General features: G+C 39.8%; 1 protein-coding gene across 6 annotated transcripts; it reads right to left on the bottom strand.

Annotated features, from left to right (window-relative positions):
- Window positions 1–25,266: 25,266 nt before the first annotated feature.
- Window positions 25,267–58,850, bottom strand: ASNS (asparagine synthetase (glutamine-hydrolyzing)). 6 transcript variants are annotated; one of them, XM_076006426.1, is made up of 12 exons: window positions 58,448–58,850; window positions 40,780–41,050; window positions 36,651–36,888; window positions 32,296–32,481; window positions 31,938–32,039; window positions 31,056–31,183; window positions 29,875–30,001; window positions 28,562–28,668; window positions 27,615–27,715; window positions 26,377–26,458; window positions 26,132–26,287; window positions 25,267–25,616 (listed from the first exon to the last, which is right to left on the bottom strand). In XM_076006426.1, exons 2-12 carry the CDS (start codon window positions 41,026–41,028, stop codon window positions 25,407–25,409), a joined length of 1,686 nt encoding a protein of 561 aa, XP_075862541.1. In that variant the 5' UTR covers window positions 41,029–41,050; window positions 58,448–58,850; the 3' UTR covers window positions 25,267–25,406. The 6 variants fall into 6 exon arrangements, with proteins under 6 accessions (XP_075862541.1, XP_075862542.1, XP_075862543.1 ...); XM_076006427.1 differs by lacking the exon at window positions 58,448–58,850 and adding an exon at window positions 56,470–56,493; XM_076006428.1 differs by lacking the exon at window positions 58,448–58,850 and adding an exon at window positions 43,721–43,855 and having other exon boundaries at window positions 31,938–32,015; window positions 32,320–32,481.
- Window positions 58,851–72,089: the final 13,239 nt, after the last annotated feature.

Below are 72,089 nucleotides of genomic sequence, written 5' to 3'. Positions count from 1 at the left end.
TTAATAAAATGTGGTATATGTACACCATGGAGTACTATTCAGCTCTAAGAAACAATGGTGATATAGCACACCTTATATTTTCCTGGTTAGAGCTGGAACCCATACTACTAAGTGAAGTATCCCAAGAATGGAAAAACAAGCACCAGATATATTCTCCAGCAAACTGTTATTAACTGAGTAGCACCTAAGTGGACACATAGGTGCTAAAGTAATAGGGTATTGGGCAGGTGGGAGGGGGGAGGAGGGCGGGTATATACATACATAGTGAGTGAGATGTGCACCATCTGGGGGATGGTCATGATGGAGACTCAGACTTTTGGGGGTGGGGGGGAAATGGGCATTTATTGAAACCTTAAAATCTGTACCCCCATAATATGCCAAAATAAAAAAAATAATTAAAAAAAAAATACCATAGAATACATTTAGGAGGAATCCTCAACTGGGGAGGAATGCACGTCTCATTAAGGGTGATGAGATGTCCTGCTCATAAAGTGTTATGGGGAGTTTGCCTACAGCACAATGTAACCAGATCAGACCAATCTGGTTCCATTTTTATGTAACAAAGTTGTGAGTTGTTTTTCAGTTACCATGGACCCCCAGGTTGAAGGTCACACCTGAACATGCCCAGATGAACCCAGGGTGCAAACCTCAGGCAGAAGGGCTCAGAGAAGCAGGGACTGAATTAGGAAGCAGATACAACATGGCAGGACCCAGAATCCAATCAGATCGAGCCTAGGCATCACCCCTGGGGCAGGAACCAGTCAGAATGTGTTTTCCTCACATCGCCCCATCGCAAGATCCAATCAGATCACACCTTGTTACCCTCTGACTATAAAAGCAGCCCCAAGCCCAATGGAGACAGGTTGGAGTCTGATTTCTGCCTTGTTGTTTTGGCTGCCTGACAATAAACCTTTGTCATTGCAACGAAAAAAAAAAAATATTTGAGTAATTTTTTAAAATTTAAATTAATATCCAGTTGCTACTATGCCTTATTCACCCCAGTACCTAACATACCACCTAAATGTAAAAGAAAACAAATGAGTAAATGAGAACCATTAGGTATTTTTGCTGACCATCAAAACATATTAGGTTATTAAGTATGAAATGACTGATTTCCTTAAGTACTCAGTTTGACAGTTGGGATCTCTGACATTTCCGTTTGACACTTCTTGTTTTATTTTTTTTTGTGAAGATACATCCTCAGGTTTGCAAACTCATGTCTTGGCTTTTGATTATCTTTCCTTTTTTTTTTTAGAGCAATTTTTATGAAACCAGGGATAAGTAAAAAATTCCTGTTATTTTCGAATATGAGTTCTGTCGTGGAACCAATGCAACACAGACAGCTTGAAATATCAACAAAATGTTTGGGAAGGATGTGGCTAATAAATGCACAATACGTTGATGGTTTGAGAAGTTCTGTTCTGGTAATTTTAATCTTGAAAATGAGCCACATGGGCAACCTGAGACTAAGGTGGATAATGATGAGCTGAAAGCTGTAGTGGAAGCGAATCCATCTCAACCTGTGCATGAATCAGCAGCAAGGTCTGATGTTACTATTCCAACAATATTGTACCATTTGAAACAAATGGGCAAGGTAAAGAAGCTAGATAGATGGGACCACATGAATTGAGCATCAGAAGAGAAATCATCTCAAAGCTTGACTTTCTTTGCTGGCATGACATAAAGATGAACCATTTCTACACCATATTTGACATGTGATGAAAAATAGATTCTTTGTGACAATCACAAGTGTTCAGCACAATGGTTGGACAAAGATAAAGTGCCAAAACACAGTCCAAAACTGAATATTCATCAAAAAAGCTAATGGTGTCTGTTTGGTGGTCCCCCACTGGGATTATCCACTACAGCTTCATGAAACCTGGTCCATAGATTACAGCGGATGTCTACTGCAACCAATTAGATGTAATGTTGAGGATACTTGTGATTAAGCAGCCACGATTGGTCCATAGAAACAAGCCAATCCTCTTGCAAGACAACATTTGACTACATATTGCACAAATAATGCTGCTCAAACTACAGAAGCTGGACTTGGAAACTCTCTATCATCCACTGTATTCACCAGACCTTGCACCAACTGACTACCACTCCTTCCAGGCTTTGGACCACTTCTTGCAAGGAAACATATTCAATTCTAAACAAAGCTATAGAAAATGCCTTTGGCAATTTCACTGCTACTCACTCTCTAGGCTTCTTCGCTGCTGACATAAACAAGCTACTGTTAAGATGGCAAAACTGTGTCGATAGTTTAGGTGCATACTTTAATTGTACAGCTTCTTGTTTGAGAGATAATAAATTACTTTTGATTATATTTCATATTTAATGACCTAATAGCAAATGGTGGAAAAGATGCAAAGGAAAGGCAACTCTTATACACTATTGGTCAGAATGTAACTTATTAATAGTACAACCATTATGAAAAACAGTGTGGAGTTTTCTTAAAAACCTAAAAATAGAATCACCATATGATCCAGCAATCCCACAACTGGGTATTTATTCAAAGGAAAGAAAATTAGTATAACAAAGGAATACCTGCACCCTCATGTTTACAGCTGTACTATTCACAATAGCCAAGATATTGAATTAACCTAAGTATCTACCAATGAATTAATGGATAAAGAAAATGTGGTGTGTATACACACACACACACACACACACATTAAAATACGATTCAGCCATAAAAAAGAATGAAATAATGTCATTTCCAGCAACATGGATGGAACTGGAGGTGATCATGTTAAATGAAATAAGCTATGCTCAGAAAGACAAATATCGCATGTTCTCATTCACATGTGGGAGCTTAAAAGTTGATCTCCTGGAGGTAGAAAGTACGATGATAGCTACCAGATGCTGGGGAGGGGAGGCAGGAGATGAAGAGAGGATAGTTAATAGATGAAAATATACAGTTAGATAGAAGGAAAAGTTCTAGTGTTTGATAGCACAGAAGGGTGACTATAGTTAACAACAATATATTGCATATTTCAAAATAACTAGAAGATCTGAAATGTTCCTAACATAAAAACATGATAAATAATCAAAGTGATAGATATCCTAAATACCCTGATTTGATCATTACACATCTTATACATGTATCAGAATATCACATGTACCCTGTAAATATGTACAAACATTACATATCAATAAAAAATAAAATAAGCCAGTCCTGGTGGATCACATTTCTAGTGCCAGCACTGTGGGAGGCCAAGACAGAAAGATCGCTTCAGGCTGGGAGTTTGACATCAGCCTGGGCAACATGGCAAGGCCCCATCTCTACTAAAAATTTTAAAAATTAACTGGACATGATAGTGCATGCTTGTAATCCCAACTACTTGGGAGGCTGAGCCAGGAAGATTGCTTAAGCCCAGAAATATAAGGTTACAGTGAGCTATGATCGGGCCACTGCACTCAGCATGGGAAACAGAGTGAGACCCTGTCTTTATAAATAAATAAATAACAAAAATTAATTACATTATGAGAAAAAAAGTATAGACTAGTGGTGATAGTTACTCAACATGATGAATGTAATTAATGCCACAGAACTGTACATTTCAAAATGGTTACAGAAGGCTAGGTAGAACAGTGGTTCGAGCTGCAAATGCCAAACTCACACTGCCTGGGTTCAAATCCCAGCTCTGCCACATATGAGCTGTGCGACCTTGAGCAAGTTACTTAACCTGTCTGTGCCTCACATCCTTCATACATAAGGCAGCGTTGGTAACCAAAGCATCAACCTCTAGAGTGGCTGTGAAAATTACATATGTTAATATATATAAGACACTAAGAACTGTGCCCAGAATATGTTGCTACTAAATTAAACCATACAACAAAAAATGATTAAAACAGAAAATTTTATGTTATATGTATTTTACCACAAATTTTGAAAACTAATATATCAAAAACCATTAAACTATACTTTAAAAGGGTGAATTATTTGTGAAATATATCTCAATAAAGCTTTTTTAAAAAAGACTATCTGACACTTCTCCAATGCTTGTGAACATGCTAAATACACATATTCTTTTAGTATCTGGGATGAAGTTTCTATTAATTTCTTCTACATCTCCCTTACTCATGGCCACTTTGATAACTGAATGATGACAGGTGTTGTGACATGCTGGACCCTGTGGAGAAAGCCCTTCATGATGTTAGTAAAGACAAATCATAGGTCCATGACCATTGTGGTTGGTGGCTCTGCCCATATCCCCAAGATTCAGAAGCTCCCTTAGGACTTCCTCAATGGTAAGAATTTAAATTAGAGCATCAACTCTGCTGAAACTATTGCTTATAGTACAGATTTCTAGGCAACCATCTTAGCTGAAGAAAAATCTGACCATGTCTAAGGTTTGCTGCTCTTTGCAGCCCCTGCTGTTCCTTGGCATTATAACCATTGGTACCACCATCTTGCCAAGTAAGCACAGACTGCCATTACCTACTTTAACAATCAGCCCGGTGTGCTCATTCAGGTCTGTAACATTGAGTGTGCAGTAACCAAGAATAACAATATGTTAGGCAAGTTTGAGCTCACAGATATTTCTCAGATTAAAGGAACATTTGCTATAGATACCTCCAGCATCATCGATATGCTTTTTGAAGACAAAATTACTGAAAAAGAGAACAAGATTATGACAAAGGCTATTTGAGCAGGGAAGATACTGCAAATATTGTCCAGGAAGTGGGAAAACACAAAGCCGAAGATGCGAAGCAGAAAGACAAGTTAGTCTCCAAGTTCTCTCTCAAACCCCATGCATTCATCATGATGACTAAAATGGAAGTTGACAAACATCAAGGCAAGATCAATAACGATGACAAGTAGAAGATTCTTGACTAGGGCAATGACAATGTCAACTAGCTAGACAAGAATCAGACTCCTGAGAAGGAACAACGTGTGTATCCAAAAAAAGTTGGAGAGGGTCTAGAGCCCCATCTTTCCCAGCTGTACCAGAATGTAGGTGGCCTACCAGAAGGAGTGTCTTCAGGTATCATCAGGATAGAGCTCCTCATCTCCGTAGTAATTATACATCCCAGTTTGCCTTGGACACTCTTGGTTTATGCCTGTTATCCTGAGCTAAATATTAACAGCACCCCTTTCACTTCAAAAGAGTTTCAGTTTGGAGGATGACTTACATGGTCACTCAACTCATCTTGACCTATTATTGAAGAGGGTAGACAGACCAGAGAATAGAGAGTAAATTCTACTTACTCACAAAATTTGTAGCACTCAAATTTTTAATAAGAAATCTGATGGCAGTTTATTATAAAAAAGCATATGTGAACTTCACTATAAATGCACGAGTGGGCATTCTGAATACTGGAATGTGGGAGCACAGAAAAAGTAAATACATTGATTGCCCTTGATGGCTCTTAAAAAAAAGTGGAAAATGCAATTCATGTCCTGAAGAATCATGCTCTTTTTAAACAAGGCAGCATATATATAGAGAAATATTTCATAACAAAGTTTTTTAAAGAACAGAGAAACAACCACATGATATGCAACATAATGCCAATAGTTGTCCTTGGAGTAGAGGATTATTTTCTCTTTATACCCTCTGCAGTTCCCAGTTGCTTTACAGTATTACTTTTATGATCAGAGAAAGACTTTTTAAAATGTTCAGACTGACTCACAAAAGGCGAAACGTAATTGCAGAATACAAGACATACTTAAAATGATTCAGAAAGGCTGAAGATAAATAAACAAAGATATGCTAGAAAAATGCAAACAAAAAGAGGAGATCTGGCAATGTAGAATTCAGACCAAAAAGCATTAAACGAGACAAAAAAAGAGACAGGTTTTAATGTTAAAACCACAATTTACAAAAAGTCATAATATCTTCTGCACCCAAATAACATAACAAGAACCTTCTAAACTCAGAATCTATAAGAGAAGCAAAAACAGACAAAAACTTAGAGAATATTACTTCATTTTTCAAGTAAACATGGCACACTGATAATAGTATTGTGGTTATTCGAGAGAATTTCCTTATCCTAAGGAGATGCGAAGTGAAGTGTTTGGGGACTGAAGTTTTAATGTCAGATACCATATTTGAAACTTAGTTCCAAATTATCCTACAGAATAAAATTATATAAAAATTATTAAAATTGTTGAATTTGGGTAGTAGATATAGAGATGTTCATTACACCATTCTTTCAACTTTTCTGTTTGAAATTATTCATAATAAAATGTTAGATTGAATGAAACCTAGAGAAATAGTAATGATGGAAACTTTTCAATATAGTTTCACTCTCTAACTATTCTAGTTAGACTCTTTGGGTTCCAAGGATCAGGAATTTATTCAAGTTACCACAAGAAAATAGTTTTTGAGGATACAGGTAGACCAGACCTAAAATTGGAATTCCACACTCACAGGGCACTTGGGTGGCTTTAGGAACCGCCTGCTCTCTCTGTGGCCTTCTGAGGGAGCCTCATTGCTTGCTCTGGGTCTCCATTTTCCTCAATGTTTCTGCCTCTCAACTCTCCCAACAGAATTTCTTTGCTACCTTCAATTTCAGCTGAGCACACACCCAGAAAAGTTACATATGCATGGACACTTTCACCCATCAACCTCACTCCTAGAAATCTAGTTCTGACATGCTGGCAAAAACGCCAAATGGTATCTACACAAGGCTATTCATTGTAGGGTCATTTGTACAAGCACAGAGCTGAAGACAGCCCAACCTCTGTCAACAGGGGACTCATTGAATAGACTAATGTATATTCATACAATGGAGGACTGTGTAGCTATAAAAAGCAATGAGAACATGCTGGGCATGGTGGTGTGTGCCCGCAATCCCAGGTACTTGGTGGGAGGGTCCCTTGAGCTCAAAAATTCAAGACCAGCCTGGGAAAAATATCGAGGACCCATCTCTCATAAAAAATAATGAGAACAATATATACTGATATGGCATGACCTCTAGGTTATATTGTAAAGTAAAAAAAGCAACGTATATTACATATAGTATTTTATAATTTGTTTAAAAAGGATAAATAGAAATATATAAAAATATACATATGTATTTACATTTTCATAAAGAAACAATGAAAGAATAAGCCAAAAGTTAATAAAAATGTGTCACAATAATGGGAGGGAGAAAATGGGATGGAGGAGCCAGAGACCAAGTGGGGTTATTTAAGTGGGGTTTAGCAAGACTCCCTTAAAATGTAGCTGTGGCCAGGTTTCCAGGGGTCTGGGCTGTAACTGGCAGCATAGCATTGTATTGGCCAAGCAGGGCACAAGAGTTAACTCAGATTGAAGGGAGTAGAAAAAGCCCCTACCTCTCCATGGGAAGTGTGACAAACAGTATGTGGACAGCTTTAATCTGCTATTACACTTTTGAAAGGACAGAGCACTTATGTGCTTCATAATATGATGTACTAAAAAGTATACAATAGCAGCCATAAGTAATCTTGCCTAAAAAAGTATATCTAAATATCTAATCAAGCTTCTAATTCTCAGTTTCTAGGCATTATAACAGATAGGGAGAAAAGTTGAACCTTTAAAATGTTAAGGAAGCCATCAGCCAAACCCAGTATGTGGGAAATTCTACAAGACAAACAAACAGAGTAGACGTTGCAGAATTATATGCAATGTAAAGCTTTTGTTTGGATGCTGACTCAAACTAACTGTAAGGAGACATCTTTGAAACAACTGGAAAAACTTGAATGTGGGCTGGGCATCAGACAATATTTAAAAATTACTATTAATTCTGTAAAAATATTTTTTAAAAACCTTATTTGTTAGAGGTGCATAACAAAGTATGTAGAGATGAAATAACATGATACCTGGGATTTTCTTTGAAAACATAAGAGAAGAAAGCAGAGGAGGTAGATGAAATAAAATTTGTAAAATATTGATGAAGTTGTGCTTAAATTTTTTTTCAACCTTTATCTACTACCATTTACAGGCTAGACCTCATAATTGACTCAGCCAAGCTGCAGCCCACTGGCTGGGGTCTGTAGTTTAGCTATCCTTGGGTTTACTATCTGCTATGGACCAAATGTTTGTATTCCTCCAAAATTTATATATTGAAACCCAATCCTGATGTGATGGTATTAAAAGGTGGGGACTTTGGTAGATAATTAGGTCATGAGGGTAGAACTATCAAGAATGGGACTAGTGCCCCTATTAGGGCCTGCAGACATCAGAGTTGTCCCCTTCTACCATGTGAGGACATAGCCAGAAGGACTATGAACCAGAAAGCAGGCCCTGACCAGACACCAAATCACCTGGCACCTTGATTTTGAACTTCCAGCCTCCAGAGTTGTGAGAAATAAATTTCTGTTGTTTCTAAGCCACTTAGTCTATGGTATTTTGTTGTAGCAGCACAAATAGACTAAGAAACACTCTCCACTCACACGGAGGGCAAAGGGTTATAAAGTAAAAAATCTGATCCCCTGAGTCTCCCCTTCCAGCAGGGGTTGAGGACTGGGATAGTTCCACAGAGTAGCAGAAGCTGAGTGGGAGAAACACACTAATTAGCATCTCTAGTGCTTTCTTCCTAAGAGTAGAAAGAGCTAATTTTTTTAATAGATCAGCTGCGCATGAATTTCAAAAACAACAATAACCTCTTTTAGACTCATAACTTTGTCATGAGCCCCACATCTATTTGTCTGCCATGTCTGTTGATTGCTCATTGTTACAAGGAATGACTGGGAGACAGGAGTTAGTCACTATCATGCTTTTACAGTGGAGGCAAGTGGCAAAGTGATTTACTCAAGTCACAGAACAATTGGTTCTAGGGAAAATAAATGAATTTTATTTTTGCAAATCAACTAGACTGCATCTTCAGGGAATTGTGCTACATTGAAAGCAATTTTCAAGATAACTAATAATTACCTTTAAGTGCCATCTCCCCCTTTTTAAAATTTCTTTTAAGACTTTCCTATGGAAAATCTATATTGCCAGCACAGGTGGGTGCTGGAATATCAGGAAAGAGGTTGGAGAGTCAGAGAAGATCCTGTTTATGAAAGGCCTTAAGAAGCAGGCCAAGGAGTTTAGAATTTATAGTTTTGTTGAATGTGATGGCCAAAAAGGCAAAATTCACAGAAAAGTGGGGTTAATTAAAGAGAGAGAGAGAGACAGAGAGACTATGAAGGCTGGAACACCAGCTTGGAAGTTCAATAATAAAGGCCTACTCTACAAAAAGTGGCAGTTGAAATGTAGAAGATATAAAACATCTGAAAGATATTCCAAAGTGAGAAATAATTTATTTTTGTGGCCGTGAAGTTTGAGAATACAGCAGAATAAAAAGTCAAAGATGACTTGAAAGTTTCCAATTGAAAAGATTGAAATGTATTGATATCCCAGACAGATATGAAATGATATGAATAGGAACAGAAGGAAGGCAGCCATTTAATCAATCTCTACTTGGCAGGAGTTGAAAGTACTTTTAGGATAAGAAAGACATCTTGAAGGCACTAATGTGTACATTTTGTATATACATAGAAAATTCTCCAATTCCTTTGTAAATATCTATTGAATTATGGAAAATGGGGAATTCAGATAATTTTCACTATTTTGGGAAGATAACTCTGGGCCCAGAAAATTAATGTTGTGATTAATTTATTAAGACCATGTAGAGTTATACAGTAGGTGGGCCGAGAGCTTAGGATATATGTAAAGTAATCATTCTTGCATTTCCTTCATGTCACTGGTTCTAAAGGCTTACCAGCTGTCCAATAATTTTAGCCAGGAAATATTTACTAAAATTTCCTTTACTTTAAATTATATTTATTGTGGAATGTTTTAATTACTCCTAGATAAAATTCAACTGATAAGGGGAGTCATTTCCAGGTTTGAAATGTACAAATTTGACAGCCAAGTTATTACCATGGTTGATGCTATTGCTTGTGAAAAAAACAGCAATCTAATTCCACATGGAAGCCAATACATCATATCCTGGCGACAGTATCTTCAAACAGTGATAATCCAAGAGAATTGTAGGCTATTTCCCAAGAGAAATGGTTTCAAAGGTACACCTAGCTCTCTACTTTTGAAAACACATATATCTTGTTGCAATTTAACTGTAATCTAAAAGTTAACTCCTTTAAATTGAGGTTGGATCTCTCTCTAATCCAGTAGCTTTCAATCTTGGCTGCACATTGGAATCATACGAAAAATTTTCAAAAACCTACTGGCATCTAGCTCCTATCCCCTCCCTCATTCTAATCTAATTGGTCTGGTGTGTGGTCTGAGGACCAAGATTTTTAGAAGCTCCCAAGGTGATTCTAATGTGCAGAGTGCCTGCTCTGTTTTCCTAATGATTCTTCGAAAGCTTTCACTTTTTAAACAATTCCCTACAGTTATGAAGCCTTATTAGAATATACCACTGGTGTAAGGAGAAAAATATGCCAGAGGGAATCAAACAAAAAAATAAATAAGGGGGGAAAAGTAGTTTTTCTAGGAAGCAAGAAAGTACTTTAGGGAGAAAACTGTTATTTGGGGAAATTTTTTAAAGGTTTTTAGATGGACAAAGCAGAGACAAAAGACTACTTTGCAAGGGAAATGTTGAGTCTTAAAGAAGTTGAAATTATTCAGCATAAATAAGTAAAAGATGTTTCCCTTTGGCAGAAAAGCTATTTCCTATAGATTTTGTTGTTTGATTGGTAGGTTGACCAGTAGGTTTGGTTTTTTTTAAGTGAGCATTTTGCTGATTTCTTCTAGCAGCTGAGAAACAGTTGTTTGTTTTGTTTTGTTTGCTTGTTTGTTTAGGGAAGGGCTTTAGAGAAGAAATTAGGAGATGGGAGATGGCCTTACAATGGCCTCCAGATTCATGCCAACAGGTCAAATCCTAAGATCTGGAGAGAAACAACCAGTGAGAGGCTTTTATGGCAGGGTTTGCTTGCTGGAGCTTTGAAACAGAAATATTAAGTTTCTTTCCTTTCCATGTTGGAATTTCCCTTTGATTGACTATCTGGAGCTTTGCTATTAATCACTTCCACCCACTGTCAACCTTATGTCGGTGTGGTCTTAGAGAATGAAGAAAGGGAGCTGTGTTCATGTTTACAGTGAATTGGGACAACCTGCAGTAGCAGAGACAAGATATCAAAAACCAAGAACAGCGATTGGGTGACAGGGGGCTAGCATTAATCCTATAAGGACTTCATTGCAATTTCCTGCAGTTTTACAGGAAGAAAGCATAAGATGTTTTAGAGAAGAAAGTTACCAATAACTTCAGAGACTAAGAAATCAAGAAATATATGTCTTTATCTAACAGCCTGGTATCAGATAATTCTAAACTTACCTACAGCTGAGAATGTCAGCACTCCTCAATATCCATGTTTTTCTCCTCTTCCTGAGAACTCCCTCACCATTTTCTGCAAACCTAACTACTACTAGGTTGGGCCATGTGATTGGGGTCCAGCTAATGGAAAGTGAGCAGAAGTTATCTAAATCACTTTCAGAAGTGACTCCTAGAACTTCTTATATAATCTATTCCATGTTCTTTCTTTTCACTCATTAGGCAGCTGAATGAAGAGTTTCCAGTGTAGAAATTTGAAGAGGATGTAGTGGACGATGGAGCCACTAAATGAAGGAGCCTGAGTACCACTAGAGAAAAGGTTGCCTACTACTCAAATGGGAAATATGTGAAAAATATAATGTTAAGCACTAAGACTTGTGGGTTGTCTGTTACAGCAGCTAGCAGCCAGTTCTACTTAACCTGGTGATATACTAAGTGACTACCCAAATCCAAAGAGTCCCATTCTGTAGTCATACAAAAAAAAAAAAAAAAAAACTCAATAAATTTAAAAGGATCCAAATCATACAAAGTATGCTTTCTGACCACATGGAATTAAAATAAGAAATCAAAAACAGAAAGAAATTCTGGAAAATCTCAAAATACTTGAAAACCAAATAGCACACATTTAAGAAACCCACAAGTCAAAGAAGAAATCAACAGAGAAATTAGCAAGTATTTTGAACAGATGACAATGAAAGCACAACATTTTCAAATTTATGGGATGATGTTAAAACAGTACTGAGGAAACTTATAGCACATTATATTATGGCTATCTCTTTAGTAGATCTAATCCCATCTTTTCAACTCTATTCCTCTCTTCCTCATTACTTTCTTTCTGGTCACATGAGGAGGGAAACTATGGTTTGATCTTCCTTGTCTTACTACTAATGATCATAATTTACCCACTAACTTAACATATATTGAGAGACCAGTATTGGCCTGTAATGCTGGCTCAGAGTAGGAGCTTGATAAATATCTACCGAATAAATAAGTGAGGAAATTTTAATTTGGAGAAAGGGAAATAAAGGAAAGAAGGAGTTGGCAGCTTCATTGTCTACCGCGAAATTAAAACATTTTATATTCAGGGTCATCCTATTTATAATCTTGATCCTCATTTTCCTCTCTTAACGGCCCTTTCACAAAAGTAAATCACAGAATCACAAATCTAATCTGGCTATATGTGATGCATAAATCTCCTCTGGCATCTCCAACAAGATCTGTCAAGCCTCCTCTGAATACCGCTAATATGACTATTCAATATATTTGTAAGTTGTCTGGATTCATGGTAGTATGATGCTTTGGATTTGTAATTCTGATAAAAACAGAAACATAATCACTAGCACCAAGTTTGCCTTTAAGTTCTTCCAGCTCAAGTGGTCTGTCTCTATAACCCTGGTTAGTCTGTAGAAAGGCAGAGCTATCTTCACTCAGTTACTTTAGCCTCAGAAGACCAGGGATGCATCTCCAAAACTTCCATTTACTCCCTTTTGAAACTTATTAGAAAACACCATATTTGGGTGTACCACCTCCAACATATTTGTGTTTTTGTCTCCTACCCACTCTTGATATGCAGACTCTGTGAATATACGCATCTGCAAGCAGTACTTCCCTTTATATGCCCTACATCTGTCCCTTTCAAAGGTAAAGCAGTGCCCAATGACCATGAAAAAATGATACTGACCTCATTCCTACTCCTCCTTTATTGTTCTGATGAAGACTCTTTTGAGTCCACCCTCCTGTAATTCCTATTCATGTCCCTTGACCATTTCAGCATACTCTTCCTGGACTTCTGCAGTTCCACTCTATCTTCCTCATGACTTTAGAACTGCACCCTTATCCAAGAGCTTACATAACAGGAAAATGGTGTTTGTAGTTTGATTTCCAGTACCTCTCTGATGATTTCTTCCATTTGAACTTCATTGTTTGTTGTCAACATTCCAGAGTGTATCTTGCCAGTGTCTTTAAACAAATAGCCATTACTGCTACATCCTGTTCTGGAGCTAAAACTTAGAAAACAAAGTTTATCCTACTTTAAGTATATTTTGGAATCTAAATTTCCAAGACACATTACTTCAGTTTGGCCACAATAATCAAATCCTATTTTTCTCTTTTATCACTATTCAATATTTTGCATAATCAGGGAAAGTATTTTAATCTAATAAGCCTTTTGTGTTCCTTGTCTGGTTAACAAATATTTTAAGTGATATCATATTAAGCATACAAATTCAGCCCTCTCCTGCAAAAGTGGTGTGTGAATCTTACTAATTTTTATTAGAACACAATAAATCCTGCTATTAATATAGCACTTTACAACTCATGGGTAAAACCAATACCTTATATTTAGAATGACAAGTTAATAATCACTGACACCTACAGGCAACAAAAAAACCTCTGGTTTATACCAATTTGTTGTTTGATTAAAGGCAATTTTAAGTGAAAAAAATAATTATATTTCCAAGGAAGAAAGCACTTATAGATAAAAACAGACTTGGTTATTTCCTGTTCTCCTCACTTGCATTGGAACAAGCAGCACCCACAGCAATCAGGAAAATAATACCAAGCAAAGGCAGTTGATTGGCAACCCTGAGGTCACAATCTTTACTAGAGAATATAGAAAGGAAAGCATGAAGAAATGGGAAATACATGTGTCCCCTATAGAATTTTTTTGGAGCATCAATAAAACTGTAACTACTCTCAGTTGACAAATCCAATTAATTTAATTCAACTGCCTCTGCAACTCTTTGTGAGCAAATCAGTAATTTAACTTACCCAATAAGTCAAATTGAAACCAGTCATAGGCTTAATATCTGTCTAGAGTCCATATCCAACTCAAGCCTATGTTATGTTATTAAAGCAAACAAGGTTTGATATGTTCCAATCCATTAAGTTTGCATATATCAAAATATAGGATGGAAAAAATACTACCATATATCAACTTGAAACGTGTTATGACATAATGTTTTAGAAATGGTATTTTTTTTAAGGTGTCCTTGGATGGTAGTCTAACAGTGCTTCTCAATAAGAGCTGCTATTGTCATTTAGGAGGAACAATTCCTCATCCTTTGGTATATTGCAGGATCTTTAACATTCCTGGACCCTACCCACTAGGTGCCAGTAGATCATCCCAGTCATATGAAAATCAAAAATGCTCCCATATATTTTAAAGTGGCTCCTACAGAAAAAGGGTTGCCCTCTCTCCCAATTAAGAACCTTTGGTAAGGTTTCCCAGTAGGAGTTGAAGGATTTAGTAAGTAATTTCCTTATTGTATGGTCAAAGATTCTTTAGAAAAATTCTAAACCAAAAATATATGAGAGAATTAATTCTAGAGAATAATTTATAATGAACCATAAAAATGTTCACTGTTGCTTCTACCTCTTGCTAAACAATGCCTAATAGAGGATCTAAGTTTAGAAACCTTAAAAGAAAAAAGCTTTGATTGCATAAAATGTTATCTTCTGTATGATAAAAAAAAACACAATAGAAAATAAGACAAATAACAAACTATAAACATAATTGCAGGGATTAATAATTTATACAATGAATTCCTACATATCTATAAGAAAAAAAATTCAAAGTCCAATAAAAAACTGGACTGAGGAAATCAACAAGCAATTCAAAAAATAAGAAAAATGGTTAATAACTTAAGAAAATACATTTAACCTCACTAGTAATTAAGTATAAATAGTATACATTTAAACAATGAAATGTAAATATATTTTTGTATAGTTTACCTATAATGAAAGTATATTTAAATGAAAATATTCAGTGTTAGTGAGTATTCAAAGAAGTCAGAGAATAGACACAAAAATGAATATGGCCCTTGTGGAGGAAACTTAGCCATGGCTATCAAAGCCTTAAAATTTTGCAACTTATTTAATCCATCAACCCCACCTTTGGATTTTAGACTAGGAATACAATTGTGGTTATGACCAAATATTTGATTATGAGGTTGCTCATTGAATTACTATATTTTGTAGTAAAAAAGTAGATACAACTTATATTTTCAAGACTAGAAAAATTAGATGAATAAACCATGGCATATATAGAAAATAAAATATTCTGAATTAAAATGATGCCTTTGAAAACTAATGATATGGAAAAATGTTCTTAGTATATCATTCAGGGAGAAGAAGCAATATACAAAGCAGGCTACAAAACAGTACAGTTGTCCCTTTGTATCCATGGAGGACTCCAGGATGTTCAAGTCCCTGATATAAAATGGTGTAGTATCTGCATATAACCTATACATCCTCCCATGGAATTAAGTCATCTCTAGATTACTTGTAATACCTAATACAATGTAAATGCTATGCAAATAGTTGTTATACTGTAGTTTTTTTCATTTGTATTATTTTTCTATTGTTGTATGGGGTTTTTTTTTATTGTTTTTCCAAGTATTTTTGACCTGTAGTTGGTTGAATCTGCAGATGTAGAACCTCCTGGCCCCAAATTATCCTCCTGCCTCAGTATCTCGAGTAGCTGAGTCTACAGGTTCATGTCACCACACCCAACTAGGTCAATGTTATAATTTGAGGAACAGTTTAGTTGCTTTAAGGGTTGTAACATTTCTGTTATAGCTCCGACAGTCAGTTCGCTTGTCTAGAGAAAGCAGTGGCCTACTAAGAAAAGCGAGCAAGAATGCCACCTAGTGACAGTTTACTTGATAGACACATGGTTCCTGGGCACTGGAAGGAACTTAAGAAAATGTTGAAAAGAAGTAATGTAAATTGTCTCTCTGGCCTAACATGCCTCAACAGCTTCAGTGCCCTAAATTGCAAAGCTTTCTTCTTACCTAGGATTTTAGATTCCAGAAATGTGACAGTTCTTGTCAGCGTGGGAAAGATATCACCCTCAATTGCCATCATCTCTACCATAAATTACCAAATACAAGGCCATTCTAGAGATTGACAGTGATCTCTCATAGCAGCATTTACACCATAATCAAAATTATCTGGTTTCAGGAGGCCATTGTCCTCTCCTCATTCACTTATTCAGTCATTTAACCACTTCAGGACCGCGCTCACCGGCCGAGAAACCTTCCCCACAGCCGGCACTCACAGTCCACATGATAGTCTGTGCTGTGCATTGACCACGAATCCGTTTTGCTCTTGTGTGATGAGGAAAGCTTTAAAGCACTGAAAGCTTGTTTTACTTTACAGGCAGCTTTACTTGTAAATATCAGAATAGGTAACATATACATATATGTTTTCATTACATTATTTTTAAATGTTCACAATTTTATTTTGATAAATAAAAAATTAGAAAAGTCATATCACGGCTGTCGGCTAAAGTACCTATGCACGTTCATCTGTGGCTACAGTCAACTTGACTACAGTCGACGCTGGTTCCGAAGTGGTTTAATGAACATTAGTGAGCACCATTTCCAGGACCTGCACTAGGCACTGGGAATATAAAAGGTGAATGAGATACATTTCCCCACTGATGAAAAAGCTCATAATTTATGTTAAGCAAAATTTATAAGAAGCCATTTATTTGGACTGAGCTCCAGATATAGGCCCCAACAGACCAAACCCAAATGCGTCAACTCATGCTAAAGTTCAACGTCATATAACCAAACCCCAGCTGTTTATCTGGCCTTCTGAGAAATCAGGAGAGAGAGACAGTGATAACCAAATCCCCAAACTAGCCAGTCTTACCAGAATGATAAGGAAGTCCCCTCTGCTTTAGCCCTTACAAGGATAGCACCCCGAAATAGCCTGATGTTAACCAATCTGCTTTTCGAATCATGCCATTTCCTAGTTCTTGCTCAAGCTACCTTATAAAAACCCACCGTTCCCCTATGCCCAAAGGAGCACCTCTCTATTTTTAGACCAGTTGCTACCTGACTCATAAAATTGCAAATACAAACCAATTCAATTATTTAAATTTGCTGAAGTTTTGTCTTTTGATGTCTATCGTGCGATACTGTGCTGGATTATCTACTGTCCACTGGGCAAACCGCCATCTCTTTTAAGGTCTTCTCCCAGAATCCCCTTCCCTGGGAGGTGGAGCTGCCCATAGACGTCGCTGGAGGTTTGGAAGACAAGAGAAAGGGAAGCTGTCTTCTCTAGAGGCAGCTACAGCCCACGTCTTGAGGAAATCAGAGATTCAGAGCAGCTCCCTAGTGAGCTCTTGAGAACCAACCTGTGTCACTGCTGCACCCCGAAACAGGGCGGGGGAACCTCTCAGAGATTCGGAATACTTGGAGCAGTTCCCTGGCAAGTTTCTGAGAACAGCCTGCCTGTTACTTCAGGGTGAGACGCTGAGTGTCAGCCGCCCTCTCCCTGAGCTTCCCTGGCCTTCATTACTCCCCAGCTCTTCTGGTAGTCGAGTAAGCCCCTCCTTCCTAATAAGGAGCCCTTTCTGCCAGGGAAATACAGAGAGCCTTCTGCCTTCCTGACCAGACCCTGGCCTACTCAGCCACATGGCGAGATAATTCTACAACACTGCCCCAGTGTAACGGTAATGGGAATATGTCAGGTTTTATGAGGACTGAGCAGCAGGAAATCATCCCGGCTTTAGAGTATCAGGGGAGGCTTCCCAGAGAAATTGGCCTCTGCGGTAAGTCTCAAAGGTGAAAAGAAATTATCTAGTTGCAAAGGAAGACATAGAGACTAAAGTATTTAGGGGGGAAAAAGGTCAGGTTTTAGAAGGACTAGCAAACCAAAAATATAATGGTTTTTAAAGGGCAAACACACACACATAAGACTACAAAAGTTAGCAAGCTTACAATTAGGGTGATGGAAACTAAAACAGCAGTTTTCTCGTGCGATGATGATTTCTGTAAAGAATGATCATTACACATTTGTATATATTAATATCAGTGTGGTAAAAGGTAGTAATGCTGCTGGGGTTTGGTCCACCCCAATCCCTTATCAGGTTGGTACAGCAGGTTCCCAGCTGCTGTGAATACTGGCCACCAAGAGCTCACAGCTGCACCCTTGTCCAAAGAATTGCCGCCAGCTGCTGGGAGCCTCCTTGCCCCAGAGTTCCTCGCAGGCTTTGCCTTTCTACAAGGACATCCACAGCCAAAGACATCCACCCCATGTTACTCCTTTCTCCCCACTATCTCCAGGTCTTTTATATCCAGTCCTCTCTTCCAATGACCCCATTTTGCTAGACTGATGCTCTTCCCTTAGAAGCAAGCAAGTCCCCAAACTTCTCTTGGGTCACACACATTTGCACAGGCTCCCACTCCATCTGTGAGTCCATCCCAGCCATCCTCACTCCTCTGCTCAGTTCTGCCACTAAGCCGAGGGGGGTGGGAAGCCTTTGAACCTCAGAGGGAGCAGAGAGGAAGGCCGTGCAGATAATCCTATTCCTATTGTGGTCTGCTTTTCTTTTTCCCTGGTTATCCCTTAGAATCTGAAAAAGGAAAGGTATCGCTTTCAACAAGCATTAATCTCGCATCCATGGCACCACAGGGTTCAAGTAGGAAATTGTCACCTGCACAGCCAGCATCACTTTGATCTTACTAACATTTGTGGGGCCTGGGACAAAAGTACATATGGAGTCCCAGATATCATATAGCTAAATGATCAAAAGCTATCAAGCAAGCAAGCAAGCACAACTGCTAAATAAAATATATTCTATCCTGCTACCTCAACAAATACATCATCATAATGTCAAAATTGAAAAATAGGAGTGATTTGTATATGACCGGAAGTCAGTATGGTCAAAGGCCACACTGTTTGTGTCTTTCTCAGACCTTAGGTTTTGTTGCAAAGCCAGCTTTCTTCCATTGTCCTGTTGCTGAAGTATGCCATACCTGGTGCTCCTTCCTAACTCTGTGACTCACCTTGGCTGGTGTGCGAAATTGGTCTCCCCAGCTGAGATAGGGAACACAAAAGAAAGTGGGAATGTGAGATCTGTGTTGGGCAGCAAAGTTTGTGATGACAGCAGAGGACACGTCGCATGACATAATATGACCAGATGTTTGCGAGATCATTACCTTGGGTTTTGGTTTTAATCTATGGCCACAAAAATTAACACACACGTATAGGATTTAGATGTTAGACTGAAAAATTCCTCAGAAAAGCTTGTGGAACATAGTTAGCTGAATATCATCTTGCCCCACCTTGTGGTCATTGGAGAGTCACACACCCTAGATAAGCCCAGAGCCCAATACAGCAGAACGTGGCTTGGTCAGAGGACGATGGAATAGGATGGATGTAATGCCAAGTTCAGTGTGTTTTAGCAAAGATCCCAAGCCAGTAGTTCATAGTCATTTGGTCTGGTCAATTGACGCTTAGCTACAGAAACGCTGCCACTTTATCTGATAGTAAATCATTCTTTTCAACTGTGTTTCTCTCCCTGAAATAGACCAACACATGCACTGGGTGTTCCCCTGCCCCTTCTGCTCCATAAATTCAGCATTTCCACTGAAACCATTGTCTGTGAGTTCAACCCTATAAAATATAAAGTTAATAGAGGTTACGGCTTCCCTCGTAGGAACTACAGAAGGCACTTCTTGCACAGGATCATGGTCATCACCGTGGGGCTCACCAAGGCCCTCTAGATAATCTATGCACATAGGAAAATTGCCTTGCTAATACAGAACTCTTTTCTGTGGAATCCATTATAATGCACGGACATTCCCACTGGCCACTAGTTGACCATCTTCTCTTTCATTGTTGAGGCTGCTTGTACATTCCTTTTCTTCAACCATAAAATGAGAATGATGACAACAGCAGGCACCTCCCAGGGTTGTCATAGAGACTGAGTGTGGTCTTAGACCAGTGTTAGGTGCACAGTGAGTCCCTGGAACGTCTTAGCTGGTATTATGTGTAAATAGACTGCTCAGTGCAGGTTTTATCTCTTAGCTACATTTGAATAAACCAAGATAAGTCAGGGTTATTGGGTGATTATGAAAATGAGAGTTTATGTAGAATTTGCTACATTCAAATGGCAAAAACAGATTTGAGGTTGTCCACATCTTTTCTTACCTTCCAGAGTATGAAGGATCTCACTTGTATAAGGAACACATTGTGCAGGTATGTTTAGGGTGGTGGATCAAAGAAGAGGGAGATAAGAGGTTCAGAAAAAGTTTTACCCTGGCCTCTACAACAGTCACATGGTCTTAGCAAGTCTAACCTGCTCACTAATTATCAGTAGCAAACTATGTAACTTCCATGCTGGGATTTATTCTATGAAATGAACATATCATCTCTTCAATTTAGCATAACAGTTTCTCCAACCTTTGAGAAACACATAAAATTGCCTAAAGAGAAAAACGTGTCGTGGCTGCCACCTTGTGGTTTTATGTTTTACATTATTAGCCTTCTGATGTTAAATAAATATTTTATACTGCAACAACCAATTTCTAAAATACACTGACAACCTGTAAGTATGGCTTTTTTCCTAGTATTATTAAAAATTCTCCAAGTTGCAAAGAGAACTATGAATTAATTTCTAGGCATCCATTTGCTAGCTAGGGAGGGCCTGAAATAGGGTAAAAACAGAGATCTAAATCACAGAAGATCTAAATCATATGAGTGATTGTGTGTGTATGTTTATGTGTGTGTGTTCATTACAAAATTTTAAAATTAAAATAAGAAATTATGCTTAAATTTATAGATTTGCTAAATGACTTATGAGCTACACTTAAAATGCACACTCCCATTAACAATATAGAATTAGGGAAAAATTATAGAATTTTTCCATGCATATATATGCTATATTTTATCCCTTTGAAAGATAACATAGAGTAGGGGTTAACCAAAAGGCTCTGAAACCCTAAAACCTGAAATCAAGTATCCCACTCCTGTTAGCTATGTGACCTTGCAACGTAACGCCTCTGTATGGCACTTTCCTTGTCCACAAAATGTGCGTGAGCTCAATAGGACATATGCACAGGGCTGTTGTGAAGATTGATTACAGCTGTTAGAGCTGTCCTTGGCACTAAGGAAGGGTGATCTATTCATGCTAACACTTAATCTGGGTAACCAAAATTATGATGGCATGAGCCAAGTTAACTTTATTGCTAGAAATCAGCCCTCTCCCCATTCCTCACCTGTGCTCAGGGACCAATTCCCCCAGCTCTTCCACTCCTGCCTCCTCCTGCCGACACGCTGATGTCTTACCTGCTGGTGACCCTTGAAGGGCAATTTTCTGCTGGAAATGTAGGCCCCCAGATGACTGAATGTCAAAATTGCTGCCGACTAGGGTTTGCTGTGTATCTCCTGGTCTATTCCCTTTGAATATGTTTTGATGTCATTGCTGCAGTTATTCTATTCCTGCTGAGTTATATATTGGCCAGGTGAGGAGCAGATCATTTTTCTTCTTAGCTCATGAAGAACGGCCATCCCCAGCCCTGAAACAGACTTCCACGTACGTACATCACCCAGAGATCCTAAACCCTGGGCTGAGGCCCCAGCAGAGGGGGATTCTTGAGTTGTAACCCTTGAGAAGGGGGGGGGGTGAATGTATTTCTTGTGTGATAAAGAGTGGACTGAATATTTGGTTACTGAAGAGTGGATTTGGAAAGTCGTTAGTGATGTTATCCAAGTATTTTTTTCCCCGCTTTCTGGTACATGCCCCCTTGAAGTTAGGTGTGGCCACGTGACTTGTATGGAATGTGAACAAAAGCGACCAGTCACTTCTGAGTGGAAGCTTTAGGTTTCAGTGAATGATTCACCACTTCCCCTCATCCCCTGCCTTGCTGATGATGGAAGTATGTCTCCAGGTCGCGCTGCATCAGCCTGCATCCCAGAGTCCTCAGAAGCCCCTCCGCAATGCGCAGAGCCCCCATAGGCCAAGTGGACAGAAAGTTTGAGCAAAAAACAACTTTTGTTGCGGTGATACACTGAAACTCAGGGAGCGCTTTCTCAACATCACCTAGCCTGTGCCATTAGCATCCCTGTGGTCTCTGGGAGACACCCTGTCCCTGCCCCAACTTCTTGCTCCCAACAAATCTGAGAGGACACCCTTGCCCTTAGTCTTTCAATTCACAGCAGAGACCTCGGCTGTCGTTTCGTACTGACAGTGCAAGAACAGTCAGGAAAGAACAACCCAGAGGCTCTGGAGCCAACCTATCTGAGTAACTTGGGGCCCCACCACTTACTAATTAGCTCAATGACTTTGGGCAACCTATGTAACCTGTTGTAAAACAGGGCTAGGTAATGGTGTTAACCTGTTCCAGTCACTGTGCCTGTGTAAGAAACCACCCCAAAACTTAAATAGTGTCAAGCAGCCACTTATTAGGTGCACAGGCTTGTGAGTTAGGAACTTGGACAGAACACAGCAGGGATGGCTCATCCCCACACCTGGGGCCTCGGGTGGAAGACTCAGAGAGCAGCAGCTGCAATCACCTGGAGGTTTATCCGCTGGTGGGTGACGTTGGCTGTTGCCTGAGACCTTCGCTGGGACTGTCAGCCCAAGCTTTTACACACAGGCTTCCTCGCAATATGCATCAAGAGAGAAAGCAGAAGCCACATCACCTTTTGTGACCTAGCCTCAGAAGTCTACACAGCATCACTCCCGCTGTATTCTACTAGTCAAGGCAATTTCCATGTCCTGCCAGCGCTCAAGGAGAGGTGAAATAGATTGCTTGGAAGAGCATGTGGGACCAGATATTCTGCTGTGGCCACTTTTAGGAAATAAAATCTGCCACAATTCCTCAGTTAAGCCTGCAAGAGCTAACACAATGAAGTACTTAGAACAGTTGACAAGCATGTGCTTGGTACTGATTTTTTCACTGCTCAATCTAGCACCATATGGCCCCGCCTCCCTGCCCCACTTCCATTCTGCTTCCTCCTGGCAACTTTGCCCTTCCACGGGGCCCACTCCAAGGATCCCTCATGACAGATTTCAGACTACACCACGGCAACCTCAAGGAGGAATTAAGGCGCATGCTCTGACTCTGTGGCCTCAACAAGATGTTCATAAATAGTCTGATACAAGTAAAAGTTTCCCACAAAGAGTGAGGCATAATCCTTTTGAGGCTGGGCTATCAGAGGCTCAGGATTAATTCCTTTTTATATTTTCCTTGTAAAGGGTTTAAGAAGCTTTAAGGCCTTATGTTAGCCAAGATAAACTACCTCTTTATGTGCAATTGTGCCTTTATAGCAAGAGATCTTCTAGAAAATGTTAAAACTGTTTAAAAGCAGTGGTAGGATTTTAGGTGGATTTTACTTTTTTTTTTTAAATAGAAGTATATTATTGTATCAAACTATATGGTAAGTTTTTTAGAGCAGATATTAAGATAGAGTGAAATAAACCTCTAGAGGGCAGGTCATTCACAAGGGTGCTCACATCAGACAGAAATGACAGGATACCAGCTAATAATCTTTTAGCTTATGCATGAAAAGCCTGAATTGTCTGTTGTTAGCAGTGCTGTGTGGATTAGATAACACATAGCTCCCTGGCATTGAATTACCAGTATCAGAATGATTCAGGAAAACAGGCTTGGCCAATATGTAAGCTGTTAAGTCATGTGTACATGAACCTAGTGGCTACCATTTCTTCAAACCTTCTATTTAAGTTGAAAAAGAAGAGAAAAGATTAACTTTATACCACGTGCCAAGAACCTTTAGTGTGTGGCTTGAAATCCAGTAAGTTGCTGCTATTGTAATTGACCTACAGTTTGCTGCTATGAAATTGGCTTAACTACATATCTCTACTATCAAACATCTAGGTAGTAACTAAATATGCCAGATCTCAGTCACTGAAGTTAAAAATCCAGAGCCAAACCCCACACTCTGGAGAAGGGCAGTCTGTTGTTTATGCCACCCCTTAGCTTTGCTATGTACATTGTGTAATCATTGTCAGCCAGGTTTCCCAGGCATTCCTTAAGTCACTTAGTTTGACTGGCTGAGGCTTTACCAGAATAGATATGCCTAGAATCAAATCACATTGTGTTTATGCAATTCAAGTACCTACAAACACAAGATAATCATTAAAAGTTATCTAATATTAATTAATGACATTTTCTCAGTGCCCTGGAGACATTTTAAACTATAGGTCAAGGTCTACAGCTAGCCTCAAACAAATGTCTTTCCACTTACCAGCTAAATTCCTACCTACTCACTCTTCCCATCAAGTATTTTTTTTAAATGACTATTTTTTTTGTTATTTTTTAAAAGACACAGTCTCACTCTTATTGCCCAGGCTGGAGTGCAGTGGCAGGATCATAGCTCACTGCAGCCTCCAACTCCTAGCAGCCTCAACAATCCTCCTGTCTCGGCCTCCTATATAGCTGAGATTACAGATGCAAGCCACCATGCCCTGCCCATCAAGCATGCTTATATTTTCCTGTATCCCAGCAATTCCCTTTTAAAAAGTTCCTAAAAGTCACTTAAAATATATTTCAAAATGTCCCTAAACAGCCAATAAGCATTCAAATGAAAATCTCTACTTGCTCTTTGAATGTTTCCTTATGACACTTTATTTTTCAACTAGGCTTATAAATTCCTTTTACCAGCAACGCTTAGCTCAGATAGTTCCTCTAGAACAGGGATCAACAAACCACAGCCCATGGACCACATCTAGCCCACTGCCTACTTTTATGAAGTTTTAAGTTATGCCATTTGTTTACATATTGTCTACGTAACTTCTTCTGCACTATGACGGCAGAGCTGAACAGCTCCAACAGAGGTCTGCAAAGCCTAAAATATTTGTTGTCCAGCCCTTTATAAAAACAAGTTTGACCCCTGCTCTAGAACAACAGTCTCCAGAAGAGATGTTGGCTCAACATAAAAAAGAAAAACATGAATTAATATCTTAACAAAATAGAGCTGTCATGAACTCCTACAACAGACTCAAGTCTCCAGGGTCTGCCTAGCCAGCTGTTAGGGACACAGGCAGAACTTAGACACGAAGGGCACAAGAGGACCACACCATGATGAGGCAAGGACTGGAAGGAGGCCATGTGGAAGAGCACTCTGCCAGGAGAGTGCTGTGAGTTCTTGCAAATATCAGACTCATTCTCCAACCTCACCATGATACAGCAAAAGCTGCTCAATTTCTACTTGCCTCTAATGAAGGGACTCTAAGAATATAAACGACTACAGAAATAATGTTTTAGATCTTAGAGTTTTATTTTTTTCACACCCAAGTAAGCCTGGGTACCTCTCATTGGTCCTCTATCCACCCCGGCCCCGACCCTTCACATGAAGAAGAAACATTTGCTTTCACTGGACAGCTTAGAGAGCGTCTAAGCCTTGGCAGACGACTTGTAGTGGGTTAGCGTGCGGGCAGAAGGGTCCGTGGCATTGATCCACTTGGGCATCCAGTAATGGGTCAGCCAGTCAGCCCGGCCGGGGTAGTGACGTTCGAAGATTTGACGGTAGTAATAGCCTTCTTTGGTTTTAGGAGTATTGAAGGGATATTTCTGGGCTGCATTTGCCATCATTGTATCATCAACCTGTAAGAGTAAAAGAGCAAAAACAGACTTTATGTGTAGCTGCTGTTAATTTTTTTTTTTTTTTTTTTTAGATATGAGGTCTCACTATGTTGCCCAGGCTGGTCTTGAACTCCTGGTCTCAAGTGATCTTCATGCTTTGGCATCCCAAAGTGCTAGGATTACAAGCATGAACCGCCACGTTTTAAAGAACATTCACATGCATATTTCTAATACTTGGTGGCTCTGAGTGTTGTGCCTCGTAATGTCTGACACCCAGCAGGTGCCCCAAAAATGTGCTAAATGAAGGTCAGTGATGATTAGCAAGTCTCTCTCTCTCTTTCAATTCTAGATACTACTCTGTAATCCCTCGTGCTACTTAATTCTTATATAATTCTTATAAAAGAAGTACTGTTTATAGGGACTGTGAATCTCTCCTACACACACAAAATATCCAAACTGAATACAAAATGAATAGCTAATGACAGTTCTGCATCCAAATTATCCTATCCTAAAAATGTTTTTTAAAGACATCATACCTGATGTTCGACATATTCCTGTAAAATCTTAAACCAGGAATTCTTAACTGAGGTTATGCCGTCACTGAAGGCTTCTTTTGGTCGCCAGAGAATCTCTTTGGGTATCAGATTGGAGTCCTCAAATGCCTCTCTCAGGAGATGTTTTTCTATCCCATTCTGACGTGAAAACAGAAGGAGCATCAGTAAAAATTAAAAGCATAACCTGAGAGCAAAGCCAGTTTTTTATCTTGAGTTGATTCACCTACCTTTGGAATTCTCATTTCTGGTGGCAGAGACAAGTAATAGGAAGAAAAGCGATGATCCAGAAATGGGACTCTCAGTTCAAGGCTTAAAGGAGCAAAGAAGAAAATCAAAATCAAAATGGATTATGTAGTGACTGTCAGTTTAGGCTCTAAACCAATGCAACCAGATAATGAGTGATGTTAAGATTGCAGAGTCATATTTAAAAGCCTCCTAATGACTGTGCTCTAACAGTGAATGAATATAAAAATCTTCATTTAAAATAATATATATCATCTGATCTAGGGAGTGAAACTAACTGTTTGAGACATTACTTTTACTTTCCTTTCTACAAACAGTTGAATTCATATCTCAAAAAGCAGAAAAAGAATCATGAATGACCCAATCATTAAGAATGTACCTTGCCTGGACCTTTCTGACTCAAAGTTTTTTCTAGGTGAGACCATTTCTTCTCTCCTATTAACAAGTGTAACAAAAATTCGGTATTTTTTTTTAACCACGAACTGATTAATAATTCACTTACAATATGCAATATCAACCAATGTTCCACAGCATTTCATTGAATGCCACCTCATCTGTCCCCTGAATCCTAGTGACTGTGGTTAGGATAAGCAGATAGCATAATGACCAAGATTCCATCCATTCCCCAACCCCATATGTAATCATTTCCTAATCTAAGTATGATTCAGTAGAAGCAACGATTAATAAAACATTTAATGTCAGCTGTTTATCATGTACAGTAAAAGTCTTCAATGCTCCGACATGACCAGCTAAAACATGAAAAGTTTAGCCAACTAGAAATGATACCAAAGAAAGCTGGTTTCTTATAATCCTACCAAACCTCTTGCATCCTCACTGTCCTATCCCCTCGGGGTCATTATGGTACCAAATGGGCATGGCAGGTGCTCGCTACTTATTACATGGAGTTTATAATCTTTACTTCTTTTAAATAACTGCAGCAGCCTTCCCTCCTGGCCGTGCAGATGTGAGCAGAAGGATGTTATGCTTTAAAGATGGAAACCCCACCTAAAACAACCTATAAAAGAAGATCTCTCCCCATGACCATGAAAACGCTTTGAATTTAGCCTAATTCTTTTGGTGCTAAGAGACAAGTTTCATTTTCTCTATACAAGTCACCCTCTGCCACATATAGCCAACTGAAAAAGGAAAAACAAATCAGCCATTCAGCTGTCCATTGAGTTTTTGTTTTTGTTTACAAGTACTTCTTAAAATATCACGTTACCCGTGGGCAGCAGTAGTTCGATCTGCACGGAGAACATCAAACAAATAGAGTTCCTTCAGAAGCCTCTCGCTCTCCTCCTCGGCTTTTTCAGGGGAAGGAGCCTATTTCACAAACAAATAGCTGAAGTTGCAAAAACACCAACAGCTTTGCTTTTGGCACACAAAACAGTTTTCATTTCTCCCTCTTACATATATTCCAATGCTTAAGGTGGGTAAGACAGAAAGCTAAACAAGTTTGGGGAAAGGAGTAAGTAACTAAACAGACACAGGCAATGCTTTATAAAACATGCCCTCCCTCCCATCAAAACTATGGGCGTTAGAACAAATAAAATGAACACACTGTATAACGCCATAATTCCACAGGGGACTGAGAAATAGGATAAAGGTGATTCTCATGCTTAACTAGTTTTAAAGAACAAAAATTATCTGACACTATTAAGACTTCTTTCCTCTCAAATACAAAGCAGATACTATCAGATATCCTCATGTAAACTCACAAGATATTCAAAAATGTTACCATTATACTGAAAGGGCAAAAAATTGAAAATAGTCAGATAATTCATACTTTTCTTTTCTTTTTGAGACAGAGTCTCGCTTTGTTGCCCAGGCTAGAGTGAGTACCGTGGCATCAGCCTAGCTCACAGCAACCTCAAACTCCTGGACTCAAGCAATCCTCCTGTCTCAGCCTCCTGAGTAGCTGGGACTACAGGCATGCGCCACCATGCCCAGCTAATTTTTTCTATATATATTAGCTGGCTAATTAATTTCTTTCTATTTTTTTGTAGAGACGGGGTCTCGCTCTTGCTCAGGCTGGTTTCAAACTCCTGACCTCGAGCAATCCGCCCACCTCGGCCTCCCAGAGTGCTAGGATTAGAGGCGTGAGCCACCGCGCCCAACCCAAACTTTTCTTGATATAGCATAAATATCCATCCACTTCCAAGTGCTTACCTTGTGAAAATATATGTAACCCTGTGTAAGTTCATCTGATCCCTCTCCAGAGAAGATAACCACGCTATCTGTGTTCTTCCGAATATACTTGGAAATTAAATACATACCTAAAATGAGAGAGAGAAATTAATGTTAAAGTCAATGTAACCATCCACCAAAAATGCCTTTTCTTTGGCTTTCAGAACCAATTGTAAACTTTATTACTATATTGGACTTCACATCAATACAAAGTAGTTTCCAAAAACAATGACCTTATAAGCCAGTTATACATACTTAATCCAAGAGGTATACTGTTGCAATAAAATAGCCCAGAACCATTCTATAATTTTATAAACATATTTTAAAATTTTAATGTTTTTTAAACCAAAAATGTCTACCTTGAAATTTTGCTAAACTGAAAAATGACTCAAATACCTAAAAATCATACCTTTTCATACTGGTATTACTACAAAATAATAATAATAAGGGTTTTGATAGTTTAGTTTTGATTTTGTTGGATTTCTTTTCCCCCTTCCTACTTCCCATTTACCAGATTTCACATACAGTTGAAGAGACTATATGTTATTAAAACATGCCTGCCTGGCTCCTGCTCCACATCCCTCTAAACCAGTGTTTCTTCTCAGCCCTGTTTTTACCATTACCCCACCTAGAGAGCCTTTTTAGACCTGTTGTTCCCTAATCCCATCCTCACCCCATGACATTTCAATACCATAGATATCCAATGTATCTATTTATTATGATACTTTGGAGGCCCATAAACTATTATAATAACTAAGATCTTCTTTGTCATCCAAGGCAAGTCTCTTAAAAGAGGTATATCTAAGCTAGTAATGTATTAAAGGCTTAACAACATTGGATCAGTCTGATTTGGGGTCTATTTCCAATCTCTGTATGTATTTAAAGGATAAAACTAGTGTTTTGCAAATTGATAAGGTATATGATGAAATATTTACAAAATACATCTACAATGAGTACTTCTTACAGAAAAGACCTATGTCTGCATTTTATACAGACTATATATAGCCCAAGAAACTTTATACAGGGAAATAGAGGGAGGAGCAGAAAACATGTATCCATTCCTTGGGGAAATATAAACCCTGATACCATAATGTGGAGGTTGAACTATGTATTTATTGTTTCCTTCGCTCCAAAGACATTCAAGAAATTCTTAAATGGGTTCAAACAATTAGTAACATAGGAATTTAATTTACATTCATTCTTGAATAATGTTTTTCTAAACTGTTTCTTAATATTTTTCAAACCTTATATTTTTTGGTATTAAAAAAACTTTTTCATTATCATAAAATACTTACCTACTGAAGCACGAACTGTTGTAATGTCGTAAGTTTCCAAGGAAAATATGACTTCATCCAGGGCCTGAATGCCTTCCTCAGAGTTAAAGAGGACCTCGTGATGTTCACTTCCAATATGATTTGCCACCTAATGATATAAAGAAATATCCACATCTTTGTTAAAGAGAAGAACTACCCTTGAAAATGAAACATGACAGAAGTTCAAAAAGTATTATGAATTAACAATAGTGAAGACTAACAAGGCAAAAAAAGGGAAATGATTTCACAGGCTGCTATCTAGAAGCCCCACCCAGCCAGGTTTCCTTGTCTACCCTTGTCTCTCTGTCCTCAACTACTGAGAAGTGAATCTCCCATCCACCCCCTGCCCCAATCCCAAGGCTTCAGCCATTCTCCCAATCAGCACCCCCCCTCTCTCCACCTATTTTACCCAACCTACCTCATCTCCAGCCCAACACAATCCCAACTCTAAATCTGAACTCCTAACCCTCTGCAATGCTGCATTTACATCAGGATGTTATTCCTACATAGAATGGCCCCATCCCGCATTCTACTTTCTTTGGTTTCCTTTGGATACTCTCAGCATTGATCACCTAGCATTGGTACTATTCCCTAGCACATTCTCTAAAAGTTTTCCAGAGTAGGAACTAGTTGTCCTGCTCACTGCATATGTACACTGCATCTGCCCACAGTTCTAGCATAGTGCTTTATATAAAAAAAAGATAATAACAGCTAACAGTCATTAAGTACTTACTGCATGCGAGGTTCTACCCTACTTACTTTATATGAATAATATCATTTCACCTTAAAACTATCCCAGAGTAGACACTATTACTCCCCTTAAATAAATGAAGACTCGCCTGGTAGAGCTGGGATTTGAAACCAGAACTCAGGGTCCAAAGCGTGCAGTGTTAAGCACCACACTACACCTTCACATTCAAAATGACAAAATTATCATCATAGGGTCTTTGTGAGGATTATATAGGTCATACAAGATAAAAGTAATCAGAGCACAATGTACAATACAGTGGATATTCAACAGGTATTTCATTCTATTTTAATACATTTAATTTCAAACAATTACCTGAGTCAATACAGCAGCAGAAGTAGAATAATCCTACTTGGTTTTCATCCTAATAACAAGTCTTTTCTAACTACGTAACAGGCAGAGACAGCATCCTTACCTTTCTAGCAGCCAGTAAATCCGGGCTGTCTTCCATGCCAATTGCAAATGTCTGGAGAGTGTACTGTACTTGGGCCTCTTTCAGCTGCTTCAATAGCGTGGCAGCAACCAAGCTGGAGTCCAAGCCCCCTGCACGCAAGAAAACAAGCACACTGGTTACGTGCCTTTCATACGTCAGGGGGAGATGTGATATATATTCCTGTCAAACACCATGATCACAGTTTTATCATTTAAAATCCCCAAGTTCTGTAAACTGAAATCAACTTTAATAAGAGAAAAATACAACATACAACCTGTAATAATGGTAGCAGCATTTGAATTGGTTAAAAATCACTACCCAGCCGGGCGTGGTGGCTCACGCTTATAATCCTAGCACTCTGGGAGGCCGAGGCCGGCGGATTGCTCAAGGTCAGGAGTTCAAAACCAGCCTGAGCGAGACCCTGTCTCTACTATAAAAATAGAAAGAAATTAATTGGCCAACTAATATATATATATAAAATTAGCCGGGCATGGTGGCACGTGCCTGTAGTCCCAGCTACTCGGGAGGCTGAGGCAGGAGGATTGCCTGAGCCCAGGAGTTTGAGGTTGCTGTGAGCTAGGCTGACGCCACGGCACTCACTCTAGCCTGGGCAACAAAGCGAGACTCTATCTCAAAAAAAAAAAAAAAAAAAATCACTACCCAGAATTCTAAAGAGTGTTTACTAGCTCACTCTTATACCAGTAATATAGCAATAGTGTAACTCTAAGTTGCCGTATTACTATGAACATGAAATGCAGCTTATAAAAATATAGTAAACACTTTACAGTCAAAACCAAAGAGATGGCTACAAATCATTTCATTTAAACACACATTACATATAATTAGGTTTTTAACTGACTTCACCTGACAAAAGGCAGGCAATCCTTCTGTCTGTCATTAAACGCTTCTTAACAGCATTGTTGAAAAGGATCCGAAGGTTGTTCTTCACAGTTTCTATCTCAAAACCTACAAATACGGAAAGTAAATGAAACAGCTCGGTGACACCTGGGCTGATTTAGTTATTGAAACGAAGGCCACAATCACCAACATCCGCCAGGACCCGACACTTGCTCAACAGTGATGTCTGCCAAATCTTAACGTGTTACCTCCAAAATGAAATGGGAACTAGGTCTTGAAATCAAAATCATGCAAACAGAGTGAGAATATAACTTATTTCCTCTGGGGGAGAAGGGAGGAGGATAGGTCGGTGGGTGTTAGTTACCTGGGAAGAGCTTCTCCACGTTGTCATAAAGGGCATGCAGAGGTTCGTCCCTACAGTGATGATACTTAACCATTTCCACGGATGCAACTTTGCCATTTGGCTTTAAATCCAAAACTTCATAGTGTCCCGGAAGAAAAGGCTCCACTTTTAAAAAGGGAGTCATGGAGTGCTTCAAGGTAACTAGACCTACACATTCAAAAAGATACCTTTATTCAAATTAAGTAACACTTCACGATAACTTCCACAATTAGTTGATACCCTCTACATTCCCATTTATTTTCCCTTTTTAATACAAATAAATGCCTATTACATAATCAAAATAGGGAAAAAAATTAATTACCCAAAGCTCTACCTTCTGTCTACAGGAGAAATGATAGAGGCACTGAGATATATAGCAAAATTACACTGATTTCTAGTCATTCAAAGCAATAGAACTCTCGGTGTTCAATTTCTTGTCCCTAGCTAGAATTTCTCATCAAGAAATTGCTTCCTCTAATAAGCCAAACAAATATAAAAGGAAAGTAAGACACATTTATGAAGCAAAGAGATGAAATTCAATCTTAATTTTATGATATCCTGGCAGTCATTTCTTCGTTATCACTGAGGTATTTTAAGAAAATAGTCATGGTTCCCAGTCCTTTAAACAGGCAGAATGATCCATTCTTACGTACTTCAAAGTCAGATATTAAGAAGTTAGACATTTATCTTTTAACTAGTTTTTTATATACTATGTGTGAAAACTGTATACATTTTCTCAGTTTTCATGGGGAGTACCTAACCTGACATCACTATCATCTTTAACACAAAAATTAACGATTTATTGTAAATAGTAACAGCCTGTCCACACAGAATATTCATCATGATTGAGACCATTAACCCAGTAATCTGTGTAGTCCTGAATTCACACACCAGAACAGGGACTCAGATCCCCTCGCCTGCTAGCAGAGCTCAAGCAAGTTACACAAGCCGGGTGGGGAATGGGGGATAATTAAAAGGTTTTAAGCAAGCAGTACCCATGACCAGATGAGTTTTTGATAGGTTATTCTAAAAGCATTGAGAAGGAAAACCATTGCAGTACTCTAGATGAGATCATTTAGTCTGGAAAAGGACAGTGTTAAGGATGTAGAAAAGATCAAGAGATTTCAGAGGGTAAACTGGACAGGAGATTACAGTTCCCTATCAGGTATTGGTCAGGCCCAGAGACACAGTGGAGTGGGCACTTGCTTTTCCCCGCGTTCTCTGCCTGGCTGCCCCAGAAGTATATGAGGTAATTGACATATGTATTTGTTCTTTGACATTTCATCACACTAGAAATTCCTGAAATAGATCAGGCATTAGTCCCCACACTGTGACTAGTATACCAAGGACCCTTTGACTGACCTCATTATCCTTGCTTCAGCCAATATTAAATTTGAAAACTAAGTGAGAAACGATTTAAAGAATGGCAAAGAGAGGCAGCAAGACAGATTTTAGGATGTTACTGCTATTCAGGTAAGAGATAAAAGAGGAATGTCTTCCTAAAGTTTACCATCAAATGTGCTATGTATGACTTGCAATATTTTCTTCCATTCTGTGGGTTGTCTTTTCACTTTCTTGATGGTGTCCTTTAAAGTACAAGATGTTTCATTTTGATGAAGACCAATTTATCAATTTTTCTTGCATTGTTTGTGCCATTATTTAAGAAAGCTTTGCCAAATTCAAGGTCATGAAGATTTACCCCTAGGTTTGCTTCTCAGGATTTTATAGTTTTAGCTCTTACATTTAGGTCTTTGATCCACTGAGTTATTTTCTGTATATGGTATAAAGGTCTAAATTCATTTTGTTTTTGCATATGTATCATACATATCCAGTTGTCCCAGCACCAGGTTTTAAAATTCTTTCCCCACTGAATGGTGTTGGCACCCTTGTTGAAAATCAGTTGACAACAGATGTAAGGTTCATTTCTGACTATGAATCCTACTACATCCATGTGCTAGTATTACACTGTCATTATTAATATTACCATTGCTTTGTAGTAAGTTTTGAAGTCAGGAAGTATGAGTTCTACTACTTTGTTCCTCTTTTCAAGATTGTTTTGACTATTCTGACTCCTTTGCAATTCCATATAAATTTTAGAATCAGCTTGTCAATTTCTACAAAGAACTCATCTGGGATTCTAATAGGGATTCAAGTTGAATCTGTAGATCAATTTGGGAAGTATTACCATCTTACTGTTAAGTCTTCAATCCACAATCAGTAGGACACTTTTCTATTTATTTAGATCTCCTTACATTTCTTTCAATGTTTTATAGTTTCCGAATACAAGTTTTACACTTCTTTTGTTAAATTTATTTCGAAGGATTTTATTCTTTTTTGATGCTATTGTAAACACAGTTTTCTTAATTTCATTTTCAGATTGTTCATTACAAGTATGTAGTATTCACTGAAAGTATATAAATCAAATACAATTGATTTTTGGATATTGACCTATCTTGCAATCCTGCTGAACATAAGGGGTTTGTATCTAGACTACATAAGAAACTATTACCATTCAATAATAAAAAAGACAACCGAATTAAAAATAGATAATTCAAAAATGGATAATCTGTGGTACATGCAAACAAATGGAATATTATTCAGCAAATACTTATATTAAGCAAATAATAAAAAGAAATGAGCTATCAAGCTACAAAAAACCATGAAGAAGCTTACATGCATATTGCTAAGCAAAAGAAACTAGTCTGAAAAGGCTACATACTGTGTGATTACAACAATTATATGACAATCTGGGAAAGGCAAAATTATAGAGATAGTAAAAATATTAGTGGTGGCCGGGGGTTCAGAGGGAAAAGAGGCGGATGAGTGACTAGGTAGAGCTCAGGAGATTTTTAGGGTAATAAAACTATTCCATATGACACTGTAATGGTGGATACAGGACATTTTGCATTTGTCAAACCCAAAAAACTATACAAAGAGTGAATCCTAATGTAAACTATGAACTTCAGTTAATAACCATATATCAGTATCACTTTATGAAATCTAACAAATATAGCACAGGAATGCAAGATGTTAAAAGTAGGGAAAACTAGGGGGAGAGTGAAAGGTGAACATATGTGAACTCTGTACATATCAATTTTTTTGAAACCTAAAACTGCTCTAAAAAAAAAAAAAAAACTCTATTAATTTTTTTAAATAAAATGATCCTCAGTAGAAAAAAACTGGTAAAGAATCTGAATAAACATTTCTCCAAAGGAGATATACAAATGTCCAATATGCACAGGAAAAGATGCTGGACATCACTGTCAACAGGGAAGTGCAAATCAAAAATAGCATAATGAGATACCACTTCACACATATCAAGATAGCTATTAATAGTATCAAAATCAGATAAAAATGGTTTGTGAGGATGTGGAAAAAAATCAAAACTCTCCTACCTTGCTGGTAGGAATATAAAATGCAGCCACTTTGGAAAACAGCCTAGCAGTTCCTCAAACAATTAAACATAGTTACCATATGACTCAGCAATTCCACTCCTAGGTATGTGTACCCAAGAGAAATGTCCGCAAAAACGTGTACATAAACATTGATAGCAATATGACTTATAATAGCCAAAAGGAAGAAACAACCAAAATGTCCATCAACTGACAAACAGACAAACAAAATGTGGTATACTCATGTAACCGAATATCATTTGGCCATAAAAAGTAAGTACTAATACATGTTACAACATAGACAAATCTTAAAAACATCATGTCAAGTGAAAGAATGCAGTCACAAAAGCCTGCATCATGATATTATTCCATTCATATGAAATGGTCAGAACAGGGAAATCCACAGAGATGGAAAGCTGATTAGCTGGGATAGGGGTTGGGATAGGTGGGTGAATGATGAATATTAAGGGATGGGAGTGAGAGCTAAAGGGCACAGGGAGCTGGGCAGTGGCTCACACCTGTAGTCCCAGCTCTTTGGGAGGCTGAGGCAAGAGGATCACTTGAGCCCAGGAGTTTGAGGTTAGAGTGAGCTACGATGAGCCACTGCACTCTACCCAGGGCAACAGAGCAAAACTCTTGTCTCAAAAAAGTAAATAAATAAAATTCATATAGGATCAATCTAGATGCAGAGCATTTTAGCCCAACAAAAAATAAATGACTGTTCTATGGACTCATACTTCAAGGATTACAGAATTAAAGTGCTGAAAAGGAGAATACAACTCTTCTTTAAAAAAAAAAAAAACAAAAAAAACAAAGCTAAGGATGCCCATGACTAAGTCACTTGTAAAATTTGGATTATTCCCTAGGGGATTTTCAAACATGATTTAGAAGAAAACACAAAACCAGGACAATAATGAAAATCTATAGAAAAAATCCTATGATTACCTTTAGCTTCTGAGCACACAGCCAAAAATCCATCTTCTGTCATGGCTTTAAACAAAGGTCTGACTCCATAGGTGTCTCTGCCCAGGAACACTTTCTTATTGGCGGTATCCAGTAAAATGAATGCAAACACACCATCCAACATACAAATTGTTTGCTCAATTCCTCCTTTGTCATAAAGATGAAGGATTATCTCACCATCCACTTTGGTCTGGTATTCAAATTCAAAATGTTGTTGCATCTTAAGGAATAGCAAACAAAAATGTTAGAATCCTTATGCTTTTACCAGTCATTTTTTATTGCAAAGTGCTTCAAAATTTGTGCTCTATAATCATTTCATGCACTTTGGTGATTTAGAATCGTGGCATTATCAAACATTAGCTTGTTTCAACTCACAATTCTGCAAATTCTACACAAAATAGAGCTGAACCCGTGAAAATTTTAGTTGCATCCTGACAAACAGAATACAGTGGCAATACACCAGAGCAGTCATGTGTGGAGGAATGAAAATGCATATTATATACATACTATGTAGGTAATACATATATTTACATATATACAAGTTAAGGATTTCCTTATCTGAAATGCATAAAACCAGAAGTGTTTCAGATTTTTTTTTTTTTTTTTTTTTTGGATTTTGGAATATCTGCATTTACATAATGACTTACTTTGGGGATGAGACCCAAATCTAAACACAAAATAGGATGAAGATAATTTTATGCAATATTTTTCATAATTCTTTGCATGAAACATAGTTTGTGTGTATTGAACCATTAAGAAAGCAATGGTGTCACTATCTCAGCCACCCACGTAGGCAATCTGTGGTTGTCTGGCATCACCATCCTTCCTGACCGATGCTACAGATGAGCAATCATTTTCTTACACTTATTCACACACAAATATCTAACAGCTAAAAATATAATATACCATTAATACAGTGAAAAAATAATGTGTTCAGGGTAACTAAGCAGCACAGTAGCATCACCAGAATACCTGCATCGACGGTTAAACAGCAGCAACAACAAACAAGAGCAGGCTTTCAGTCTCCATCTGTGATGCTGTGTTTTCATTAAAAGGTAATTATAAAGCACTGTATTTTATTTTTTTAGATGAGAAGAAACATCGGAAGTAGTTGAGGGGCTAGTGGGTCCCTCCAAGGATGAGGAGGCATGCTGCTGCATGGCTTTTTAAAATGTTTCTTCTAGAGTCACCTGCTTCATTAACAATGGTTTTTGTCTTAGAAGTCTCTCTTTGATCAGGTTTGGGAGGCTTTCAAATTTCAGACTCTCAGATTAAGAATGCTCAACCTGTATATATGCAAGTTAAAAAAATAGGTTGCCTAGTTGCCATCACACTAAAAATGTATTTTCTGCAATTGTAAACTTTTGGTTTGGAAAGATACCATTGGCTGAAGTTCCTCCAGTCCAGCCTCAAAGACCATACCTTTCAAAATACAAAGCAAAAAGGCAAACATAATTTGGCGCCATTCCCTGAAAAATAAATGATTCCATCACAATGACAGATACATAGTCCAAAACAAAGCTGCTGGTCCCCAGAGGTGAACTACAACTCCCAGTCCTTCACCACTGCATTGGCAGTAAAGCCACCTCTGACAAAATGACAGCAGAGCTTTATTAGTCTATATGCCCAAAAGGAACAGCGAAAAGACTGTCAATGCCACCGCATGGAGTCACTCCCTAGTCTGGTGGCTCTCCAGCAAACTAACAGTGTGAAAAAAGTCCTTGATGTATTCCTCTTTCTTTGTACTTATACTCACATTTTTAGCTGACAATGGAGAGAAAAGTAGTTAACATACACAAAACCAAGTGGAAATCCTGGGTAAGTTTAAGCATTTAAAACACGTTGGCCAGGCATGGTGGCTCATGTCTATAATCCTAACACTCTAGGAGGCCAAGGCATGAGGATCACTTGAGCTCTGAAGTTTGAGACCAGCCTGGGCAAGAGTGAGACTTCCTCTCTACTAAAAATAGAAAACTTAGCCGGGCATGGTCGTGTGCGCCTGTAGTCCCAGCTACTCAGGAGGCTGAGGCAGGAGGATCACTCGAACCCAGGAGTGTGAGGCTGCAGTGAGCTATGATGACGCCACTGCACTCTACCTGGGGAGATGGAGCGAGACTCTGTTTCAGAAATAAATAAACATGTTTTTAAATTTCAAAAAGTAAACCTACATGTATACATACGACCTCTCAATATGCTAGCCTAGCTAGTTAGTCTAGCTAACTCCATAATTTGTGAAGCTTTTATCTCTAAGCACTCATAGAACTGTCCAAAAATGGGCTGTGGCTGCCTCCAGTGACTACGAAGCCACTACCTGGTCATCACTACCTGGTCACCCCTCCCTGTCTGAGAGACTATCAGGGATGATCCTGTCACTAACAGGCCGGGCTTGGAAACAGTCTTCTGCAGACTCTTCTGGGCTATGAAGGATAAGCAACCCTAAAGCATTCAGTGACATTAGCAAGCAACAGCTTCCCAAATCCACCTTGCCTACCCCCAACCACCTCTCTTTGGCCTAAACCTTGCAGGTGATTTTTTCAAAAAGGAGGCCTCCTCTTGGCCCCAACCATTACCCCATTGCTCCTCTCCCTCATTCTGTCTTCCTCCACTCCCAGCTCACCTCTGGCTATACTTTATCAGTAGTAGCAAATTTTATTTTCATCAAAAAAAGAGAGAGGGCTTTGGAGTTTATGTTGTAGTATACATAATATAAACCCAAAATGCATGGCAGGCATATATCAAAAGTTTCAAAAAATACCAAGAAACATCACAACCAAATTCTTGAAACTTTACTGAAATATGGCTCAAAACAAAGCAACAACAACAAAAAGTTATAAAGATATTCTTGGGACACTTAGGGAAATTTAAATATGAACTGACTATTAGATGATATTATGGATTCTTAGGCTTAATAATAGTATTGGTGTCAGGTAAAAGAGTGTTCCTACTCTTAGAAGGTAAAAGCTTACAAATTTAGGGGTAAAATGTCATAATATCTGCAGCATCCTCTCAAATGATTCAGCCAAAGTATGGCAAAACATTATTCAATATAGGTGATCACTGCTCTGTTCTTTTCAGTAAGTTGAGAAGAGAGGTGACAAAAAATAAGTTTCCTATGAAACACTAGCCAAATAATCCTGGATTGGAAGGTTCTTAGCTTCCTAGGGTCAGAATTTCTATCCCCTCACCCACTCTTAACCTAAGAGTAAGTTTTCACCAGATTAGAAAGCTGTTCCAATTGGAATGTTGCTAGAAGTCTTACTTCTTTTTGCACCCAGGCAGCTCTCTGCCCTTTGGCTCTGATTAAGTATATAATCACAACAACAATCTCAGTGGCAGCATTATACAAAAGCTATAAATACACTCACCTCCCATTACATTCTATCCCTACCTTAAAATCCTCAGGTGCTGCTGCTCTTAGAATGGTATTTCTAACTCCTTACCAAGGCTGCAAAGCCCTGCTGGATCTGGTCCCACCCACCTTCCCAGCCCCACCTGTCCCTCATTCCCTTACTTACAATCCCAGGGCAGCTTCAAACCTCTGGGCTTCTATACATGCTATTCCCCTTGCATGAAATGCTCTTCCCAGCCTTGCTAGTTGATCTTTACCCATTACATCTCAGTTCAAATGTCACTTCCTCAAGAAGCCTCCTCTTATCACCCTTCCTGAAAGTGGATCTCTCACATTCAACAGATCTATAATCATGCTTTCAGAACACCTATTGTATGTACAGTGATTTCCTTCTGTCTGCTCCTTAATAGAACAAGCTCCATTAGAGTGTAGACTCTTTTATTCACCACTGTATCTCCAGCACCTACCACAGGCTCTAATAAATATTTAAATTCATAAAAAAGGGGGAAAATTTTTAAGAGTCAAAGAAACTGAACTGTAATCCCCACTATTATTACTTTTTATTTTGGTGACCAATTCATTTCACTCACCTCTTTGTGCATCAGTGCCCTATTTATCTATATACCTAGAGCAAATGAGATAACAAACACCAAAAGTGCTTTGAAAAGTAAAAAGTATTATACAAAATGTATAATATTATCATAACCAACAAGCTCTGAAGTTTAATCAAATCCAGACATCATCTGGTTTTATTTTGCTTACCTTCTTGTGGTTATAGATTTCACCATTGTAACAGAGCCACAAATAAGGATATTTCTTCAGTCGAATTGGCTGCATTCCAAACAGCTGGTCAACCACCGCCAACCGGTGAAATCCAAAGCAGCAGTTGGTGTATCCATTGACATTCTCAAAACGAAATGCATCTGGACCCCTGTGTGCAATCTTCATAGCACTCAGACACTGAACGGACAGGCAGTCATCACTGCCAAAAAGGGCCCAAATACCACACATGGTGCAATGGTGCTAATCAGCTCTGGGGAGAGAAAAGCAGACCAATGAAATATTCAGTATCCAATCCAATACTTCATCAAATCTTGATTCCTGAAACTTGCATAAACCACTTACTTCAAAGGTTAAAATATAAACCATTTTATCTATCGTGATTTTCCATTAGGTTGGCAGGCACACAGGAGTAGAAAATGATTTCATTTATTTGCAAGTACTCAGAAAAGACGGATGACCTTCATATCCAACAGCAGCTTGGCACCCAGCCAAATCTACATCTCTAACACCTTAGGATTTGGAGGCCAGCTGCAGCTGGCGGCATGCAAGCTGTATCTGTATCTGCATCCTAAGTTTGCTCCCAACATAGGGATAAACAGGCAAGCTGGCTCTAATTTAGCCAGTGATCCCAGGCCCACACTCTCCAGCCCAAAATCCACAAAGCCCTCAAAGATCCAAAACACTCTCCAGATTTCTACAGTCTCCTCTCAGCTCTCCTGGACAAGTAAATGCTCTCTTTACCTGTACTAACTGCAGGTAGAATATAGTGGGTAGAACAGATTATACATATTGCCAAAGTTAAGATACACAGCTCCTGTGAGCATCCAGGATTTCTAGCTTACTTCTAAATGATTTATTCAAATGTGATTGAAGAAAGTATAAAGAGAAAAAGAAAGCAATATAATCTGATTGCAGATATTCTGGCTTTATGACAAAACATTTAAGTTGACAGAAGATACAAAATGTTCACTATCAAAAAGTCCTAAATGACAAAAATGTTCTCAAATATTTCTGTCTCAAAGTTGCGTTGGTCAGTGAGAAAGCAAAGTAGGTGGGAAATATACAATAATATCCCTGAAAACAACCTGGCTCATCCCTGTAGGCCAGGAAGTAAATAAAAATAATTCCTACATATGTTAATTATTTTCTAATTACAAATTCTCAACTGTGAGATTAAAGGGTCATTTTATTTGGCTGCTGACAGCTCAAAATGGCTATTTAAACAAAATATTTGCAGCATGCATAACTATTTTGGTATTTTTTAAAAAATGCAAATCTGCAGCAAATGCCCAGATTATATGAGACACTCTAAAGAAAAAATATATGTTCAAGTTATATCCATCACTTTGCACAATCCTTTGAGATCCTTTGCATCTAAATAAACCAAAGCTTTGGTTGGCCTTTCAGAAGACCAGATGAAAGTAATGACAAATGGTATCAACTCACACACTTTCAAAATGAAGCACCAGATGTCCTATGCACTTCCATGCACGGAACCAAACAGCCTATAACGAAAGATTAACTTTGAGATTTATCGAGAAAATTCCTTAAGTGAGATGACTACTAATAAGCCCTGTACCTTTGACCACCAAGTTAAAATGGGTTTTAAAAGTGCTCTGAAAATGAAGTGTGATCATCAGGGATCATTTACCTAAGTCTTCTTAATGCTGCTTAGCAAATCCCAGCAGTAAATCCACTACGGGAAACACACTAACCACTAAATAGGAGAGGAAAGAGAGTGAACAAAAGTATGAAATGCATTTAATTTCTATTCCACTTACCAACTGGTTAAAACTCGCCCTGTCATCTTACTTTTGTGGTAAGATTCGGAAAATAACCAACTCCTGGGCAAATTCAAACTCTGTTTTACTTCTAATTAATCTTACAGCAACACAATGAATAATGATTTTTTTTTAAGTTAGTGCTTTTAAATTATTAGTCAAGCACCCAAGGCAACAGACAGTGAAGAAATAATGCCAGCCACTGGCCAAAATGAAAACTGCCCCTGTATTTAAAGCAGTAACATTAATCTAAAGCCAGCTTCAGGTGTCCTCAAACTACAGCCCGGGGCCCACATGCCAGTGTTTTTGCCCATTTGTTTTTTTACTTCAAAATAAGATATGTGCAGTGTGCATAGGAATTGATTCACAAGCTTTTTTTAAACTATAGTCCGGCCCTCCAACGGTCTGAGGGACAGTGAACTGGACCCCTGGTTAAAAAGTTTGAGGACCCCTGCTAGATACCTATTGAAAAAGGGCATGCCTGTTCTTTTGCCTTTTTTGTACTTGGCCGCCTGTCTCCCTAGGCAGATCTCCTCTTGGTAGGGTTTGCTCCGCAAGTCACTTGTGCATGCCTGCAGTCTAGAGCGAGGGGTGGGGGCAGGGGAAGGAGGCAAGGTGAGTGTGGGCCAGGTAAGGTGGAAAGTACAGACACGGAGGCGTGAGGCGGCAACTGACAACGCTGGAGACCCTCCTTCCTAGACCAGGACCAGGCCACTGCACCACCGCCCCCGTGACACCCAATTGCACCCGGGCCACGTGCATGCTCCCCGCCGGTCCGCAGCAGGACCTCGGCACCACGAATATTCCCACAGGCTTCGACGCCAGCTGGTAAAAAATAATAACATTTACAGGGGCTAACTTAGGCCTTCACTCCGGCGCAGCCCGGCCTCCTGGCCGCCGTTCCCTTGATCCCTCCGGGGCCCAGGACACAGGCCTTTCCTCCGCAGCTTGCTCCCAGGTGCGCAACAATCGCCAGGAGCCCGCCCCGCCCTCCAGCACGAGCCGCAGCATCCGCGGGCGCCCCGGATCCGCGTCTGCCGGGATCCAAGCCGCCGCGCATCCTCCTCTCCTCTGGCGGCCGGGGCAGCCCGGGGGCACGCAGGGAGGGCGCTGCGCTGGGCGGCGGGGGCCCGGCTTACCTGCGCGAGAGCAGGTCGGGTTGGCGAGCGCGGCGGGCAGGGCTGCAGAAGGGGTGCGGGCGACCTCGGCTCGCTTTGTGCACGCCGCGCTCCTGTAATGCGTGCGGGAAGTTTCATCATGCCCGCGAGGGCCAACCAGCGCGCGGGGGCGTGGCCCGGCCTGCTCGGGCGGGCGGGGACGGGGCGGGGCTGGGCCGACGCGACCGAGGAGCGCGGAGGGGTAGGGAGCAAGGAGGAGCTATTGCCTTTTCAGTTACTTGAACTGAGAGTGCGCGAGTTTAGGGGTAGCCTCAGAGATCTGGCCTGATGTCCCCCATTGGTACCTAGGGTCACCTTACCTGCTGTCCTGACAATTAGGGAGTCATCTACACGTGGTTTGTTTTTAGGGAAGTCATTACCCATTTTTGTTGCACTGACTCATGTTTATTACGTGGAACAGGGAAAGGCTTGTCCTAAGAAACTGATGTGTAAGGGCTAAAACTTTTTATAAAATCGAAGTCAAGTTGATACATGAAGTCAAAATAGATCAGTAGTCCTTAAACATGTTAAGTGCAAAGATTCTTTTCAGAATCTCAAAACAGGTTTTCTCAACCTGCCCCCCACAAGATGATAGCGTGCTTTCAGAATCCCTTTGATAAAGAAACTACACCATGATTTTTAAAAAGTACCATGACTTCATAACACTCATTTAAATTTTTACTAATCACATCAGCACTGAAATAAATTGAGAAATAGTGAAATGATATAACCAAGACCTAATAAAATCAGACTACAGTCAATGCTTGGCGAGCATACAGATTTGATATCCCCATACATGCGTTCCCAACTAGTTCAAAAATTGCCAAGAATATAAGAGCCCCAAGCACAGAATATGTAGTAGACACATAGTAGTTGACAAGCAAGAGCAAAGATTATAGATGACTAAATTCTAGGGTTCCATCTCACCCAAAAGCTTTCAGCATCAAGTAGACTTTGCTATATCCTAATTGACAGAATATCTTTTAAACTTGAGAGCAACATGGGAAAATAGGTCTTGTATTTACATTTTACAAATGACTTAAAAATAAGACTCAGAGAAGTTGAGGGATTTGTCCAAGCACACACTTCATAACAGTAAAGAACTGAATCATAATCTGAGTAAATCCAGAGCCTATTTCCTGTACTACCCTGCCCATATAGTAAAAGATAAGTTTCTGTACTTGATATGTTATCTAGTGTGGTTGGTTATGCTAACTATCTTCTGCTTGTCCTTCCAGAGTCACTTTCCACCCTTTTGCATCTTACTTTGTGCCCTGGCTCCCTCACACTCCTCTTACAGGGAGAATGTGCAAAGGGAGACATTTCAAGGAGATGCAGAGGGTGGGATGGAGCAGTCTCAAGATATTTATTCCCCTGGCTCCCTTACTTGGTCTTCTCCTGAGGGCCTCAGCTCCTGTCAGCTGACCTTTCCGATACCTTTTTCCCTAGAGATTCCAAGAATTGTTCCCTTCTCTTCCCTCTTAGGCCTAGCGCTAGGGTACTGAGCCATCTTGCTCTTGCTAAAGCCTGCCCACACTTGTGTAATTAATCCCAATAGAAGTGTGCCATCTACTTCCTGTCAGACCCTACCTGATACATCAGTCTAAGATATAATAACTGAGGATGCAGTGGATTTAACTACAGTGGAAAACAATTCATTTAATTATTAGACAAAAATGAAAACTAAATTATATTGGCCTATTTTCCCACATTCCACTCCACCTCCATATTGAAAAATTACTCCAAAGCACCTGGAAGCATTTAAAATTCTTTAATTTGAATCACTGAGAAATCAGAACAGTATCCTCTGCTGTCAAGTCTAGTTTCCCATCACAAAATGGAATCAACAATGCAAGATTATGCTTGTTCAGCACTGAGAATATTAATTAAAATGAAATCTTTGAAGTTTTTTTAAATATCAACTAAATCAGTTCTTTTCAAAAATTTTTTTTGTAGAGAGATCCATTTTCTAAAATAAAAAAATACATAGTAATTAGACAACAACATAGGGGTAGCTATCCTTTGGTATTCATTTGGTATATATGTGCATAATAATAAAAAGTATCATTAATAATGGTTAATAATGTCTTAAAATTACATTTTATTCAACCCAGTCCACCTTTATAAAATTAGTATTTGTTGATGAGTAAGACATTTATTTTGTCTATAGAAAATGCTATGAAAGCATTTAAATTTTCCAACCCCTTGCAATAACTCCAAAGCTACCCAGGAGCCCATAACCCACATGTTAGATAACACTGAACTAGAGTTCCAACTAGTTTATAAGCCCACCCATCCCACTTCCTCTCCTACCCCATCAGCATAGGACATGCTTTCAGAGCAGGGCACATGATCACTTTCCCAAACACTAGGTTGATTATGAGTCAGTAATAGCATCACCTTTGCCTCTCTGTGACCAGAGCCCCTGCCCTGGACCCCACACTTGAGCTTTCCTCTGGCCGTGAATTTGCTCACTCAGGGAGGAATTCCGATGACACCTGTAAAGATGAGCTCCCTAGGTACAGGATGGAGCCAGAGTGGGATGAAATAGAGCTGGAGCCTCCATTTGAACTCTTACACTGTCCTGCAAATGTTAGATACATGCTTCAGCAGCCTTTGATTATTTCTGCACTGTTTGATCTAATATTTATGGTCCTTTTTACTAGGCATTGAAATGCAGTTTAAAATGGGACCACTGATCTTTACTTCTATATTTCCTTTTTCTTTTAATTTCATAGACATTCTCCCTGATGCCTACATTTAAATCAGCAGGTTAAACAACGTGGAAAATTCAAGAAGTTCCAAATTCAAGAAAGATTACTCTATCACAATGCTACTTGCTTTGTCACTTTAGGATCTGTTATTTAGCCTTGGTACAATAACAAGTGAAATATTAATATGAATTGTGTACATATTCATTTTGTAGAACTACATATTTCGTGGAACTGGGAACTGCTTCCTCTTCCAACAAAATAGTTATTTAGTCCCAAATAAAAGAAGATCAGTGCTTTAGCCAGTGAATAAAAAGGGAATAAGAAAACATTGGTAAGACTGAAAAAAAAGGATAGAGACTCTGATCTAAAAGATTAAAAATTTATTGGGAAGAACCACTAATTAGAATTAGAATAATTACTGCTTTAAAACAGTTATGAATAGAGCTCTATGAACACAGAGAACAGGTAGGTATGTTTTAGAGTAGCGCTCAGAGCAAATGATATCTGAGCAGCGACTGATATAACAACATTAATAATGGCATTAGCTGCCATTTATTGAGTACTTAATACCTGTAAAGCATCTTGTATAAGTTATTCTTACTCTTCATATCAACCGTGGAAAATAACAATTATTCTTCTCTTTTGACAGTTAAGGAAATGGTAAGTGGTTTAAGGTGATAAATGAACATACCAACACCAAGCAGCCAAGTGGCAGAGCTGAGGGCTCCAAACCTAGTGTGGGAACTGAAGACTGCCCCAGTCTCCCTAAGAAACTGCCCAGCAGGCAGAACAAGTAGAGAATAACGGCTTTCCAAGAAATGGCAGTGGGACATGAAAGGTCCCAGTGTGTCCATGAGAACAGCAGAAGCCAGTACGGAGGAGACCAAGGGGAAAGAGCCAGTGAAGAGGAAGGGGGTTGGCTTTTAAGAAAGCAGGAAGACTAAATGGTGCAGGGTTGAGAGAGAGGCCATAGGAAATGAGCAGCTTAAAGTTCTCAGTAGTGTATAAAAGGAAAAAAAAGAAAAAAGGAAATGGGCAGAATGCAATGCACTTGGAGAGAACAAAAACTACTTTTACTTTAGGACAGGAATGAGGAAAGGAACTGTGGTGGCAAACCTAGAGGAAGAGGAAGGGGAAGCAGAGAGAAAATAAACAAGATACATCAGTTAAGTAGATCAGTGAGAATACACAAGTGCTATGGAGAAAAACAGCAGAGAGAGGGGAAAAGGAATGTGGGGAGTTTACAACTTTTATAATAATTTGTACTTATACGTCCCTGTTTTGTGTAAAAAATAGGAGGCTCATCATCGGCAGGTACTGAAGGATTTGGGATATTGTGAGGGTCAACTTTGAAATAACAGACAAATGTCAAAGAGAGTTGATGAGGGAAAAAAGAAAAGATGTTGGGCCACATGGCGGTCCAGCAATGAACGTGGATTGGGCAATCAGAGATGGCACATCCTCCAACGACCCGGGGCAGTCTGAGAGCTGGAGTCAAGACCTGGAAGGAATGCATCCAGGCTCCAGATTTGGCAGAGCGTGCATGGAAGAAAGATAGGAGGGCTTGGGCACCCATACACGGCAAGCATGCCTCAGTAGAGACAGCATTTTTAGTAGCTTCTATTATTGCTCAAAAATATTCAACGCCCCTTCCTGGGGGAGGAATAACCATATCTAGCCCATTGATATCAGCTCAGTCAGGTGATTTGCCATTGCCAATGAAATGTGAGCAGAAGTGACAGGTGTCACTTGTAAATACAAACTTTAAGAGTCATGGTGTGGCCCACCACCTCCTCCTCTCCCCTCTACCAAGGGTCCAGGCAGAGGCAACTCTACCAACCCAAGGCCCAGAGTGAAAATTATGTGGGGAAGGGCCAGAGTCTACCCACGATCAACAGGTAGCTTGAGTGAACAAAGAAACCTTTCTTATTGTTAGTGTCTGAGATTTGGGAGTTGTTTGTAGCTGTAGCATAACCCAGTCTAACCTGACTAATAGAGCTTGAATGTTTTAAGTTGGAAGGCAAAGATGTAAAGCCAGAAGTGAGTTAATATATTGAGAGTATAACAGGGGTTGAGGAGTAGAGACTTGGTTGTAGGCTAGACAAGTATGGGACTGGAAGAAACAGATGAACTGGATAATTTTCATGGGAGAGGACTGTATAATTTTACAGCACTGAATAAAACAGCAAAGGTAAGATTATCTAGCCCAGGTCCCTGAACACATTGGCCGTTAAGTAAACAAAGGTCCTCCTCAAACAGAATTCCCCTAAGCTTTTCTGGGGCTATGCTCTAACCAGGAAGACGTTTGTCCATACTAGACTAGAGATCAGCAGCTCTGGAATAAAAGGCCCCCAGAAAATCCATCATATAGCAAGTCTTAAAGTTTGACAAACTCATTCTCTTCCAACAGTATCTCTTACTGCCATCTCTCTAGTTCATTGCATCCTAGTCACTCAGATCTCTTTGTTGTTCTGAACACAACAGGCAGAGGTGAACAGGGCTTTTTAGATGCTGAAAGTGGCATTGTGGTTAAAGACCAGACTAATGCCTTTCCCTTCTTGTGGAGGTTGTGATTAGGGTCGTTAGAGCAGAAAGTTAAGGTTTAATATCTTCATTAAACAGTGTATTTTGTGCATCTACTGTGTTCTAGGACATGGAGCTCATTACATTAATGGTGCAGAGGAACAGGGGAGTCAACAAGATACATAAGTTAAATATATAAATAAGAACAGGTGCTATATTGAAAAATGAAGCAGAGGGCAAAATATCATAATATGGTCCTGGTATTCCATTATATATTCATTCTATAACATTAGTCTGCTACTTGGTTTTCACATTTAGTTAAATGTTATGAACATCTCTCCAGGATGAAACTGAAACAGTCTGCACTGATCAGGGGGTAGGGAAAGGTCCTCAGAAGAGAGTGATCCAATAGTTCCTGAGGCTTATCAGATATGATGAACCCATCCACCACATCCCAGTCCTGACTGCTCTAAACAATTCCCACCAAAAAGGAGAGGGCTTGCTGGAATCCAGGCATCCGTCCATCTTTGCAGCAGTTGAAAACTCATTTTGCTTTTACCCCAATTTTTCCATATTGACAGGATGCAGCCCAATACTCCAAAGCAAGGATTTTAACACCATGGTGAGGACCACTGTTTCCCGGGAGGATGTAGGTGCAAATGAAGCTCACTGCTACATCTACAGCACAGAAATCTGAGCAAAAATGACTAGCTGTCAAGGCTGCCTCTGTGACCTGGAGTCTTCCTGTAAGAAACTGGCACCTGGGAAAAGGCTACCCTCAGAGTATTTAGAGCAACAGTGGCAGACCTTGAAATAACAATAATAGCTAGTGTTTATCAAGGGCATTTGGGTCACTTTTTCAAAGTGATCTATTTTCATCTATTGCTGAGTAAACTGCCCAACTTGGAAGCTGGACTCTCAGGGTACAGCTGGGTCAGCCCCACCCTCAGGAGATCCTTCAGACCGAGAATGTTTTAGCCATCCGGCCCCAGCACAGGCAGAAAAACACATCTAGCTGTGGCATCTGGCTGTGAGGCAGGATATCTGGCAACAGAGTGTAGGAAGGCAGAGAAGGGATTATTAGAGCAAGCATGTAACAGCCTGAAATGCAGGCTTATCTGTGAGACCACTTCTGACCATCTGTGTCTGTGAACAGAGCTGTCACAGAGCTTCTGAAACCTTTAGAATTTCCTGAGTGATAGAGGTGTTAGGGGCATCTTTTATTATTCATAACAAGTGAATGCAGAGGACTTAGTGTCTGCATAGTTGAATGGTGGTCCTCAAAAATATATGCCCAAGGCCCAGAACTTGTGAATGTGACCTTATTTGGAAAAGGGCTTTTTGCAAATGTAATGAAGTTAAGGATCTCAGGATGAGAACAGCCCACATAACAACCAGGGGGCCTTGAATCCAATGACAAGTGTTCTTATAAGAGACACACAGAGGAACAGAGGAGAAGGCCACCTGAAGACAGAGACAGAGATTGGAGTCATGCGGCCACAAGCCAGGGAACACTTGGAGCCACCAGAAGATGGAAGAGGCAAGGATGGAGCCTTCAAAGGAGTGTGGTCCTGCTAACACCCTGACGTCAGACTTCTGGTCTCCAGAACTATGAGAGAATAAATTATAAATTTCTGTTGTTTTAAGTCACCCAGGTTGTGGTAATTTATTACAGTAACTCCAGGAAATGTTTTTTTAAGAGATGGAGTATCACTCTATCAATCAGGCTGGAATGCAGTGGCATGATCACAGCTCACTGCAGCCTCTAACTCCTGGGCTTAAGTGATCCACCCACCTCAGCCTCCGGAGTAGCTAGGACTACAGGTGTGCACCACCATGCTGGCTAGTTTTTTTTTTTTTTTCTTTTTTCATAGAGACAGGGCCTCGGTGTATTGCCCAGTCTTGTGAACTCCTGGCCTCAAACAATCCTCCCACCTCGGCCTCCCAGAGTGCTGGGATTACAGGTGTGAGTCACTGCACCTGGCTGAGTCCCAGGAAATTAATACACTTGGTGACTCCCTTTAGCTGGATTCCAACCACCACATCAAGGAGAAGCCCAGGCAGCAGCACCACTATCACCCTTAAATGCCTCTTCAATTATCCTGGCCTCCATTCCAGACATGCTCCCTGTCATATTCATACTAAGTTGTCTCCTCCAACTCCACCTACCCTACAACCACCCAAGTTGGAGCAAATGATCCACCTAAGTTGGATCATTAAAGAGATTCTCCATTTCCATGGACTAGTCAGCCAATCAGCCTGCAACCTTCCATTCTAATGGATGCCCCCACTTTGCAAGACACCATTCAAACTGTCAATGCAGTTATCAGGTGCCCTTGGGAGGCAGCCACTCCAGACACCATGGTGCTTCTGCTTGCCCAGACTTCATAGAAATGTGCTGCAGTGGATTGCTGTCTTGCTCTTACAGAGCAGCCATTTCCTAAAGATTATTATTTTCTCTTCTGTCTTTTCTCAGGTTTCTACTCCTCTTCACACAGTCCAGAGCCAATCACAGTGCCTGTCACATAGAAGGCACTCAATAAATGCCTGCTAACTGAATAACTGGGGACCAGCCAGCTTAGGGACTGTTAGGCTTAAAGAATTCACCTTCCCTAAACTTCCATCCAAACCTCTTATAAAACTCACCCCTCTCCCTTTCCTGGGGTGTATTAGGCACATAGCCTTTGCCAGACCTCTAGGAAGATAAGGGAATGGAATGGAAAAGGGAAACTTACTTTCCTTATTCCTCCTGGTTGTTCCCTAGGGAGATAATGAAATGCAAGAAGAGAACTTACTTTCCTTATCCCTCTGGGTTTGTTTGAAAAGTTTTTACTCCACCCAGAAAAACCCTCTATAAAACCCAAGGCTCTCCCCTCTTCTCTCTTGGATGCCTTTTTCGGTCTCCACCCATCTGCACCCAGATGCTCAAAATAAACAACATTTTACTATACATGAGGCTTCATGTGTCTCTCTCTCAGGTCTGGACCTAACAGGAACACCCAAGAGGAAATTCTAGACACCCACAGATGCATCAGGAAGTGCCCTAAACACTTTCCCACTGGCACTGCTACCACTGGCCTCCTAATACACTTGACCACTCTCTTTACATTGACTTTGCCCTGTCTGTCACCTAGCGACAGTGGAAGCCTGTTCTGGCCTCCTGCAGTATGTACGCAGGTGTATGTTGGAACTTGCTTCCAGCAAACCCTTCCTGCTAAGGGGAGAGGAGACTATGAGGTGAGCAAGCAAAGCTTCAAGCACAGCCCCAACCTTCAGGCTAGCATTCTGCCTCTGCCTCTTCTACCCTACTTGGCCCACCTAGTTCCATACATTGGGTCCAGGCATTCTGAACCCTTGGCTCTTACTTAATGTTTGAATCAGCTTCTGCACCAAATGTTACCTCACAAGCTCTCATGCTGTGTTTGGGAGTATGATGGTAAGAAACATCTTGAGCCCAGGAGTTTGAGGTTCCTGTAAACTAGGCTGACACCATGGCACTCTAGCCTGGGCGGCAGAGTGAGATTTAGGCTCAAAAATAATAATAATAAATAAACAAGAAATATATACTTGATCTTTATCTCTGGTTCCTGTCACAGAGCTTCTGAAATCTTTAGAATTTCCTGAGTGATAGAGGTGTTAGGGGCATCTTTTATTATTCATAACAAGTGAATCCTTCCAATAGTACTGGAGTTTATGCTAATAAGGTGACTCTGAGAGGATAAGAGATGGTTGCCTTAGGAACCAACCTAGTGATTGGAGAGTCGGAACTTTCTGCCATACCCCTGGACCTCCTGGAAGGGGAGAGGGGGCTGGAGATTGAGTTAATCAATAATAGCTGTAAACTAAAATAAAATCTTAAGGCTCACCCCCCACCAGCTGACTGAATGGACCCCCTCCTGGCCAAAGGAATATTCTAAAACTAAATTGCCTGCCACTAGGAGGTCAAAGACATGCCTCATCATGCCCCCCTTCCTTCTTCCCCAAGACATCTTTTGTAACCCATTAACAGGCCTAAGAGTATACAAGACAAACCTGCAGGTCCTCAATTTACACAACAAATATATATCCAGTGGCTTACCTCTGATAAACAGCTCCTTATGTTAGAACATTCCAAGCCTTTAGACAAAGCTTCATGTCTTTAACTAATTACAAGTCAAAGAATCTTTAAACCCACCTATAACCTGTAAGCACCCCTCTCCCTCCCTGCTTCTAGATGGCCCACCTTTTTGGGCCAAACCAAGGTATGCCTGCCATGTATTGATTTATGACTTTACCTGTAACTCCTGTCTCCCTGAAATGTATAAAACCAAACTGTAACCCAGCCACACTGAATCCACTTGCTCAAGGTTTCTTGGGCATAGCTCTGGGTCATGATCCTCAAATTTGGCTCAAAATAAATTTCTTTAAAAATTATTTGACAGAGTTTGGCTTTTTTCCATTGACATAGATAGCCAATGATTTAATTAATTATGTGTATGTAGTGAGACCTCCATAAAACCTCTACACGTTGGGGTTCAGAATGCTTCTGGCTTAGTGAACACAGCCAGGTGCTGGGAAGGTGGCACACCCAGAGTGGGCATGGAAGCTCCAGGAACCCCCAAACCTTGCCCTATGTGTCTTTTCCATTTGACTATTCCTAAGTTGTAACCTTTATAATAAATTGGTAATAGCAAGTAAAGTGCCTTCCTGAGTTCTATGAGCTGTTCTCGCAAATAATCAAACATAAAGAGAAGGTACTAGGAACCCCCAATTTATAACCAGTAAGTCAGAAGTATGGGAGGCCCAAGACTTCAGATTGGTCTCCAAAGTGAGAGCAGTCTTGTGAGACTGAGCCCTTAGCCTGTGTCCTGTGTCACAGGACCAAGATTTCAATTTACAGTTGTAAATGTTGTGATAGACCATAGATGTCTAATACAAGCTAGAAAGGAATGAAAATACAACATTAAGAGTTTAGTAATGGTAAGAATATGGAAAGACAGAGACTAGTGTGGTCTCTATTAGTTGGGCAAATTGAGACAGTACATTAGAGGGTGTTTATCACATCATAATCATTATAGATTTACATAAATTTGCATAGATTTATGTATATAAAATTATCATAATTTTCTGACACATGGCAGTACAGTGTCTTAAGGAAGGGGTGTTTTTGTTTTCTAGCTCACAAAAAGTTGCAGTTGTTCATTAGCAGTGACATGGGCAAGAGCCCTTCTCACTAGCCAAAGTCCTCTCATTGGTTGACTGCAGTGTACTTCTTAAGAGGAAATTAGATTGTGTTAATAGCATTGTATAATAGAAACCCATAATTTTGAGGCGCTAAAGAACTAGAAGTAATATTTTCTTTAGCCATTGCTGGTGAGCATTATCCTCATCTGTCTTACAATATGGTTTTTTTTTTTTTTTTTTTTTTTTTTTTTTTTTTTTTTTTTGAGACAGAGTCTTGCTTTGTTGTCCAGGCTAGAGTGAGTGCCGTGGCGTCAGCCTAGCTCACAGCAACCTCAAACTCCTGGGCTCGAGTGATCCTTCTGCCTCTGCCTCCCGAGTAGCTGGGACTACAGGCATGCGCCACCATGCCCGGCTAATTTTTTATATATATATCAGTTGGCCAATTAATTTCTTTCTATTTATAGTAGAGACGGGGTCTCGCTCTTGCTCAGGCTGGTTTTGAACTCCTGACCTTGAGCAATCCGCCCGCCTCAGCCTCCCAAGAGCTAGGATTACAGGCGTGAGCCACAGCGCCCGGCCTACAATATGGTTTTAATGTACAAAAATGTTTCATTTTAAATTCTGAGACTGGGATCTTTTTCCATGAAAAATGAAAGCAAATGATTGGTTGAACCAGTATTGGGGTTGATTAGAGCAATTGTAGAAGGAAAAGAGGACAATGAAAAAAGGGATTTGGGATGAGTACCATTGATATCACAGAAAACGTTTAGACTAGAAAGGTAAAGAAAACTTAAATTGTTTATAGAATGGAAGTATATAGAGGAACAGAAGAAAATGTAGTCTCAATGAGGTAGGTAAGGTAATAAGAGGAGCAGAGGAACTGAACGCTTCTCTACCTTAAACAACTGAAACAAAAATGTTCATGAGAGGAGGAAGATGCTTGCCTGATCTTCAACCATGAGTTTAGCCCATGGTGGCTGCAGATGGACTTACTTGTGTCCAGCCTCAGACTCAAAAACCAAGTCTTTCTAGATCACAAGAGCTTAGTGTGTCCCAAGAGTATATGAGTACCAATAGCCCATCCTGGCACCAAGAGCCCATCCTGTCACCTACTTTCCAAAGAACTAGAATCAAGAATTATTAGCAATCAAGGCCATCTTTTAGTCTATGTAGAATGTAGAATAATGGACCACCCAAAGGCTTCCATCCTAATCCCCAGGACCTATGAATATGTTATGCTACACAACAAAGGGAATTAACATTGATGACACAATTAAGCTTGCTAATCAACTGACCTTAGGATAAAAACATTTTCCTGTATTATCTAAGTGATGTTATTTTCAATGTAATGACTAGGGTTTTTTAAGTGTGGAAGAGCTAGGCAGAGGTCAAGTAAGAGGAGAGAGTTGAAGATGATACTGTGCTGGCTTTAAAGATGAAAGGGGGCCATGAACCAGGAAATATGGGTAGCCTCTACGGGGATCCTCAAACTTTTTAAACAGGGGGCCAATTCACTGTCCCTCAGACCATTGAAGGGCCGGACTATAGTTTAAAATAAATTGTGAACAAATTCCTATGCACACTGCACATATCTTATTTTGAAGTAAAAAAACAAAGGGGCAAAAACACCTGCATGTGGCCCACGGGCCATAGTTTGAGGACGCCTGCTCTAGAAGCTTAAAAAGGTGGGGATACAGTTTCCCCCCTAAAGACTGCAAAAACAAATGCAACCCTGCCAACATCTTGATTTCAGCCCACAAAGATATTTTTTTGGACTTTTGACCCCCAGAACTGTAAGATAATATATTGATGTTTTAAGGTACTAAGATTGTGATAATTTGTTATAGCAGCAATAGAAAACTAATACAGTCTAGGAATAAGCCTCAAAGTACTGGCATCTAGATGAGTACACTAATACCACCATAACCTAGAGGAACTTCGACAGATGCAAAAATAACAATAAATGCCAGCATGTAGTCATTCTATTATAATCCATCATTTCTAGTAGATGTACTTCTCCATTTGCTAAGTGTCCAGTGGTCAAAACTGTCTAAAAGATGCTCAATCTGGAAAGGCAGACCACCAGGAGAGAGGGCAAGCCTTAACTCAGAAATCTTTCACCTGAGAACTTTGCTACTACCTAGTCCTCATATAAGCAGCAGAAAGACATCCTTTCCATAAAAAAAAAAAAAAAAAAAAAAAAAAAAAAAAAAAAAAAAAAAAACATCTAGAGGGGACTCTAGGTATGAGGAGGGCTGAGGGAGCTTTATCAAAGCAAGTAAAGGAACAGGAGGCAGCAAAGTGAAGACCCTGTCCACCAGCAGACCATACCGTACTGCTTAATTTTTGCTGTGGAGCAAACACATGCAAAATTTCATGCAAAACACATTTGTTTCACTCATGAGTTTGAGAATCAGTGGGAGTGGCTCTGCTTCAGGCTGCATGTCTTGGTCTGCTCTATGCGACTTTTATCCTCTTTGATTAGCAGCCCCACCATGGCGTGTCCTGAAATGGAAGATGACTAGCTGTGCTATGCAAGCATGTTTCAAGCAGGCACAGCTGCTAACATTCCATTGCTAAAGCAAGTCCCAGGGCCAAGCCCGAAGTTAAGGGATGGGGAATAAAGGTGTAGAAACAGAGAGGAGTGAAGAATTGAAGCTGATTATTCAATCTACTACAAATACTGTCTATCGTAGTCCATTTTCTGCTGCTATAACAGAACACCCAAGACTGGGTAATTTATAAAAAACAGAACAATTCTGAGAAGTCCAAGATCAAGGCTCTGGCAGGTTAGAGCCAGGTTTCTCTGCTTCTAAGGTGGTGCCTTGAATGCCGTGTCTTCCAGAGGGAATGAACGCACCGTGTCCTTACATGAGCAGAGCAGGGGAGAGCGAGCGAGCCCACACTCCCACAAACCCTTTTATATTGGCTTGAATCCATTTGTAAGGGATGAGCCCTCATGACCTAAACACTTCTAAGGCTCCCCTCCCACTACTGTTGCATTGGGGATTAAGTTTCCCACACATGCATTTTGGGTGGAAATGTTCAAACCATAGCACTGTCCATTGGAGATCTGAACACCGTCTTTAGGCAACTTTGGTGACACGCATATCCTCAATTAGTCTCTCTAGCTGAACATTAACTTTGACATATACTCCCAGGAAAAGGATAAGCCAAGGTGGCCAGAGTCTACCTACTTTACCTTCCCAATCCAAAACACCTTTGGCAAACCTGACTACGGTCTTCACTTTAAACACATATACTGCCACATTCAACCTATGCTGTAATCTCTTTTATCAAAGAATATTTTTTATTCATGTACTTTCCAGTTGTCTTTACTCCAGTCTTCAATTGACATGCCCATTCCATGCAGCAGGTGACTGTTCAAAGTAACCCTGCTTTACAATGCCTGCAATAATCAGACAGTGTCTTAGAAGGTACTCTTTCTTTATCTTTACCTTAGCTTTGCCTTAGCCTTAGCTTCCCCACCTACCCAAACCAAATGGCATTTTCCTGTCGCAATCTCTGTCTTTGCTACAGGTCGTGTTCCCCTGGGAACAGACTTAGAGAAAGCTATTAGCATGGAGGAGTTCTATTTGGGAGTACTCTGCAGATCCACATCTGTGAAGAAAAAAGACCAGGATAGAGCAGAGGGAGATTATGGTAAGTAAATGTCAGTGAAGTTGTCATCTGACACCATGGGAGCTCAGAAGCTGGAACAGCCTTTAAAGTTGTCCCAAGTTGGGGTGATACAGCAGAGCCTGCATCAACCAGTCATTGATCACAGAGTGTAGCCTTGAGCAAGGAAAGTCCTCAGCTGAAAACAGCGCATGGAGGGCTCTTAGCCAGCAGCACTCCCAGTAGAAAAGGGATATGGCTGGCACATCACAGCAGCCTGTTCTACACAAAACACCATATAGCCCCAAATTAGCTCCTGTTATGACAGCTCCCTGGTCCCCACTATTCCTGGAGCCTCTGACAACTGCCAGCGATAAGATAGCAAGAGAAGCAGAGCACCCAATGGTAGGAGCAGCCGAGGGCAACATCCCTGAAAGTTTTGAGACCCATCGATCACCTCTGTAATTACAAATATCTCAAAATTGTGCAAAAGAAAGAATAGGAAGAAAGAATAATAAACTGCAAGATAATGTGACAATAGCTCATTTGTTAAGATAGGAGTATGCTAAGGAAATATTTTTTAGCAACTCCCCATTATTGTTGCTACAATATTATTTGTTCGATAAACAAAGTCAGAGAAACTGTTCCATTCTTTGGATTCTGCTATTTTTTTGAATAAAGAAATACTTACTTGGAGGCCTGTGAGACAGACAATGGTAGAGGACTGGGAAGGTCAGCAATGAGAAGGTGAGGAGACAAACGGGATCCCTGAGGCCCCTTCGATGGTCTCCCACTATGCCCAGCCCCAACCCTCAGCCAACATCCTCTTACGTCTGGGTGCAAAGGCATGAGAGTCCAGGAAGACCTGACTTCTCCAGTTCACTAGGTTGCTGTGAAGTGCAGAGAAAGGGGGAGAGAGAGAAGCTCCAGCTATCCTCTGCTGCTGTTCAGCCTTCCCAGTGCTTCTCCCCCATCCTGTGGCCTTTATTTTCCACTGCTGTCAGGGACATGACCTCATTCTGCAAGGATGCACCAGGTCTCCAAAACGAGTAGGGCCTCTGTTGCAGCTGTCAGGCCAATTCTGTCCTAAACTAGAGGCTGATAAGAAAGGGAGTGTGGGGAAGGAAGCAAGAGCTGGGAGGAAGGATAAGGGGAGTGGAGAAAAGCCTGTAAGTTGTATCTCTGAGCCAAACTGTCAGAGCACAAATGCAAATCAGCATAATAAAAAGCCAGGGCTGACCTGGATCTTCCAAGAGCTGCCTCTATTGCTATTTGAAGGTTGCCTGGTTTGCTGCTCTAAAGGACAGGGAACTTCTGCATTTTTTAAATATCTCTTTGGGAAGGAATTATAAATCCTTTTTCTTATTCTACTGCTATTATTCCATCCCTTAATTGTAAACCATTTGGTTCATTTCTCTTCTTTTATTCAGATGGTGTCAAATACAATACCCGAGAGAGTCAGTTTGCTCCACAGATATATTTATTTGTTGAATTTATGATGGGTATGATAAGTAAGGTAAATAGTGATGATTTTGCTCTTCATTTGGTTTCCAGAAGCTGCCTTTTTAATCCCCAGGCAATTCCTCCTTCCTCTGTGCTCCCAAGCACTTCTCACTTCCATCACAGCTATTATCCCATTCTAAATAATATTTATTTAGTTGTATTAACGTTTAATGCCTGTATCGCACCCCAGACCAACAGAATTAAAAATTCTGGGTGAGATCCAGGCATGGATAAGACCGAAGACTCCCCCAAGTGATTCTGGTGTGTGGCCAATGTTAAGAATTTCTAAGAGCCATTTCAGATAAAGGAATTATGATTATTCATTGTACCCAGCAACACCAGCCTAATAAGATTCTCACTTATTTGTTCCATTTGATCCATTTAATATCTCATTAGCTTTGATTGAAGCCAAATAATCATCCCTGGGAATGAAGACTACTGGGCTAGGAGATGACTCCTTAACTTATTCCCAATTATACAACAATTTTGTAAAGTGACTAATAGATCTTGCATGCTCTCCTAGTATTTCCACATCTGTGATATAAGGGGCTGGACAAGATAAGTGTTGAGGTTCCTTACACTCTTAGAGTTTTAAGCACTAAATGAAAGTGAGCTATATGGTGCCATATAAAAATCTATATGGCACCATAGAAAGAGAAATTAATATTTCTTAATCTTCTCAAGTTTAGCTCTGTCTTACTTAAACTCCCCAGTAACCTTGCAAAGTGTTTTGTTCCTATACTGAAGATGAGAAAACTGAGGTGTAATATTTGGTACCTTTGTGTCTAGATTTGAATCGACATATGTCCAAATCCACAGCCCATCTCCTTCCTCAACACATGGGGCCTCTGTAAAGGAGAATGACCTATCTAAGCCAATTGCCCCAGAGAAGCTGCTGGAAGAACAGGTGGCTGCACTAGGATAGGAAGCAATTTCCGTCCCCTGTTTTCAACACAGGACACAACTAGAGACCAAACTGTGTTAGGTTTCAGTATAGTACTATAACTAAATAACACATTTCCCCCTTGATTTCATCCTTATTTCCATATTAAAGCTACCAATAACTATTCTTACTGTCCTTTACACAAATAGTCAGGCCTATTTTAATAAGCCTAAAACTTATTTTGCAAATAATTGGTCCTACTATCATTTGTCTTTGGTAGAAATTGAGAGAGAAAAATAATGTTCCAGAAGAAAACTATGGAATATCTTTTTTTTTTTTTTTGAGACAGAGTCTCACTCTGTTGCCCAGGCTAGAGTTCCGTGGCATCAACCTAGCTCACAGCAACCTCCAACTCTTGGGCTGAAGCAATCCTTCTGCCTCCCGAGTAGCTGGGACTACGGGCATGTGCCACCATGCCTGGCTAAGTTTTTGTGTATACTTTTAGTTGGCCAATTAATTTCTTTCTATTTTTAGTACAAGCAGGGGTCTCGTTCTTGCTCAGGCTGGTTTTGAACTCCTGACCTTGAGTGATCCAACCGCCTTGGCCTCCCAGAGTGCTAGGATTATAGGCGTGAGCCACTGCGCCCTATTATTATTAATAGATTCTAGCCCTTTCCATTGTTTTTCAGTTTTTATTATTTGTTTATAGTTTGGACTGAATCCTAAATACTTTCCTGACTATAAGTGTCTAAACTAACATTTTCAAAATTTTCTCCCATTTTTCTGACTTACATTCACTAGAAGATAAAACTTTGCTTTTCTTGAAGCCCTGCAAACTAAAGCGAGACAACTTGCTATAAACTTGGGGGAAACCACCATAGCCTTCCTGTCTGCTGATGTGTGGACTACTGAGTTCACCTGATTTTAATTATGATCCAGAAAAATCTGTCACATTGCCACTGAAATCTGAAGATGCTTCGGATACTCTAGAAAAATTAGTCTACAGAATACTCTAGACATGAGCCTTTGTTTTTCTTTTGTTTCCTTGGAAATGCCTTTTATTAAAGATCTATTCACCTGCATCATGTATAAAGGACTAGCCCATCTGCAATGCCACCACCTGAAATGGCACACAACTGTTTGAACTGATCTATTCTCAGGACTAAGAGACTGATTCAAGAAGGTATGGGATGATGTTTTTAAATTTGTTCTTTTCTGCTTATCCCAATTTGTTTTCCCACTCCTTTGTCTGTCTCTAGCTAACGACCTCTAACCCAAATGCTGCCACAGCTATTAACTTGGCTTTTAATAGGTGAAAGAGACATTTTAAAACTTCAAATTGTGGACTGAAGGAAATAAAAATATTTCATCCCCAAATATATTTCTTAGACATATTTTGAGCTGTCTGTTCAGAGGGCCTGCAAACAGAAGTCTTTTGTGGGGAAGACTTGCACATGTACAGAAAATCTGCATAGGTGCAGCAGGGCTTTCTCTGAGTTTCTTCCCTTGTCTGATCTAGGAAAGATGAACAAATCTGACACCTTTAAAGGTGTGAAGAAAACACTCACCATCAATTTTAAGGGCTGCTACCTGTGAGGCTTCATCTACAAGGAGACCACCATTGCTGGCTTCCTCATCAACTCCTACCACGCATTTTGTCACCATAACCCATTTTGCCATGATCCCCATTCTTTCTGTAACCTCAAGATGATATATAAGCAATCTCTCTGTGGTTCTCCCTCGTGTGTGTGTGTTAACAAATGTGTATGCCTTTTCTGTAATTAATCTGCCTTTTGTCAGTTGTTTTTTCAGTGAATCTTTAGAGAAGGCAACGAGGAAGTTTTCTCTGGGCCCATACAACGTTGAAGGATTGTTAGGTTTGTTCCAGGTGGGAACTCAGAAAGTATGTATGGGACAGAATGCGGTGAATAGAAAACTGAGGTTTGTGAAATAACAGCCACAAGGAGTCTGGAGAGTCCCTGGAGGTTGTGAAATCTAACAGATAGCTGTGGCATCCGGATCCCTCCTGATAAGGACAGAACTATCCCCCCTCCTTATGGCTACAGGATGAGACTGAGCAGGGGTCCCAGAAATTGGTTGTTTAAAAAAATTTGTTATTACAGCTGCTGTTTTGTCCCAGGTACTCACTTCCCACTGAGAAATCCTCTATAAAACCCAAGACTTTCCCCTCCCTCAGGGTGGACCCTCTTTGGCCTCCACCCATCTGTGCCCAAATGCTCAAAATAAACCACATTTTGCTACACGTGAGCCTTCCTGTGTCTCTCTCTTGGCTCCAGACCCAACAGAATTATATTGAGGATTTAAAATAATGGTTATAGCATATCAAACACAGTCCCCACAATCTGGTAGGGAGTTATTAAATGGTAGATATTATAATTGAATATGATCTTTTATTTGTCCTCTGAATGCATATACTTGAGCTGCAGATCAGAGACCCTTGCACATCAATCTAAAAGATTTAGAGACATCCTAACTCCCCTCCCCTTTAGACTTGAGGCCACTTTCCAAATATTTTGGAAAAAATGAAGCCTGAATCACAGTAATGACTGTGGCAAAGAAATGGAGGGATGAAAACTGAAAACATTATAGTAGTATCTATCAAAGAACAAGATATTTGATAGATAAATTTGACTAGTATTAAGTTAATATAATATATTTTTAAAGAATCAATAATTATTTTGTAAATCAAATTAGTAAATTTTCTATAGAGTTAAAAGGGAATTTAAAATGCCATGCTGGTTCCTGTACAAAATTACTTCCCTGCTCTCCATATAGGTCACCCACTGTTCTATAACATAAGACTGCACATAGATGGAGGATATAAAAAGAGAGGACAGACAGTAAAAGGTTATAAAATAAAAATTTAAAAAAGATTTCTATCATCTTTGACATGATTTCTTGTGTGATCATAACTTGTCAATTTGACCTACAAACTGAAAGTTGAAAAACGTTCTGTATTCTATTGTGGTTCCCAATCCTGGCCGTGGATGACCATCCTAAGGAAACCAGAACACAGCAGATTCTGGGATCTTATTTTAGAGACAATGAATCCACAGTTCTGGAGAGGAGCCCAGACGTGGGTATTTTTCACCTTTTCCCTGCTGACACATATGGGCATTTGAAGTGAGAATCATCGATCTATGCTCAGAATATCTAGGAATAAGGGCACCAGAAAAATTATGGCAGTTGCTTAAGATAGTGGAATTCTGCACATTTTTTTCCCTTTTTGTTTCTGTGCATTTTCTTGTAAGACTCTTTGTATACTATATTTAGAAAATATTAATTGTAATTGTTTATAGAAAAAAAATGCCCTCTGATTGGAGGTAGTAAGAGAGGGGTACCCGAACAAGGAAATGGCAAGGGAGATGTGATGGATATGAACAAAGGAATGTCATCCCAAGATAGCCTTCTGTTCTGCCTTCACCCCCCACCCCATGCCACTCAGTCCCAGCCCAAAGCCAAGCATCCTCCTTTGTACCTGTGTGAGGAAGAAGGTGGAGATGTGAACTCTTCAAGGCAAAGTGTGTCCCTGATTGACACGGGCACTGAGAAATCTACATGCGAGGGAGCTATGAGGTTGACTGCTCTCTGCCTTCCCTTCCAGAGTTCCCATCTCATTTAAACCACCCAGCGATCTTGCAAAGTCAATATTCTTATCAACAAGTGTTGGCAAGGATATGGAAAAATTGGAATGCTCATGTTAATACATTGCTTGCAAGAATGTAAAATGGTTCAGCCACTGTAGAAAACACTTTAGCAGGTCCTCACAAAGTTAAATATAGAATTATCGTATGACCCAGCGGTATACCCAGAAGAATTGAAAATAGGTACTCAAAGAGGTACATGTACATGAATGTTCATGGCAGCACTATTCGCAATAGCCAAAAGATGAAAACAGACCAAATACCCTTCAATGGATGAATGAATAAACAAATTATAGTATATACATAAAATAGGACATATCTATGTACAAATTTGAGCATAAAAAAGAATGAGGTACTGATACAAGTTACAACATAGATAAACTTCAGAAACCACATGCTAAGTGAAAGAAGCCAGGCACTAAAGGTCACATATTGTATGATTCCAATTATATGACATGTCCATAGAGAGAGAATATAGACTGATCGTTGTCAGGGGCTAGAAGAAGGGGGTGTGGGGAAAAACTGTTTAAAGATAGGAAGTTTTACCTGAGAATGACGGAAATATTTTAGAAATAGAATCGGTGGTTGCACAACATTGCAAAGAAAAAAATAAAAGTAATTTAAAATAATTTAAAAATAATAATTTAAATTGGAAATATTGGAAGCCTGAATCACAGTAATGACTGTGGGAAAGAAATGGAGGGATGAAAACATAAAACTTTACAGTAGTATGAAGTACAAGATAAATTTGACTATTATTAATTTAATATAATTGGTTTTTTTAAAGAATCAATACTTATTTCATAAATAAAATCAGTAAATTTTCCATAGAGTTAAAATGGAATTTAAAATGTTATGCAGGTTCCTGTACAGAATTTCAAACTCTCTCTCTCACCTCTCTGAATTCGATGTTTGACAAACCAGAGGATATCGAACCCAGAAGTCGGCACAGTAAGAGTGGAGATACCTGGGGAAAAATATTTTAATCCCCATTTTACAGATTTTAATAAAAGCTGAGGTTTAAAAGAAATTAGGTGATTTTCCAAGGACACATAATTCAAGGAAGTTCATTGAAGATTTCAATATAGGTTTGTCCAAATCTGGAGACCACTTCTTTCTACTGTAGGGACTTTCTAGGATGGTGGAGACTGGATTTTACTTATAGCACTGCCAACCTAGAGGTACTGACTGAAGACAGAATGGCTTTAACTACAAAAAAAAAAAAAAAAATTAAACACAAAACAAAAGGAAATTATACATGTCTATCTTTTCCAAACTCAATCTTTTTCACAATTTAGAAACCATTTATAAAGGCTGAATAATTTATTAATCTTTTCAACTGAATCATAGAGGATTCAGAATAAAATAATTCTCCTCTTCTAAGTAAACGTACTTGGTGCTAGTCCTCATCTACTAGTAGCAATAGGTACTGGTTATCTCTCAGATTTTTTTGTGTGTATGTGACTGGATCTTTTCTGTGGCCCTGGGCTAGAGCGCATAGAGTGCAATGGTGTCATTATAACTCACTGTAGCCTCAAACTCCTGAGCTCACTATTCTCCTGCCTCAGCCTACCAAGAAGCTGGTACTACAGGTATGTGCCACCAAGCCTCACTAATTTTTCTATTTTTGTAGAGACAGGATCTTGCTCTTGCTCAGGCTGGTTCGAACTCCTGGCCTCAAGCATTCCTCCTGCCTTGGCCTCCCAAAGTGCTAGGATTACAAGCATGAGCCACCATGCCCAGCCATCTCTTAGATTTAATGTATGGTACACATATACCCTTGTCCTAAATGACCACATCTTGGCTTAGCCCAGAGAGTGTTAGTTATAATAATCAAGTTTTTTTTTTAATGTTGCTACAGTTGCTATATAGATATTTATTAATCAATGCTTCTCAGACACTCCAGTTTATGGATCATTTTGCTAATATCATAAAATTATATGGACTCCTTCCAGATACACATCATAGTGGCTGTTCTTTTGGTAGTCATTGCTGAGAATATATGAAAGAACGACTTTAGAAACATTTTAAAATAAATATCTTACTTATCACAAAGGTAGACTTAACAATTATTTTTCAGATATTGCTCAGTCTATGAACAATACTGAAAAAGCTTCAGATTTGCCAAGCTTTGCATAAACTCTGTGAGTCCATGACCTATGGATTCGAAAACATCGAACTGGAGTCCCAACTTCTGTACGAGCCCCCAGGTACTATGACTTTCATAGACATGAAGCACTTTTGACTTTTGTGGGTCCTGCACTCTATAAAATAGTATTGTAAAATATATATACTTGACAGCTGTGTTGTATACAAATATATTAATGTTACCTATTAAAATATTTTCTTGGACCTAAAAGTTCATTTTTTTTTCCTTCTGATTTTAAAAGAGATGGAAACATTTTCCTTGTGTGTCCTCAGCATTGAACCCAATGGAGAAGTTGGCTCTGCCCAGATATAAACACCTCTCAGGGCAGTGTATACAGTGCCCACTAATTATTAAGTTGTTTATTAGTCAATCACTCAAATGATGGTTAGCTCATTTCTCATCTCTTCAATCCAGGATTTCAAAGAACTTCTTATTCAGTATCTGAAATGCAAGTTTGAGAACACAGAATTTCTAATCTTTAATTCTTCACTCCATCAGTTTTCCCTCAGAATTCCTTAAGTGTGCTGACTACTTCTAAACCATAATTCAACACGTTAATAGACAGGATGGAAAATTCAAGAAGAAAATTTCTCATTTCCAGATAATAGTATTATATTGTCATGCTCATTTGCCGTGTCATTTTAGATTAGTGAGCACTGTATCTCTCAGTCTTATTTGCATCCCGTATAAACCAACAGAGGAATGATGAGCACAGTCCATCGCTAGATGCATTTGACTTCAAGAAAAATGTGTCTGGAAGCAGTGGGAAGAGCTGGAAGAATGGAGAGTCGAGCAGCAGGAGGCCAGTGAGGAGGTGATGGTGACACTATGGGGACACCGAGACATTTCCAGGGCAAGCCCTACAGGATGTGGTGCCAACAGGGTCAGAGAGTAAGGGAGGGGAGCAGCCTGGGATCATTTGCCCGGGTGCCCGTTAGCAATTGATAGCCGCCTAGCACCAAATTCACCAGAAGCCTGCTCTGTGAAGTTGAACCCATTAAATATTTTTCCCTTGCCAGCTGGCGTGCTGGGCTTTGTCAGTAGAGGGCACAGGAGGAAAGGGTTTTGCGTCCTGGTGTGCTCAAGTATATGCATATCTTTCTCCAGCGCCTTCTCCTGTAGCAGGAAGCTTTCTCCTTTCCTGGCAGCCAGCAGACTCACACCCAGGCACCCACACCGCCCCCCCGCCCGCCCCCGACAGTTTTGTAGCGGAATGTCTCCCCTGTAGGATATATCCCTGTGAACAGCTTCCCTCGGCCTCTAGAAGGCTGATTTCTGGCAAGTTCTGCCAGCCAACACCACAGCGATTTCTCTGCCATCCCCTCCAACAAGGCTTGGATCTCAGCCCCGGAGGGGGTGAGAGGGTTGGCCTTTCTTTCCTGCTCTGGCCTGGCTCTGCGGGCTCCTTCTATCTGCTATTCCTAGATTCCTTAGACTTTACTTCTTCCTGGCCAAGTTCTTATTACTTTCATCCTCTTTTATAGTTGTTAGGTTTTTACATTAAACTTTCCCATTACTGTGTGGTTTCTCTGGCCTGATTTGGGCCCAGACTAATATATCTCATTCCTGCATTCATAAGGATGGTGATATTATAAACAAATATGAAAAATAGAGGGAGAGGAGTAAGTCTGGAAGGAAAATAATTTGTTTTTGTTTTGTACATGTTAAATTAAAGTTGTTGACAGACATTCAGGAACTGGTTAAAAGGGCCAAGAACAGGGTTTCATATTATCTGGTGCTTTTCCAAAATAGATATGTCCTAACTCTACCCACCAGGATGTTTATTGAAATGTAATACTGGATCAGGGCACAGACATGTGTACTTTTTAAAAAAAAATCTCTACATTTGGTTCTCATGTGCAATTGCTGGCAACTATCTGGCAGTATAGGGTGCAGATTAAGAAAACAGTGAAACTACCTGTATTATTCTGTCTTTGGGTACTCTCCTATAGACCCTGGGAAAGTAAAGTAACGCTAATGAAGCCATTGCAATAGCAGAGTTGTGTTGACGTGGACAGGAAGGTGTGGTTCTGAGAATCCAGGCTGAATATCACAGTAAAATGGCTTTTGGTTCTTACCACCTCAGCCTATAGCAACTAAGGCAATTAAGATCCAAAAATAACAATGGTAGACATGATTTGTTGAACCCTACTTTCTCGTGTGGTTTAATTTCACTATTAGGTGTTTAACCATCAGAGTGCGAGCTAGCCATACTGTCTGTGAAGCTGGAATCCCAGGGAACAGAGGCTGCACCTCTAAGAAAGCTGTCAGTCTAAGAAAGTGTAGCCACATAGCCAGGCCACAGCCCAGGCAGCACCGGAACATCTGTCCTCAGGAGACCCTGGAAAGTGTCTGCGGTGGGTGATAACAGGCAGCAGGCAGTCGTAGGGTGACGGGGCTGAGAGAGCTTTACCGAGGCCAATGCATCACTCCCAACAGCCAACTCTAGATCCCTCCTCCCCAGCAGCTCCCCATCTGTGCACAGCCTGCAAGGCCTTCGGTGATACACGCAGAGAGTCTCTCCAGTTTGCTCTTACTCCTGTGTCTACTGTTAGGGAAAGATAATTACAAACAAAATCTCCTCCCAACCCAGGAAACCTTTTCACAAAGATAGAAGAAGAGAGAGAAAACAATTTTATTACCGAATACGTATTAAACCAGAATGTGACGCGCACCACAGGCAGCCCACTCGAGGGATTGCAAAGACAAAAGAAATCTTCCTTTTTTATAGCTAAGCAGACACAACCCTTTATAGTCATGCTTTCAAGGTAAAATTACTACATTTATAGTATCTTTATGACTAGAAGTAGGATTTCTAATTTCCTCAAGTTTAAGCCCAGCTCCTCCCATGAAGCTGGGAGACAAGTTATCTTCCTTGATGATCACATGTAAGGTAGTTGTGAGACTAGCAAGAGTTTAGCATTTGACCTTTTAACCTGACTATGGTGGCCATTTTAGGTGCTGTCCCTAATCTCTGCCATGTTAATCCTAAATTGTCTTGTTCTGTATTATAACTAGTATTCCAAACTTTGACCTATAGGTATATCCCTGCATTGGTCCAAAGCACTCCAAAGGCCTCCATGTTATTAATCTAGGGATAAGGCAGAAAAGGAAGGTTAAGAGAGCCTGAGTACGGCCATTTTGACCCATTCCAGACGCTAACCACCCTGACCAAGGAAGTTGCCAGCAAGTTGCCAGCCCGGAGCCACCCAAGAATTGATGAATTACTAAGCCAGATGCCTTACAAACTGTTTGTGCTTACCTTTCTGTGACAGCAGTTTATGATTAACCTTTATGGCTTGACCACAAGACAATGCTGGTCACATACTGGGTTTTTGAACATTTAAAACAACATTACCATTGCCCCATGTCCTGCTCGGGGGAAGACCCCTACTCTGTCTGTGGAGTAGCACCTATTGTCTGTCTCTACCTCAATAAACTTTCTGTCACTAGTTGGATCGCACTTGAATTCTTTCCCTGAGGAAGCTAAAAACCCACTTGGCGAGTTCAGGGGTTTTCCTTCATCATTATCATCCTCCCACCAGGTGTCTAATGCAGAAAAGAAATTGTGTTTCAATGAAAAAGTGTGCACTGCATAGAAGACACACCTCCGAGTTACTGGATTCTAGGCTTGTACATTGACTTTGGACTCTGTAAGTTTGTAGGTAATGGATAGACCTGCAAATTTTGTCTTGTTCTGTAGCGGTTCATTGTCTTCCTTGCCAATCTGCAGGGGGAAATAATGCTTCCCTTTGCCCATTTAATTCAATATCCTTTATTCTATATACATTTGTGCTTTTTTGACTTTTCTTTTGTACAGGTTATAACATTTGCCTGCTTCCCCCATGAATTAATTAAATGTGCTCATTTATAAGCCTGCATAATGAAGGGTGTTTGTGTATGCTGCCCCAAAACATGCCACACTGGCATAAGGATTATTTTGAGCTGAAGGCAATTGAGAAAAAACAGATATAAGAAAAGTTCTCTGCCCCACCCCCCACCTGCCTGCAAGCAGATGATAAATGTCCCTTGTGAAGGTGTCTCTCCAGCCCCAGCCCCCCCCACACATTTACTGTACCAGGAAGGGGATAACAACCCTATCACCAAAGATGATACAGAAGATGGCACTGAGGAATCTACACAAGAAACTTTAGTGAAACAACTTTTACCTTCCATAGTTTCCCCATGTATTTTCCTTCCCACACTCTGGTGCCCTTGGAAGCCTAAAACTCTTTCTCTTGTCTTGTCACTTCTTATAAATTTATTTTTCTTTCCTAATCATTACATAAGCTTAAGGTCCAACCACCTCCTTTTATTACTCTTCACTGAGTGCTTTTGTGTGTATGTGCTCGGCATGTGTTAATAAACTTCTGTTCGTTGTTGTCTTATAAGTCTGGCTGTCTCTCTTTTGTCAGTCTACATTGAGAGACCCCAGTTGGAGAATCTAGGAGACTACAGCGAGAAAATGTTTTCTATTATTATGATTTTAACTATTTTTGAAAATTATCGTTTAACACTAACGATAGCCAAAGTGGGAGAAACAGCTATGTGTTCTTTTGCTTTTGTGTGAAATTAAGCAAGTTGCTTTTACTTCATTGAGCTTTGGTTCTTCTTTCTCCTGTCAATTGTAAGTAGAAAAAGAACTTTCCAGCAACAGTAATGAAAACTAGAGATAACTAGAAGATTAGAGATATTTAACATAGTGCCTTGCACAAAAGGGTGCTATGAAAAAAAAAAAGCATCTATGATTACCAGTATGTAAGCTGGTGCAGTTCTTGCCCCTCAGCTTCCCACCACAGTTGCAGATTAGCAGTCTTGCTCCTGGTTGTGCCCGTAGCTCAATCCATCCTTTCTGGCTGCAGCTCTACCTCTCAGTGCCAGGTAAAACTAAGAAAAAATACCTAGTATTTTGGGTCATCTCCATTATTTAAACATTATCTCATAAACACCTAAAGGGGAAAGATATTATAAATAATCTCAGCACAGAAAATGGATTTGTAACTCTAAATACTACACAAAACTGAATCTGCTCTAGGAGTTATCAAAACCCTGCCTGCATATTAGAATCTCATGTGGAGCTTTTGAGAAATACTAAACAGATACCTGTCCCTTACCTAGAAATGATGGGTATGTGATGATGCCCTGATGATTCTGGTGACCAGCCAGAGTAGAAACCCACTGACCTCTGTTATGAATAAAAATATCTCAAAATTGTGCAAATGTGATGAAGGGGTAGATAGCACGTGGAAAAATGGCAGTCAACATGTTAAGATGGTGGATTTCATTACTGTGGTTGTAACATTATGCGTAAAGTAAGCAAAATGACATCATGTAGCTGTGCACTGTGGGTCATTTGCTTCTAGAAAGAAACATCCACTTGGAAATCTGTAAAGAAGGCAAGGGGAAGGGGAGGGGGTAACAATAAGAGGTGAGAAAACAACCCATATGGTGCTCCCCAGCTCCCTCCAGCTCACCCCTCTCTGCCAGTTGCAAGCCATGGGCAAGTTTCCTCTGTGTCCAGCTGCCCCCTGATGCTCAGGAAATACAATTGATTGCTGCAGGCCTCAGAGGTTGCAGGCTACACTCAGCTCTTCTTAGCCTCCCATGTCTGGATATTTTTATCCAGGCTGGAGATTACATCATTTTTGCAAAACCCTACCAGGGCTGTAAAGGGGTCTGAAAATCTGTTGCTGCCAAAATTCTGTTTTAAACTTCAATTCCACTGGGAGAAAGGAGGGTTGGAAATGTACATGTTAAATTTAAATCTGTGAGCTAGGCGGTCAAGAAAAATACATGCAACTCCGAATCATGGAGGAAGTTTTTGGCTGCTGACCTCTCCTTTCCACAGAGAATAAGGTTGGGGTGCCTTTTTCTACTGTTTGGTGATTGCCTGGTTTAATGTTCTGCAAATGCCAATATCTTTTGTGTTTCTTTACATCTCTTTTTATTAGATTTGTTCATTCCACAAATATTTACTTGGACCATACTATGTATCAAGAGCTGTTCTGAGCCCTGGGGATGAAGTAATAAACAAGAAAGACAAAAACCCCTGCCTGCTGGAGCTGACATGCTAATTAGGAAATAAGGAAATCATCACCTATAGTTGTAGTTATTCTCCTTATCTTGCCACCCC

The sequence above is a fragment of the Microcebus murinus genome, chromosome 9 (assembly GCF_040939455.1).
Source record: "Microcebus murinus isolate Inina chromosome 9, M.murinus_Inina_mat1.0, whole genome shotgun sequence".
Lineage (NCBI taxonomy): Eukaryota > Metazoa > Chordata > Mammalia > Primates > Cheirogaleidae > Microcebus > Microcebus murinus.
This window is presented reverse-complemented; position numbering and strand designations above follow the sequence as displayed.

Bases quoted from the DNA above. Each gene is read 5' to 3' on its own strand.
- ASNS (XM_076006426.1), bottom strand. From the start codon at position 41,028: ATGTGTGGTATTTGGGCCCTTTTTGGCAGTGATGACTGCCTGTCCGTT. The intron at 32,040-32,295 runs GTAACTAACACC...CCGTATTTGTAG, and splicing joins CGTGGAGAAGCTCTTCCCAG to GTTTTGAGATAGAAACTGTG. The intron at 28,669-29,874 runs GTAAGTATTTTA...CTCTCATTTTAG, and splicing joins AACAGTTCGTGCTTCAGTAG to GTATGTATTTAATTTCCAAG.